At 34.0% G+C, this 72,089-nt stretch overlaps 3 protein-coding genes and 1 pseudogene across 5 annotated transcripts in view; 1 reads left to right on the top strand and 3 right to left on the bottom strand.

The window, feature by feature from the left end:
* Positions 1-16,217: 16,217 nt before the first annotated feature.
* LOC130979255 (protein-S-isoprenylcysteine O-methyltransferase B-like) lies at positions 16,218-18,466 on the top strand. 3 transcript variants are annotated; one of them, XM_057902652.1, is made up of 3 exons: positions 16,218-16,452; positions 17,209-17,290; positions 17,415-18,466. In XM_057902652.1, exons 2-3 carry the CDS (start codon positions 17,209-17,211, stop codon positions 17,999-18,001), a joined length of 669 nt encoding a protein of 222 aa, XP_057758635.1. In that variant the 5' UTR covers positions 16,218-16,452; the 3' UTR covers positions 18,002-18,466. The 3 variants fall into 3 exon arrangements, with proteins under 3 accessions (XP_057758635.1, XP_057758638.1, XP_057758636.1); XM_057902655.1 differs by having other exon boundaries at positions 17,209-18,466; XM_057902653.1 differs by lacking the exon at positions 17,209-17,290 and having other exon boundaries at positions 17,291-18,466.
* A 348-nt stretch (positions 18,467-18,814) lies between these two features.
* Positions 18,815-22,908, bottom strand: LOC130982704 (DNA polymerase epsilon subunit B). The gene is made up of 13 exons (XM_057906775.1): positions 22,681-22,908; positions 22,404-22,584; positions 21,757-21,910; positions 21,511-21,643; positions 21,282-21,358; positions 20,912-21,016; positions 20,724-20,804; positions 20,489-20,619; positions 20,253-20,347; positions 20,066-20,165; positions 19,826-19,940; positions 19,618-19,728; positions 18,815-19,456 (listed from the first exon to the last, which is right to left on the bottom strand). The coding sequence occupies exons 1-13, from the start codon at positions 22,850-22,852 to the stop codon at positions 19,316-19,318; spliced, it is 1,596 nt and encodes a 531-aa protein (XP_057762758.1). The 5' UTR covers positions 22,853-22,908; the 3' UTR covers positions 18,815-19,315.
* Positions 22,909-24,252: 1,344 nt separating this feature from the next.
* On the bottom strand, positions 24,253-33,556 carry LOC130981637 (pentatricopeptide repeat-containing protein At1g73400, mitochondrial-like; annotated as a pseudogene).
* A 35,158-nt stretch (positions 33,557-68,714) lies between these two features.
* The window catches only part of LOC130981832 (glutamate decarboxylase-like), a 3,957-nt gene continuing 582 nt past the window's right edge, over positions 68,715-72,089 (bottom strand). Inside the window, exons 2-6 of the mRNA XM_057905563.1 lie at positions 71,940-72,089; positions 71,062-71,262; positions 70,410-70,878; positions 69,935-69,987; positions 68,715-69,470 (exon numbers count right to left, since the gene is read on the bottom strand). The exon at positions 71,940-72,089 is cut by the window's right edge and continues 55 nt beyond it. Coding sequence (XP_057761546.1) covers positions 68,991-69,470; positions 69,935-69,987; positions 70,410-70,878; positions 71,062-71,262; positions 71,940-72,089 — 1,353 coding nt within the window. The 3' untranslated portion in view covers positions 68,715-68,990. The remainder of the gene's footprint in view (positions 69,471-69,934; positions 69,988-70,409; positions 70,879-71,061; positions 71,263-71,939) is intronic.

Genomic DNA, 72,089 nt, shown 5'->3' on the forward strand with positions numbered 1-72,089 from the left:
TAATGTAGTTGCAGATAGTTGAGGATATATGGAAGCAAATGAAGTTAAAAGGACAACGGAAAAAGACAGCTGAAGTGTTACACTAGGCAATTACAAAATGAAAGCGATGTCTGGGCTAATAGCTTAATGAAATCCTTATTATACAAAGTTATTAGCGAATAGCAATTCTATCTGCTTATCATATTTTATTCTAATTTCATATATGATAATATGAACTATTTTTTTTAGTGTGAACTCGAGATCACTTGATCAAATTATAAAAATAACTATTAATATAATTCTTTAGTTAAACAGTATAAGAGAACGAATTATAGTTTAAATGGTATACTCTTTATACATATCTAAAAGTTGTTTTATGTATAAACTATATTATAATTTTTTATTTATGGTGGATAAAATATTTTTTTATTCTTAATGTTTATAAAATATCCTTAATATCTAGTTTGTATGAACCTTATTGGTAAAATTTCTAGTACATTCAATTTTTTACCCGTTTTATCCAAATTGTTAAATTATTAAGAATTTCAATTTTGTGACTTACTCCTTTTTCCGTATGTTCTCAACTCTTTCAACAATAACTAACGCCACCACTATGAAACCATTATTATTACCACCTCTTTGCAGCCAAGTTTTTTCCTATTTCATCTTCTTCATTCTCTCCTTCACCTTCGACATCTCATTCAAACCACCACCAAGGATAGGGTTTGAGATGAGAGAGTGAAGCAGAATCATTAACGTGTAAAAGCCAGAGGTTGTTGCTGTGTGATGAGAAGAGATCGCACGGGCGGTTGTGGAGTTTTGATTTAGGTAGAAAAGGCTTTCCTATTATATAAGCCATGCCATAGGACGTCAACAAGTAACTTGTAAAAACAGAATTACTCACAAATCTAATTTCTTCGTTCTCTCCTCTCTTTTCTTTTTCTTCTTCCTAAAAACTTCAACTATGTTCTTTCAATAATCTTTCACCATTTTCTCTTATTTTATTTGTACATTATTATTTAATTACTTAGGTTTATCCTGGTAAATAAGTACCCAAGATATGATAGCCAAAATGTTTAATTATTACATATATATTAATGAGAAAAAGTATAATATACAAAGAATATATATATATATATATATACAATTGTTAAAAGAATTAAAATAATAAAAATATAAAATTTTATTATTAATATATAAATATAATATAAATACAAATTATACTAATTCATCTAATTTAATTTTAATTATTTTCTCTTAACAATTTTAAACAATAATAATTAATTTCTCTCGTAATGTTTATCTGTCGTTTTGCCATTATTTTTAGGTACAATGTATGATAACTATCATTACTACGATGGTTAGAATGGCTATATAATTTTTATTGACTGTATGTATTACATGTATAATAAACTCAATCATTAAAGTCAATTATTAATATAAAATATATATTAAAATATAAATATATATTAAAATTAAATTAAATTATATATTTATTTATATATAAATATATTTATAGTTAATTTTAATAAGTAATTTTAGTATATAAATAATATTTTTAAATTTTTATAATATTTAAAAAGAATTGTTGCTAAAATTAATATTTTTAAAATTTTAAAATAGAGTTAAGTATCATTTTGATCTCTAAGGTATAAGCTACAAAATTTTTTTGTTTCTAATATTTTTTGCATACAAAATCGTTTCTAAAGTTTAAAATCAAGTTTTAAAATCATATTTTTTACTTAAATATTAAAATTTTGGACTAAATTACTCATAGCAAAAAATTATAAATAAAAAAATAAATAAGAAAAAGAGTGTTTTTCTCCTGTAAAGAGGCAAAGAAAGAAGAAGAAGGGAAATAGGAAGAAGAAGAAGTTGTCCACGATCTACCTCTGCCTCCACTTTCGTTCCCACCTCCATATAAAGACGATTTTAAAATCAAGTTAAACATTAATTAGGAACGATTTTGTATGCAAAAAAAAAGGTAGGGAATGAAAAATTTTTTTGGCCTATACCTTATAGACCAAAATGGTATTTAACCCTTTTAAATATTATTTAATTTAAAAAATAAAATTAAAAATTTTTATATAAAAATTAAAAAAAAATATACCTTAACTTTAACAATATTATTTAAGTATTTAAGTATTGTTAAAGTTATATAATTAAGATAATCACTATGCTAATTAATTACTATGAACTCCACCTTATTTTTAACCTCCCAATATCAATGACTTTGAAATGACCAGAGTCGAGAAATTTATCTATATATTAACCAATTATTGCTTCGAATAACCAATTACTTAGTGTTAATACAAAAATTTGATATTGTAAATATTTCGATCATGGTGTAACAAAATGTCATTTGTCCATTTGCAGATAATTATAAATAGTTATTTTTGTTAATGTAGACTGTAGTATATATGTGTGTATTTTTTTAGACCATTAGTATATTAAAATTAAATTCATATAAATATATTTATATATTTAAAAATGAGAATAATAATAAATGAGAAAATTGAGAGAATAATTATTTTTGAATAATTTCTATAAAAATTAAATGATAGGAAACAAAAATCCTTAATAATTCATAAATGACTAGTTTTTCATGTTTTTAAAAATAATCGCGTTGAATTTCATAAATCTCAGAAGAAAAAGAATGGAGGCTAATTTGGCATAACGGTAATAGTGGTGTAAAAAGTCGATTTTACCCTTAAGTGATGATATAAAAGGAGTTGAAGTGTTGGTAAACATTCCGTTATAAATATTTAATGAGGTTGGAATATATGATGGCATTGACCGTTGGCCTAACATAGTTGCAAAGGGATTGCTTAGCTTGTTCAAAAAGTGAGCCAAATCTATGTTTCACCCACCCACCACTCACTCTTCTCCAAAGAATGGTAATGGTAAGTGTTATTGCTACCTCAGCCGCTTTCTTCAATTGTTAACAAAATCTCTATTTGAAAACTCAAACCCAACATAACATAACATCCCATCCTCTCATAACATTCCTTTTGCTTCTTTTTGTGGCCTTCGTATAAATTTCAAATGCAACAAACATATATAAAATATAAATCAATAGGTAATATATATTAAGGAGACAATAATATAAAATAATTTTATTTAATTTAATATTTATAATATTATATATATAATATTTATAATTACATATTTATTATATTAATATTATTTAATTATCTCAATGGTAATTAAAAATAAAGGTCTTGTTAATATGTGTTTAAAATAGGATTTAATTAATTTATGTCTTAATGGTATATTTTAAAATATAATAATAGAAAATTTTTAATATTTTTAATTTATTCAATACATTAAAAATGTAAAAAAATTAATGTTTATAATAACTTTTATAAAATATTTTTTATAATATGTTTAACCTATGTCCTTAGGAAATACAAGTTAGTAAAATCCTTTAAAATATCATTAAAAAAATATGTTTATTAAAAATTTTTTAAAAACTAAATTTTTAATTTTTAATGCATTGAATTCTTTAAAAAAAAGTTATTGTTATTATTCTCTCTTAAAATGTGTTCTTAAAATATAGTACAGCTAAATCTTAAAATTAAAAATATTTGACAGCCAAATACTTTATAGTTTATACAACCAAGTCTAACTAAGCTGAGAAATAAAAACCCATTTTAAGTATCTCTTTCTGATACTTTCTTTGTCTATTCTATTGTCTTCTTTTTTTTCTTTTTCCTTTTTCTTTTATTTGATTTTTTTTACTCTTTCTTTTTACTTCTTCTCCTTCATTATATATATGTTTAGTAAAGTTATTGAGCACAAAAATATTAGTGCACAATATAAAAATTTTAGTATACAGAACCCATAATAACAACAACCCATAATAACAACAGTAAAAATAATTTTTGAGTTGTGCAGCAAAACAATTCAGCATAGAATTCAGAACAGTGATAATAGAAGTAATTTTTGAGTTATTCAGCAAAATTTTTTGAACTATGTACAAAATTTTTTTATACTAAATCAATAAATTTATGTGCTATGTGCAAAATTTTTTATACTATATATATCGATAAATTTATATTATGTACAAAAATTTTTTTGCTAAGTACAAAATTTATGTGCTATATGAATAAAATTTTGTACTTTTTAACAAAAATTTATGTACTATATTAATAACAAAAAAACATGTGATGCATGTGCACAGTGAATTTTGATAGATTTTACTTATATCAATTTGATTGGATTTAATTAAAAAAATACTTGTACATATAATATTGTCGAATTAAAAAATACAAATAAGTTAAATAATAAATTAAAAAAGGTAAAATATGATAATAACTTTAGATTATTTTTGTATTGTCTCTTAGACAATTTTTTAAATTAACTATTAATTAAGAGCACACAATTAATGTAGATGATACTGATATAGGTCTTATTTATATGAAGGATTTAAAAAGAAAAAAATGGAAATTTTTATGTTACCATTGATGCTATTTGCGTGCGTTTTTTTTTTTTTTTTTACCCTGGTCTGAGGGCTTATATGATCAAACTTTTGGTTTTATGAACTGTGAAGCAACATACATATACATATATATGTCCTTTTAATTTTATTGTTTCCCCTTTCGTTATTGAATTGTATAAAGTAAGAGAGTCATTCAGATAAAGACGTCTAAAATGTCTTTTTTTAAAAATATTTTTTATTAATTAAAATTTAACACATATGATTGATTAAGTCGTGTTATTTTTGTCAAAATTAGGTTAGACAAATTAATTTAACCGAAAAAATAGTGAATCAATTCTTGAACCAGTTTAAATTAATATTATTTTTTATAAAAAATGACTACAATACCTTTATTATAAAAAATAACTAAAATACTCCTATCATATATATATATATTAATTTTGAAAACTTTAAATCCTAACCCTTTAATAGCAGAAAAGTAAAGGACTAGAATTTATATTAGGATTCTCAAAACTAATATATATAATAAGAGTATTTTAGTCATTTTTTATAATAAGGATATTATAGTCATTTTTTATAAAAAATAATATTAATTTAGACTAATTTAAGATTTGATTTACTATTTTTTTGATTAAATTAATTTGTCTGGTTTAATTTTGACAAAAATAACATAATTTAATCGATTATATGTATTAAATTTTAATTATTAAAAAACATTTTAAAAAAAAAAACGTTTTAGACGTCTTTATCTGAGTGGCTACCTAAAGTAATCGATTAGATTCCTCATATAGAGCTAATGGTGTCGTATACTGTCATTGTCTTTATATATATATATATATAGGTGGCAGTTGTCACATAGGTCTAATCCAATTAGTAATTAATAAAAAGTGTATTAACATATATATAATTAAGTTGAGAGAATGGTAATCCAATAATAGTAATAGTAATATAGTAACGCTATAATAATATTATAGCGGAAGATAATAGTCTTTTCAGGTAAGCTGGCTAGCTTCTAATACGTGGTAGAACCATATATATATATAGCAGTCGTAGATAGATACGAATTTCTCAACTTTCATGTGTGCACCCTTGACTGTTCACCAATTTCACCAACTTTTTCTAATTAATTAGAAACAATATTAGCAATTATTAATCTTACTGTTATATCTCTATATATACACAGAGAGAGAGAGAGAGAGAGAGAGAGTTTTGGTAGTACCATAGAATATTCATGTACTTGCATATGCTTGCAAAACATTATTATATTTTTTAATTATTAGTATATGGGAATTAATAATTATTTCAATTGTGTTAGTCTCTCCTAACATAATAAGGCAGATAACTCATCAACAATTTAACATAACTACCAAATGGGATAGCACACCCTTCATCCTTAATTATATGGTTACATACCCCTTTATTTCTATTCCAACTAATAATTAACTAACAAATTGCAAATCATGGTCAAAATAAAATTAGATGGTTATGCTTGAGAGTTGAAGCTTCAACTGAAATATATATATATAGTTGATCAACTAAGTACTCTTTAATGACCATTTGGTGAATTCTTTAGGAAAGAATTTTAAGGACTACTTCAACTACTTAAGAATTTGACACAATAATATTATATATACACTTAGCTTGGAGATAGTTCTTATTAGTTTTGAATAATTAAAAGTTCTTATCAGTAGAAATTAAATAATTTTAACATTTAAATTATCGTACACATGTAGAAATTTATTATTTTTACTGTCCTTAAATGTTTGATATAATGTCTCTACTCTAATACAAGTTAAATAAGTTTTTTTTTTTTTTTTACCGGATTAAGTTAAGTGAAGGGAGAAAAAAGCACTAACTTTCTAAGTTAATGTTTTCCTGAGCTTGATTCAGATGTTATATATGATTGATACAGTCACCACTCACCAGTAATTGGAAGGGTTTCTTTTTTGGTAAGTAATAATATCCACCAGTCAACTTATGTATAATCTGTTGAAAACTAACTCCCCCCAACACCAAAAATTAATTTTCCATGGAAATCACTATTTTATGATCATGACCCCTCCACCCCAAAATAATAATGGTACACCCTCTTATCTTACTTTAAACCCCTCCTTGGTTTCAAATTATTCCAATTTTGAGGTTACTTGATCCTGCAATGTCTGATGGCCTATATATTTTTTCAGACTTGTTAATTAATCACTATATGCGTAGGTGAATACAAATATACAATTGATATTGTATGCTTTACTACTTTGAGTGCAAGTGCGTGCAACTCATCATAAGCTTATGGGCATTAGGTACAGGACATAGATGTAATTGTACTTATAGGGCATCAGGTTTACATGTTCATTAGGTCACTTGACACTTGATGGAATATTACACCTTCAATAAATTTCTCATACATCACAAGAATTATTACTCAAAGTTACTTGTGAAGATACTGAAGCTAAGCAACTTTTTGCATGTAATTTTAGAAAATAAAAATTTGGTATATTATTCAAGATAGGACCAATTATTCAATGAACAATATTACATAACTAATAAAATGATCAATTTTATATAATATTTGGTCAATATTCTAAATTTTAATTCTAAATTTTAAATTCTAAATTATAGATCTTATTTTAATAATTTAATAATTTAATAATTTAATAATAAAGTATTAGTCCAAAGTATTGGCTAGCTAATATTAATAAAAAATGTTAACTATAACATTTTTCTTACAAACTTTTACTATCTACTAATGTTGTTAACCAACAAGAAGAAGAACAAATTTCCAAAACTGTTGATGTTGCCTTAGCCCTTTCTCATTGGAAAGAGATCATGTCAGAGGAATTCAATGTTCTAACTAGAACTAAGACCTACTCTTGTAACAAAGCCTCAAAATGCAAAAATTATAAGGTTTAAATGAATTTTTACAATCAAAAGATTATTTGATGGTCAGATTCAAAAATATAAAGTTAGATTGATGGCACAAAACTTCCACCAATCTAAGAGTTTTAATTTTGAACAAGTGTTTTCACCTGTGATTAAATTTACAACCACTCGAATCATTCTTAATATAACTTTATCTAAACTTGGGTCATAAGGCAACTAGATTTTAATAATGTCTTTTTAAATGAGAACTTATATAAAATCATTGACATGAATCAACCTGTTAGTTTTGTTAAAGAACCTGAAACTCTTGTTTGCAAATTAAATAAATTCTTTTATGGCCTCAAACTGGACCCTAGAGAATGATTCTTGAAACTAATTAAATAGTACTTTACATGCTTTTGATTTTAATAACACTAAGATACTTTCCTTTTTGTTAAACATGATCCCAATTATGTGTTGTATATTCTTTGTTCTGTTGATAATATTATTATGACAGATGATACTAATGAAATTACAACTTTATTAAATAACTAACTAGGTTATCAGTTAATTCTCCCAATTACAATGTAGATTTCAATAAAAAAATCTAATAACACACAAAAAAAAACTCCACAATATTATCTAATCTTAACCCTATCTTAATTTTTCACTATTATTCACTGTATAAAAAAAAAAAAAAAAAAACTACACACTCCACCTTTTCCTCCCACTCATACCATTCACTCTGCCATCTTCCTCTCCTGCTTCAGTCACGTTGTCACGCCACTCTCACAATCAATGCCAGTCATCCACTCGCTGCAGCAACGACCCCAATCTTCTCGTGCCGACCACGACATCGTGCCGACCACGACACCACCCCAGTCGAACCGGCGTCATCCATCTCAGCAAAGAACCGCTGAAGACGACGTCCACAACGCCACGAAGGGATCTCTATATAGCACCCACTGTGCCACACACAATCACGCCGTCGTCCATCCCACATCCGGCCCTATCCACGCATTTTGTTTGCCATGAAAGGTGGACAAAAAATTCTCTCACCGCCGATTGCAATGGATGCCCAAAGAAGGTAACTGTGGGATATTTTTTGTTAAATTCGGATGTTTCTTTTATTATACTTGGGATGTTTAAGTATGAGATGTTTCTTTTGTTAAAATTGGGATTTTTTTGTTAAACATGGAGTGTTTTTTGTTAAACTTGTGATATTTCTTTTGTTCGATGCAGGTAGACCCAGTGCGACGCACAAAAGAGTAGTGGCGGAAGGCACAGTAACGCGATGGATGGTTGAAGACAAGGTACCAGCTACGCGATCAGAGGAGGTTCATGTTGACGAAGCGGTTATGCGATGACAGTCAGTGGAGGATTATATTTCAGTAATCCTAATTTGGTGTTGCTAATCCTAATTATTTAAAATCTTATTTTTTGATAATTCAAAATTCTAATTTTTAATAAGTTGTTCAAGTTGGATAATGGTCTAATTAACCTCCTATACTTTCTCATGAAATTTCTACTTTCTCGTGAAATTAACATCGTGATTCAAAAATTGCATAGAATTTTAATTCTTAAAGACCTTGGAACATTATCAAATTTTCTTGGAATTGAAATTCACATGTCTAAAACTAGCCAATTACACCTTTCTCAGACAAAATATATAAAAGATCTTTCTAAGTTAGGTATGATAGAAACAAGTACAATGCCTACTCCCATAATATCTTATCTACAATTTTTATCTTCTGGTTCAGAAAAAATTGAAGATGTAAAGTTGTTTAATTTAATGATTAATACACTTCGATATGTAATAATTACTAGACTAGATTTGAGTTTTGCAGTTCAAAAGGTGAGCCAGTTCATACGTAATTCTTCGCTGGCTCACTAAAAATTTGTAAAAGGAATCTTGAGGTATTTACAAGGAACAAAAGATCATGCATTGGTTATGCATAGATGCTTAGACACAAGATTGTATGGTTTTGCATATTCGGACTGGGTTATAGACTTTGGAGGATCGAATGTCAGTTTCTAGATATTGTGTCTTCTTAAGAGTTAACTTAATCTCTTGGTCTTTTAGGAAGCAAGCAACCATCTCCAGGTCATCTACAGAAGTAGAATTTCAATTTAGCTGCATGTAAAATATAAATTACTTGGGTGAAGAATCTGTTGAATGAGTTGAAGATTGATTTGGCCACAACTACTCCTACTATTTTTGTGATAATATGAGCACAATTCTACTAACTACAAATCCAGTTCTTCATGATAAAATGGGATAAGAGTTGTTTTGGTCCCTAACGTTTAGGGTCAGAATCAAATTCTTTCTCATAGTTATTTTGGATTTAAAATCGTCCTAAACGTTTTATTTGATATTAAAATCGTCCTTTTAACGATTTTACCCTTGGGTATATCACAAGATAGAGAGAGCGAAGCAAGGCTATTATTCGTTCTTCACTTCTTCTCCCTCACATCCAAAGAAGAGAGAAGCAGAAACTTAAAGCAGAGACTCGGAGAGAGAAAAGGAGAGAAGAAAGTCTCACCGTCGCCGTCGGGGTCGCCGATGCCCTCCCCCTCGACCTCGCCTTGCCCTCACCTCGCCTTGCCTCACCGCATCTAGCCCTCGCCCTCGCCTCTTGTTCCTCGTCGTCGTCAGGGAGGTGGTGGTGGTGGTGGTCATGTTCCTCACATTTCCAGCATCACCGCTACACCTCCCTTCCCCTTCCCTCCCTAATCTCTGCTATCCAGATTCACTGCCTCCACCACCATGTAGCTCCACCATCACTGCCATCACAGGTAAGTTAAGTTCCTAATTCCTGTTCTTATTCATCACAATCCCTAATTTTCAAATTCATCGCAAGGTTGAAGGAGGTCGTCCCGAGCTGCTCCCCTCCCTATGTCGCTGCTGCTATTGTAACCACCTTCTCTAATCTTTCTTCTTGTTTTTGTTATGTTCTTATTTTTGGATTGCTGTTGCCTTTTTCATTTTTTTTTTTTTATCTGAATATGTTGTTGTTGATGATGTTGTTGTTGTTGAATTTGAAGAATAATTTTTGTTCTTGTTTTTGTTCTATTGTTTCTGAATTACTTCTGGATGCTGTTGTGTGTTTCATTCTTTTTGTTTTTGTTTTTAAATCTGAATTTGTTGTTGGATTTGAGAATTTGATGTTGTTCATCACAATCTTTAATTTTCTATTTTTTTTCTTGTTTTTGTTCATCACAATCTTGAGTTTTGTTAATTGTATTTAAGGATTTGTAATTTTAAATTTTGTTAATGGAAGAAGAAGGTTTTGTAGTTTGAATTTTGTTAAAGAAGAAGAGAAGGAATAGTGAATTGGTGGAAAAGGGGCATTTTTGTCATTTAGAAAAAAAAATTATTAGAAAGGACGATTTTAATACTGTTTTAAAATATTGGGGACGATTTTAAATCCAAAATAATGTTGAAGATGAATTTAATTCCGACCCTAAACGTTAGGGACCAAAACAATATTTACCCCTAATAAAATCAAGCACTTCCAATTAGACATTAAAGTAGTAAGGGAGAAGGTTCGGAACAAGACTCTTCATGTAGTTCATATTCCTGGAGTAGAACAAATGACTGATATCTTAACTAAAGCCTTTTCATCAGCAATTTTTGAGTCTCAAACTCAAGCTCAAAATTATTCTTCAAATCCAACTTGAGCTTAAGGGAGGTATTAAAACAGAGGATAACTCAGAGGGAGATAAAGTAGTTACAGATTAATGTTATATATGACCCAACATATATAACATTAACTCAGGCACACCTTCCCTTCAATTGTGCCATTCACGCTGAAAAAAGGGAAAGGGAACAAAACCTAACTCCCAGTCTCATTCAATCTTCAATCACTCATATCTCTCAATTCGGAGTTTCGATCGCCGTACCGTTTGTGGCCACGCGACCGTCTTGTCGAACTCTTCAAATCCATCCAAACAAAGTGGTAAAAAATTCAAAATTTCTTACCCAACCCTTACCTCTCTTCATTTTTGTGATTTTGGATTTAAGAATTGAGGAATTGTTTAATTTTGATGGTATATGGGTACTCTAGTGTGAGATATAGCTGGGTTTCATCCAATTACTTAATGGGTAAAGGTGAAAAACTCTTATCTCCAATGAACTTTTCAATTTTGTGAAGTTTAGGTATTGAAATTATGGTTATAAATAAAATTGTATGGAATTAGATTAAATTTATGTTAATTGATGTCATATTGGTGAAGTGGAGTGCTTGAATTAGAACTCTGGTGGCTGAAAACTTGTTGGATTGGCTTGGAAGCTTGTGAAAGAGGAGCTTTTGAGGTGTTGTGAACTGGAAAAAATCGACCAATGTATAAGTTCGATTTCTTATAGTTAATATACAATGTTGCGTGAAAACTTGGACTAGTTGCCTTAGGATAAGTTTATATCATGTGAATTGGTTGATTGATGTGGTTAGTAAGTGAATATATGCATATGAATGTATGATTTAAGTGGTGGTAAAATTGTGAAATTAAGTTGATGATATATTGGATATTGAATATTGATAATGAATATGAAGAATGAAGTGGAATTTGGTTTGGTTGTGGATTAAATATGTATAAATGTGATGTTGATATTGATTGGTGAAATTGGTAGAATTATGTGTAAAAATGGTTTGAATGAATTGATAAATTTAGGTTTTGAAGTGATTGTGAAGTGAATAAAGAATATGTGATAGTGTGTAGGAGTATTTGGTATTGATTTGGTTGTGATTTGGTTGGTTTTGGATTGAGAATTTTGAAAAACTAGAAGATTAGAACTTTTGGTAAAAATTAAATTTTTGACCAACTTCAACGGGTCATAACTTGGTTTCCAGATCTGAAAATCTTAGTAAAGTTATTTTGAATAAAAGTTGGGTCTGTGAAGTTTATAACGTTCAAAGAACGAACTAAAAATGATTTTTAACGAACAAGTTATGTGCGTTTAAAATTTGGTGTGAAAAAATAATTTTTTGGACTTATCAGCTTTTTAAAGTGTTGTCATGCATGCGCACGCCAAAGGTTCTATACATACGCGACTTTGGGCTTTTTGACATGCTCGCGTACGCGAAAGTAGCTCGCATACGCGACACCCTGATTTGCCTTAAATGAAATTTGTGTTTTTGCTAATTCCTCTAACTTTTTAAACCTCTGTAATTCCTATTTAAGGTCTGATAGCTAGTTTTTAGGTTTCAGAATGAGAACAAATCTATTGAGAAAGTTAGTTTGAGGTTGAGGAGAGATGTATTAAGGGTAATAAGAGGAATGATGATGATTGATTATGAATTGAGGGATGATGGATATGATTATGATATTGAGAGAAGATAATGATTAATGATAATTAATACTATCAATGAAGTGGAGTAAGTTGGAGGATGAACTTGATATTGAAATTGAATCTGCTTGAGATATATCACCAGATAAGATGCAGTGGCATTGTGCACTCTCTCTGGTTATACGTTGAGATACCGGGTAAGATGTAGTGGCATTGTCCACTTGTTCCGGATAAAGGTTTGAGACACCGGGTAAGATAGAAGGGTTGAGTTTTGTCACTCTTTCTCCGGATTGAGAATTATAATACCGCCTGGGTAAGAGGTAAGGGTGGGGTTGTTCCCCTTGCTCTGGGTTACGCAGCTAAGATGCAAGGGTTACAGTTTCGTCCCACTTACTCCGTATTGTGGTGTTCTTGTCCAAGGTTTACTACCAGAAATATCCGGCTTGGCTGTATAACCAACAGATGAGGCTCATCGACCATAGGGCAAACATGCATCATATGCACTTGTATGTTTTGTTTGAGTATGCATTTGTTTTGGATTGCTTATTTGCTTAACTGTAATTAGTTGCTTCTTGATCTAATTATTGTATCTGTCTCCATATTTGTGCTTTTCTTATTTGTCTTGCTTGTGTTTGTTTTTGAGAGACTCCTTTGGCGAGAGAAGGAGGCGCTGAGGGTTGTTTCACTTGATGAATTGGAAGTTTGCAGAGAACTGAAAACAAAGAGTTAGATTAGGAATCATCGACAAAGTCACCATATTTCTGCTTTAGTGGAAACTTTAGGATATGAATACGGATTATTGGAGTTTTAGAATACCTCTGGCTTTTCGAGATATTATTTATTATCTATACGAACACCTTTACCATATTGAGAACCCTCAGTTCTTATTCCATACATATTCTATTATTTTTTAGATGCAGGACGTAAGACATCTCGTTGAGCGTGCTGGAGGCTCTGTTGAAGCGAATATCTACTTTGCGACATTATGTTTTGTATCTTGTATATATATTTATATATGTAGGACTCTCTACCTTTGTATAAATTTGTATTTTGGCCCTGTTAGAGGTTGACTTTGGAGAATCAAGATCTGTACTTGGGGTTATATATATATATATACTCTGGTCAGCCTTTGTTTCACAGGTCGTGTCTGGAGCTAGTTATATGTTTTTTTGGAACTCTATATTCACATGTATATTATATTTTCTGTGCGCTGTTATCTACTCCTTCTATGCTTAATCGTTTCGAGTGTGATGCATCTTTCGAGTTCTGTTTTGCTTAACTTTTTTTTTAAGATTCCTAGTTAAATTTCTTTTCATATATATCTATGTACACATTTTTATTATTAGAGATTGTAATACTTCACCACCTCTGATTTACGAACTTAAACATAAAATTATATGTGGTAGGGTATTACACAAAGCAACCTTAGTATTAGATGAGTGATCAATAGCTAGTAAGATCATTCACATTCAATCACAGAATTAGAAAGAGCTCTTGTTCATCATTACTTGAATTACAAGTTATTATTACTGTCATTCTGTTCTTGTTTTTTGTTTTCTTGAGTTTTTATTATTATTTTTTTTTGTGCTCTTTCTTCATCCTCAAATCATTGAGATAAAATTTCTATATAAAGTGAGTTTTAAAATAAGAATTTAATCTTGATATAATAATGTCGGTAAAAAATATTTTTACATATGCATTCAATTATATAATATTACATTAATAAAAGTAATATTTTTTTATATTAATACATGAATGGTCATTAAAAAAAAACAAATGTAATTATATAACTAACGAATGTATAAAATATTTTATATTATTAATATATCAAAATTAAACTCTTAAATTAATAATATAAAAAATTTAAATTTAGTGAGAGAACTGTAAGCATCACCAAGAAATATATATTTTTTAACGATTATATTATATGTATACTAAAATTAATCACTAAAATCAACTATTAAGATAAAATATATATTAAAATATAAATATAGATTGAAAATAAATTAAACCATATATATATATATATATTGGTGCTGATTTTGGTGTACGAATAATATTTTAAATTTTTTAATATCTTCTTGATCACAAGCTTCCATATGGATAATGGATAATGCACTTAACAAAAAATCTTTTTGTTATAAAAGTAGTGAAATAATTTATTTGTCAATAGCATGTGGATCATAATTAATAAACTTCCAATATGACCCATAACTTTCGACTTAAGTGTTGTAGCGATGTAATGATCCCCAAGATGATTAATTAGCCTCCCTAGGATGATTGCAATTGCAACATTTTTGTCACATATATATTGATTTGGACACATGAAAGCCTTATATTCCTTTGTAACAACTCCATCTAAGATGACCATTCTGAAAAAAGATTATACAATCTTCTACATCACTCAATGACTAATTGACTAGTATTTGTGATACTAGTGGTACAATAATCACAAAGATATTATTATTCCACTCAATTCTACAAACATATAATTTTCCAAGTTAGGAATTTGGAATTGAACTCTTATGTGTAAATGCCGCGTTGGAGCGCAAAGCGCAAATGAAGGAATGTTACTCATGAGTTTACCATTATTTTGAATTTTTGATGTGGCATTTTCTTATTATTGTGGCTCATATGGTTGTAGCCGTCAAATTTTTAATTATGCTAAAAATACAAATGAGAGTGTACAGCAGTAATAGAAATTTTATATATAGTTACTTTTTTTTTCTAATGGGACCTTTTCCTAATTCCTGTCACATTGTGACCCACACAAACACCAAATTAATCACTCTATCTTTGACTAAAAACTGATAATAATGCTGTTTAATGGCCCTATTTATTGTTATCTATTACCATCCAATAAAATTAACCGTGTTTGTATTAACTACTAAGGAGCCAAGGAACCTTTTAGTGTGTTTGTTATTTGTATTTCCATTCTATGTCCTGTAGCTGTAAGTGGTGACTATTAAGCTGAGACCTATACTTACTCTCTCTATATATATATTTATTTTCGAGCCACTTAAAAAAAAAAGGATGACATGATACAAAATAAAACCAAAATAAGATAAAAATCAAATAAAAAACATTCTGTTTCAATTTAATTTTCTGATATAATAGTTAAATAAATTACTGTATCTTTTTTATTTTATACCCAATTTTTTCAAAAATTCAAAGAAATTTTATTCAAAAAAGATTAAAAAATATGTACAAAATATAGAGATTTTATACTTTTTAGTTTCAATATCCTAACTCATAAATTTACTAAGACAAAGTGAACTAAATTACAAATGGCCTAAAACAATAACAATAACAACAATAATAACACTAACAACAACAATAATAAAGTGATACAAATTTGGTTTAATTAAGCTAATTAGAATCTTCAATGCAATTTTCTAAAGTCATTAACTAATGTTTTTAATAATTCGTTGCAGGTTAAAATTCCATTTAAAAATTTATCATTAGTCACCTTAGACGAACTCAAACGGTTTATTTGTTTCCCATTATTTTTGGTAGCCATCGGATTTATTTTTTCAAGAAAATAATTGGGCCGAGGGCCGAAAAATATTGGGCCTAAGACTTTTGGGAAACTCTTCATGATCCAAAAATTTTCTCAACAAATATTCAAACCAAAAAAACGTAGGTTTCACATTTTCATTCTTCTCGTTGTCACACTGCAACTCTGATCCCTCTTTTGACGCACAATCTCAATCTCATTTTGTGCGTCCTTCTTCAAATCAAATCCTCTCACAACGAATCGCACCTTTCTCATTTCGATGCCCTCATCCTTTCGATTTTTTTCTGTTACCAGATAGGAATCCACGGCGCGCTTGGGTTGACAAAAATTTGGGAAAGTGGAGAGCTGGACGCTAAGAATTTGCGTTTCAAGGTAAATTCATTTCTGGACACAGTGATCTTCGCTTCTTTGTTTTCTACCGGATGGTTCATTTACCATTTCAAAAGTTTTTTTTTTATGCTTTTGTTTTACGATGCTAGATAAGTTTGCGTATTTATTATTTTCCTAGAGTTTTTTTTTTATTATTATTACTTTGGGTTGGGATCTATCTTTTTGTAATGGAACTGATAAAATTTTGTGAAGGGTTGAAATGAAAAGGCATCGTTTGCTTCTGTTCATTTTTGTGGTGATTATCTTGTTCCGTTCATGTCCCAATGCATGTCCCATTTAATTGGTAACTTCTAACACTTCTATTTTTGCATATCAATATGTATATAAAACTTTGAAAGTATATGTTTGATCATATAATTTGGACGGATATTGAATTCATGGACCAGAACACTAGAATTTGAAATAGAGTTTAAATTTATTTAGCTTATTAAATGGATTCTTTGTTGTAAATTGGTTTGTTGAAATTTTGGTTTTCGTTTCAATCCAATGGGAAACCAACTATTCAATTGTTTACAAAGTTGTAATTTATCTATCTTGTCTACCTATGGATAATTTAAGTATTTTTCCTCCACAAAGTTAATGGCATGTTGGACTTCCGATCCTTGAGCCTTGTTTTATTTTTGCATTGAACAACTTATCGGAACCGATTATCTTAGCATGAACAAGCCGTGTAGTTTTTGCTTGCTTGAGAAATAAGCTCAATTGTTTTTGATATACCCCGTATCCATACTTTTGCAGATGTCCTACTACTGGAAGCTTATTCTTGGTGACATAATACAATATCGAGCTCTAATTTTACATTACTCGGCATCTTTTTCAGGTTCAAATTGTACCTCAGATATTTTTCACCAGCAAAGTCTTTCTGTGGCATAGCAAATTACATTAGAACTAATCACACTGCAAAACAGCAGAAACTTATTCACTTTATTTGGCAAAAATGACAGAAATCTTCAGCTACACAGCTTGCAGACAGTTATCTCAGATGTTCCTTGCAATACTTTTCTTTCACACTTCTGAATTCATTCTAGCAATCGTTATTCATGGGAGATCAAATGTAACCCTGAGTTCCCTTCTAATTAGTGCACACTATATTTTGGCAATGATCTTTTCATTGGCAGAATACATTTTTGAGATTGTTTTCTTTCCAGAGTTAAAGGAATATTGGGTTATTAGTAATGTGGGCCTGGCAATAGTTGTGATTGGGGAAGTTATAAGGAAGTTGGCTATTTTAACAGCAGGGCACGCCTTTACTCATCTTATAAGGACTCACCGTCATGATGATCACCGCCTGGTTACTCACGGTATATATGGATTTATGCGCCATCCAGGGTACTCTGGTTTCTTCATTTGGTCTGTTGGTACTCAAATAATGCTTTGCAACCCCATATCAGTTGTTGCATTTGCAGTTGTTGTCTGGCGCTTTTTCGCTAAGCGAATACCCTATGAAGAGTATTTCCTGAGGCGGTTTTTCGGACGTGACTACAAGGAATATGCCAAAAAAGTGGGGTCTGGGGTTCCCTTCATTAATTGAAAAGACTAGCCAATTTGATGAGCTGAACTATATCTTCACAGTGATCCATGCTAATCAAGAATGTTTGAATTGTTTCTATTGAGAAGATTTGAGCCATGCTTCATATTGTTTTCAACACGTCTAATTGGCTATGCCTTCATTGTATACAGCTGTGCTTGTATGGAACATCTGAAAATAAGGTTGGCTTAGGTGACCAAGATTAGTATCATGGTCTAGATCAGAGATCGATGGGCATCTAGCAAGCCTACAAATTTTGCCAGTGGACACATTCCTCGGGTGCATTAAATAATGCTCAATTGCTCAGGCATGTTCAAACCAATAAAATTTAGCTACTATTTAACTAGGATCTTCGTTTTTTTGTACAAGTTTCTGCCATTGGCAATGTAGTTGGATTCAACCTAGCACTTATGTAAACTTTCATTTGTAACTTGAAAATGCTTACAAATCAGAGAAATTACGTCACAACATTGTAGTTTGTGTGAACAATGCTAAAATATAAAGATGGTCGAATTTTATTCCTCACTTAGACTTAAACTGTAAACTTAATATTCCTATCAAAACTCAATAAACATGCTTAAGGTTTTATCGAGAGCAACCGCACGTTTCTTAAAACATCCTTATTTCCTAAAAAAAAGTTGTGAATTATTTCTTAAATAAATACGTACAAACCATACGAGGGAAACGCAATAAAAAAGTACATAGAAACCATACATATTTTCTTACGAACAAAGAAATATAAGTTCATTACAAATCCATTTTTAAAATCCAAGGCGAAAACCATCCTATTGGTTGCAAACTTATTTGGAGAGAAGGGTGAAAAACAGTAATTGAGGTTTAGATTATCTGTAGTTAAACCCTTTGATGGTTAGGATCAAAAGGTACAAATAAGGCTTCAGGCAGCCTCAGGCTAGACAATTACGAATTATTACATTATCTAGCAAAACCTCTATTAACAGGGCTGAACTTGTTGTATGTGTTAACGTGGCCATCCCTATCCCCAGTAAGTTTCCTCCTTGATGAATCTTGAAGCCTTGGTTGATATCTCAATTATTTATTGTTATAGAACTATTTAAAGAGCAAATTTCCTGAAGTATGCACTAACAATAATTATCCAAATAAAATTAAACTGTCTCAACTAGGGCTAACATTCCTACTATACAACAATTTTCTCTGGTTGGCCAAGGTAATTAAGCTATATTATACATTAACAGCTGTGACACGAAAGAACAGCAATGCACCGATACCAGACTCATCTCTCCTGGATATCTGATTAAAGAATGGTTAGAGAATGACAAAACCAAGAGAACTATCCTGTTACAAGGCTGACAATTCAACTTCCTGAGAGCAAGGCCGGTATGCCACAAAAGTGCTGTCAATTGAAAAGGAACCAGTGTTGAAGCAAGTGATTCCTGTGTACTTGAATGCCTTCTGCTGACTTCTGTCTCCCAAGACAATCTGCAACGATAGATAGATCACAGCATGAAAACCAGAATCAGATTACTTGCACTCCACCATGGTTAGCCCAGGGCATTTAACAATGCCATTGCTTAATTCTCATTTACATTCCCATTATTCACATTATGAGGATAATAACATGATTAAAATATAAGCAGTACCGTGTGCGGAGTTGGATAAAGATAAAGGCAGTGGTCATAGTTCCAGATGATCGGTTGTACAGTTAGAGGGAGTGGACAGAGATGAGACTGATGGGTCATGGTAGCCACAAGCTGAAATTTAAACCATTTCCATTAGAATTTTCTCAGATTTTTAAAACCAAAATTGACATGTTAATAACAGAAATCGCGCGGAAAAAGGAAATATTACATGCTGAAAAGGATCATCAGTTTCTTCCATAGAAGGTGGCATTAAACATGATCGACGCATTCTATACAGCATATCCTGGCGGAAAAATACAATTTCTTGAGTATAGAACTTGACCCTGCAACCAAAAAGTTATTTTTTGTAAGAACAATCAGAAAGACATCAGCTGTCACAGCAACTAGGAAGCACATAAATATACAGCTGAAGATGTCCCATGCAATCCTATTCAAATTGACCATTAACCTGCAGGGGTTGCTTGAGAATATGGCATTTGGTATGTGATTTTGGAGCTCCTCTGTCAAATATTTCGGTAGAGCACGCCTAGGCAGAACTGTTGAAGGGCCTAGGAAAAATTTTTTCCGAAAGTGTTGTCACAAGTATTGCAGAAAATAAAAATAGAAATTGTAAGTGATTATCAAGAATCAACTACCTGCATCATCAGGACCTGGAATAAACAGGAATTTACTGTGCTCTGTTAGCCGTGGATGGGCAGCAATTAGTTGCCCTAGCTTTCCAAACTGTGACCTGCATAAAGAGGCTTTTCAATTATTGTCCTTTTCAAAGCAATAAGTAATAACAATGGTGTTTATTAGTGCTGTTATAATGATAACGACAAATCACTTCAGAATCCATGAGAGAAGTAATAACATCTTAAGTGAAACTCACCTGAGGATTGAATAAGCATGAAACGCAAGGTTACATGGATGAGAAGAGAAGTTCCCCATGAAGACAAATAAGGAAGGAACAACTTCCACACTCTCAAAACCATCAAGCACAGTCTCCAGCTTTCCCATAGCCTTCTCTACGGAGAAACAGCATCAAGATTATAACAATCTAGCTTGAAAATAAAGGAGCTAGAGAAAAGAGAACAAAAAATAAAGAAAATGACAACTCAAAATACCTCTTCATTGTCTAGCCAAATATCAGACAGAATAACAAACATATCATTGACTGCTTTTTTCTCCATGTCTGCCAGTCTGATCTATTGTAATAGTAAAGGACAATAAATCTCACTTGAGTACATTCCTGACACACTTAAATCTCATAAAAATTAACATGCTACGAATAAAAAGGAGATAGTAAGGATACAGTTTCCTCTTTCGTTAAAGTACCACTACCGAAAAAATCATGCCCTGCAATTTGTCTAAGTGACTTATCCCTATCCTCCAGTGGGGGAAATCCACACGTTAAAACCTGAAGACAGATGCATCAATTATCAAACCATCTCAAGTAAAAATAAAAACAGATTAAACAGCAAGATTAAAACTTAAAAGCAAGACACAGGTAACCTTAATATTTCTTCATGCTAAATTTCTTTATAAGATAAACCCTTAATAGAAGGAACAAAGAACTTTTATATGATTCAATTTACACCTAAGAAAAAACTGTGTTCATTTAGGTGTAAAAAAGTGCATAAGATAACGGATTTTGAGATAGAGCAGAGTATGCTAAGAAGAACCTGAAATATTCCCGATGCCAGCATCTCGCCTTCAGCAACAACTATGGTGTTCTCAGAAAAGAATCCTGTAGTTATCTTGTATTGATAGTCAAAGAAACTGATAACATTATATGCGTGCCTATAAGAAATACATGTTGTGGCTTGCACGATTTATAGCATATATCACCACCACCACCATCAACAAAAGTCACAATAGCAATAATAATAAGTAATGATTGTCAAAAGGATATAGCATTAGACAAATTAATTTCAACTGAAGCGGTTAGATCTTCTAAATAAAAATGTCCATCCTCCAGCTGAGATATTACTCCCATTACCCATTTTCTACCCGTTTGTCCAACCAGAGATTGGATAGGAGATATCTGACAAAGACAACATAGCATACTACACGATTATTTTCTTCGGATTCTCCGCATTATATCAAACAAACTAAGAGATTAAAAGTTCATAGGCTTGTTGCAGCATCCGCCAATACCTCACAGCTCCCAAAATGTGAAAATTCTGATTCAAAAGCAGGTTTCGAAAAATTCTGATCTCGAGAGAGCCTCTGGAACAACAACAAAAACCTATCCCTATACAAGGCCGCTTTTGCTGATGCGTCACCATGAATAGGCAAGCTGCCTGTGTACCTGAAATGAAAAACACAAACCTATTTTTGCAGCATATGATAAACAAATCCAAGTGCAGGACAACAAACATTAAAAAAATATATATATTCAAACTATAACTCATCAACAGATTTCCACTAATATAGCAAAGCTCCTCAGCTTTTGTGCACTGAAACTTCCTATGTTAATAGAGCTCCGTCTTATTTTTAATAACATCGATATGAAAGCCTACAACCAGGCAAGATAGATAAAATTTGCTCATTGCACAAACACATAGCAAACAAAATGAGACCTTATTGTTTCATTGTAAATATTTTATCAGAAGTTCCAATTTTGGTAATTTACCCAAAATTGTCTTTATTTTTTTTTTATCAATTAAACACATTCTTTTGTTTCATTTGCCAGAACTTCTAGTCATTGTTCAGTCTTCACCACCAGAATGAAAATTAAACAAGAGAAAACTTTGAGGGATAAAGAAAAGAGGGCGAAATAAAAGGAAGAAAAAGTAGCCTACTCGTAGAACTGCTTTCTAATAGGGTCGTATCTGAACTTGGGGACCAGGAACGCATCGACGACGCGAATGGCAGAACCGCCGGCAGAGCATGGATCGGAGCTCTCCTCGACAGCCGCATCAGCTTCCAACAGCCGGCTCACCACACGGTGCACCGGCTCTTTCTCGATTATAGTGGATTTCTCTGCAATTTTTTTTTTCCATCAGAATTCAGAAAACTATATTCCAATTGAAATTGGAAGAAATGTTAAATGAAAGGAGAGTGAAGAAATGAGGTTACGAGATTCGAGTTCGAGTTCGAGTTCGTCGAGGAGGAGATCGATGGCTTCGTCCTCATCGGGGCCTTCGAATCGAGAGACGAAGGAGAGGATCTCGTCAAGAGCTTCGACTTTGAGGACGCGCCCTCTGATCTTGCACTTCCTCTGCACCTTCTTCCTCGTCGAAGCACTCATCTCGCTCTCTCTCTCTCTCTCAAGGTTTCTCTCTCTGGATTTCTTTCTCACTCACATTCACACAGTCTGAGTGTTGTTGGTAGCTGGTAGGGACGGGTCGGCGGGAAAAACCTCTGATTATTTGGAAGAAACGGCGGGAAAATTGTGAGTGAGTAGAATTACTAGAATGCCCATAATAGGAACTGTACTGTAATTGAGTAGAACTGCCCATAACCCTAGTAATGACCTGGGCGCCTGGGCCTGGGCCTGGGCCCGGCCCATCTGGTTATTGCTCTCACACCTCCCAAAAAATGACCTAAATGCATTACACATAGATTCTTAATTAAAAATAATAACACAATATTGCATTATTTATTTTGTTGACAAATCAAATACGTGCAAATTTTTTTTATGAATTTATTTTGTTTGTAAAGATATGTAATACAACATAAAAATATAAATAATATTTAAATTACATATAACGGTAAATATTAATTTAATTTGTTTATTTAATAAAAATCCGCTTGTTTCATTAAACAACTTATTCTTTTACATATGGTGATTTAGGAGATGAGTGGTGAAGAAAGTTATTTTGATTATATGTGATAATTAAGGAAATTGGTAACTAAATAACTACTACAAAAGATGTTTGGTGATTGGTGAACTAAATTTTGATTTGTTTTCCTAACTATTTTTAAAGTTGAACAAGGTTATGTAAGCTCAATTAAAGTCTGCTTGACAATGACGAGTACTTGATTAGCCCAACGATACTAGTATGCAACTAAGTTTAAACTAGGCAAGATCAAACAGCTTTTGTAGGGGGGAAATAGATAGAACAGAGTTCAACATCTTATTAGTGGTGATAACCATTTTTTTTATCCAAAAGTTAATGATATTTGTAAATCATAAATCATTCTAATAGTAAAATCCCAACAAAAAGGCTGATTGTCTAGTAGTTTGTAAAAGTGACAAAATTAGGACTCTTGAGAAAGTTATCACTACTAATTCTGACAAATAATATAAAAAAAAGAAAAACATTACAACACCGTCATATTATGGTTAACAACTGGCCCAAATGGCTTTTGTAAATTGTATCTGTATATTGAATACATTAAACATTAAAAGGTGAGTATTTTTCTTTATCAGTTCATGACCAACAAAACACCATTATACATGAGTCAGAGTCGCCAACTATAATAATTAGGATTCTGAATACAATTTAAACATATCTGCACCAAATGTTACTTTAAAAAAAGGTTAAATTACTCTCACTCATATAGTTTCACTTAATTTTCAATTAAGTTCTTAGGAACTAAATGAACCTTTAAAAACTAAAGGTTAAAAGTTAGTACTGATCAGAAATTACAAGAAAAACTAAAGGAAACTTGTATTATTCTTATATGAGTGTACAATATCACTTCTCAGACAAGTTCATTTCAACCATCAAACATTGCAATATCACTGACTTATAAAGATTTGGAGGAGAAAAAATTACGTTGAACACAACCTTCTCACTTACAGTGACATGGCATGAGGAATATGTAAAGACTGACAACAGAGCAGAGGTAAGAGGAGTAATAAATCTTTTCTAACTCTAAAAAGCAACGCTATCATACTTCAACAATATCTAACTAAGAATACACTAATACATTCAAATGGATTGCAAAGTTTGAGAGTTTGAGCACAAATAAAGTTCAAAGAGCCATGTCACCATGTCAATAAGAGCACCATGGCGATCACCAAAGCTACAATTGTTGCTTCAGTATCCGAGTCTTGATCTATCAGTACTATTGGCATGGGAACACTATCAAGATTGTCACTGGATTTCTGCAGTAAAAATTAACCAATCAAATGTCAAAAGAACTCCATATATAAAAGCATGACAAAACTTAGAGTACTTGAGAAAAGAAAAAGTTAACAAAAGTCCAAATGCTTGACAAAAGCAATATTCAGTTGGGGCAGCCACCATATTTGACTGCCACAAACTCAATTGCATGGATAATTGGAAACATCATGTGAATAGAATACATAGTGGACATGTAAATTATACAGCAATAATCTGCATTTCAGCTAAATTTCAAAAGAAAAAAGAAAAAAAATGTTGAAGACCTACATATCACATTCTCAATGACATATAAAGCTTATGAGAAAAATGATCATCATAATATTGTGACTACAAAATGTCAACTGAATGAAGGGTTAATAACTCAAAACAAAACAAAGAAAAAAACAAAAAGATGAGTTTAAATATATTTATAGGTCTATGATTATTAGTTCGGCACAAATTGAAATAGAACAACCAACTAACCATAAAGTGATGACATATTGCCTCTATAAGAAGAAATTATATTAGAATAGAAGATAAATTTTGATTTTGCTAACAGAGGACAAAAGAAATTAAAATAACAATAATATCACACTATCACAAAAAATTAATGGAAAGCAAGACTACCTATTTGTCAAAGCTACTTCATCATGCATTGCCAACAAAACTCCACTACATGTAATGTCTGTAGCTCAAATTGGTAGTTTACAGCTGAATTTGTTAGTACAATTTATATGTCTAACGTTTACTATTCTACTTTAGCAATTACACATTTTTTGTTATGGAATTGTATGAACCAAATAACAATTAAATCATTAAATGAAAATACCACATAGAAGAAAAATTAGAACTTCAAGATAGTAAAAAAAACAAAAAATTGAAAATATGATCTGATCAAGAGCCTTCTAAGGTGGAACTGGAAGGAAGTCATCTCAGAGTTTAAAATCATTATCATGTCCAAACTTTCTTAGAACTGTCCAAAATGCCTCTGTACTTCCTGAACCATAAACAAAATTACAAAGAGCTTCCTAAAGCATAAACAAAATTACAAAATGCCGTCATTGTTATGCAATTCAAAAGCTAAATTATTACTTTTTGTATCACTAAAAAGGAACAAATGTGAAACAACTAACCTCACCCCAGAATCACCATGATTGAGAGCAACAGCTCATTGATAACACTTAAGGGCGCTGTTAGTATCAATGGAAATGCAGCCAATATAATGACCCAGATATTTTAAAGTTTCTCCATTCTTAGGGTTTAATTTGGCTGTTTCAATGAAATGTTCAGCCGCTTTTTTCATGGTCCATTCACTTCTCCTTTTTCCCATAAGAATAAGTCCTAAATCATTGCATCACATATTTATCAAACATGAAAGACTTGAAAGTGAACAAATGAATAATAGGTATGGTAGTAAATCAAGAAAGAATGCTCAAAATAGAGCCTTCTCTGTTTTTTTTTTTTTCTCTTAATTTTTTGTTACTAAAGTAGAAGATAGGAATAAAGCTCTTAGTTACAACTTACCAATACTCGAAAGTATGCTCAGAATAACTCCCTTGCACTGCTTCTGAAGGGTAAGCCTCCCTTGAACCAAAGAAGTGCACAACACCATGACACAAAGTTTCACATATCAATTTTCTACACAAAATTCACTTCACAATCCACCTAAACCGTGGGAAAAACCAAAAAACAAAAGGGATACTGCAAAATTGTTCAAAAATGGCTAGAAAGCTTTCACTTACCAGCATAAGTTTTCTCCAGAACTCACTTAATTCACAGTCTTCATTTTGCACCTGATCTTGTTCTCATCCTCCACTGGCTTCTCCTTCCTCTTATCTTCTTCTGAACCAACACCCTCCATACCCAAATCTCAAAGCTTCCAATTGTACAAAATACTCAAAGCCAGAAACAAATAATCACAGAAATCTCCCAAAAATGAATTCATTTAGGGTTTATTACTGCTACTCAAAGAAGAGGGAGAAAAATAACTAAATCTAATATATGATTTGATTAATCAGGAAATCAACGCATTGAACAGGAAGCGATCAAATCAAATACTGACATTGAAGAGTTGAAATGGATCTGTGATAGGTGTTGTCGAACGCACACACACACACACACACTCACACTCTTGTCGACCATTTGAAGCTCCACTTGTTGAGCAACCAACCACCTACTACATTCTTATCATATATTAATAGATAGATACAGAAAGCAATCAAAGTAAAGATCTCGCATTAAGTCGCTTGCCTAGTTACCTGATCTAAACTCTCCAGCAAAACAAACTACCCTCTTTAACAAAGTGAATGAAGAAATGAGGAAATGGAAATAGGAAAATACAATGTGCCCAAAAGTTTAGAAAGGAAAAGTATAATGATCTTATTGAAATGAAGGCCCACTTGTTATTATTGTTATACAATGAGATAATTCCGAAGGCACAGCATACTGTAGCCTCATCAAAATGCCAAACAGAATCTCACAAATGGAACTATTAAAAGTTCACAACCACAATGCATGAGGCCATAAAATCCAGGCATGGATCTTCAAATCTCTAGATCAGCAGGTTGCATCAACTAAGCAGCAATGCACAATCAAACTGCATCATCGAAGCTTCCAGAATTTCAATGGACGAGCTAAAAGTGAGCAAAAATAAGATCCAGTGATGAAAATTTTCGCACTTTATAGCATAACAAGTCAAGCACATTAGATGCGCAACTAGTTGTTGTCATGAAATAGTCCGATAAATGGTGCAGTGATGAACTTTAAGGCGTATGAAATCATGAAAAACCTGCCATGGTTGCAGGTAATATTCATTGAACCTATCATCAAAAGAGCTGTCCTAACTTTGTGTCTTCGCCTCCTCCAGGGTCCGATGACAACTAGTAGCACAAACCAATCAAGAACTTATTACTTTCCTCTCAAACTCATGCTCTTACGCTTCTGGCTTAGTGCATAACGTCTTGCCATAGCATGATTATAGAACTTCCTCATGTGATCTGAAAGCCTGTGAATGGCATGGAGATCACCAATTGTCGAGAGTTGCATCAAAAAGGAATCGAACTTCCTATATGGCAACTTTATTCCCTTGTTTATCACTTCTTCCAAAAGAATAAAGCGTCGTCAATTCTATTGCAGCGAAATAGCCCCCTCAACCACAGTAAGTGTGTGTGTCGGTCTGCAACCTCGCTCCTCCATTTCGTGCCAAGTCTCAAATGCCCCATCAGGATCATCCATATCAAAAAACATTGAAATCAGCATATTATAAGTCTGAACACTAGGAAGGCAACCGAATTCGATCATTCTTCCATATAGTTTAAGGGCTTCCTCAGACTTCTTATTGTCACAAAGGACCTTGAGGAAACAATTATAAGTAACAATATCTGGAGGGTAACCTTTATTTCCCATCTCATCCAAGAACTTGTAAGCTTCATCTATCTTTCCATTCAAACACATCCCTTCAATTATATCCTTGTATGTTGAAACATCAGGAAGGCAACCATTGCTAATCATATGCCCCATAAGTTCAAAACACTCCTCCATTCTATCATTTTGCACAAGCGCCACAATTACAATTGCATAAGTCTTTGCAGTGGGAGAAGATATGGTTGAACCTTTCGTTCTCATAAATTCGAAAAGATTTAGTGCCTCGGTTATCATCCCTGCCTTGAAAAAGGTATCAAGGGCGGTGTTGTAAGTGAAATTGTCAGGCTTATGACCCAATTCAATCATCTCTTCCAGGAATTTCATTGCCCTAGTCGGGTTTCTAACCCTACACCAGCCAAAAACCAATATATTGTGTGTATCTGCATTCGGCTTGATCTTTTTCCTAACTTTCTTATACAGACCTTCAGCATCCTCAACTAAGCAACACTTGCACAGGGCATCCAAGAGCAAGTTAAATGCATTTATTTCTGGCTGCGTCTTCACTCTTATCCTCTTCTTCTTCGCAAACTTCTGCACACGAGTCAGATACTTCTCTGTATACCTCCTCAAAATCGTCAAGAGGACTTCAACTGGCACCGTGTTCTTGTTATGCCTCTTCATATACTCCAGCATGTCGCAAACTATCCGGAACTGCTTAGTCTTGTACTTAGTACAAGATAAGATGTCCATCATATCATTATAAGCACCAGGCTCATGTGAATAATTCTGTTGACAGCCAGCCCAAGTGAAGAACCGAAATGCAATCTTTTCGTCATAACGAAGCCTATGCAACACCCCAGTGACCAATGGGGTAGACAATGGAACACCCAATTGATCAAGGGCATTTTCCAAATTGTTAAAACCTAGTGAACTATCCATCACAGAGTTGTAAACCTCATCAACATAGCTCTCTAAACCATTAACTTCTTCAACATTCACACTAAAGCTAGAATTTTGGATCACTGAGACAGTTTCTGAACAATAATTCCGCATTGGAACAACATGTTTACCAAAAGAGTGAATATGCAGTGATGAAGACTGAATTAAGTAAACACAAGAAGCATGTGATCTTGAAATATGGCAAGGGGAGTGCTGAAAAGAAGAAAAAACTGGCAATTGAAGTGTGGTTTCAGTTTGAGGTGGAGCTTGAAGGGTTAATGGAGAAAAGGAAGGACTTTTCAGATAGTTTAGGTACCTATGAAACATACCGACCATCGTTTTGCTTCTTGAAATCGAAGGCATTGATGAAATAGATTATAGCAATACAAATTTGGATTGTGGGTATGTGTAGGTTTTATGCGAAGTACTTAGATACAGAGGAATGGGAGGGAAGACCTTACAGTGACTGATGATGCAGCTTCATTCCAAATTCGGCGTCTTTTTGAGAGGGAAGACCGGAGGGGCCAAAGAGTAGCATAAGGCATAGTTGTCAGAACCAAACCGGTGATCGAGACTATCAGGTCACTAGTTCAACCGGTGGATTACAGGTTGAACCGACTGACCCGATCCAACTTAAATAAAAATATGAAATAGTCAAAAACTTAAAATTAAATTTGAAATATATATATCTTCACCTACACTTTAACAACAATCAAGTCTCAATTTTTAAAATAACTAATACGAAAATAGACATATTAGTCAATACTACAATAATGTCTTAACTTGACACAATAATAGTGAGAATCAATTAGGCAATTAGCTATCAATTCCAATTAAGAAATTAACAATCACACTGCAGCAACAGAGCCTATTAACAATTAATCAATTAGGCAATTAACAATCAATTCTAACATACCCTATTATCTAATTATAATCACACTATCACATTAACAATCAATTAGGCAATTAGCAATCGATTCCAATTAGGCAATTAACAATCACATTGTAGCAACGAAGCCTATTAACGATTAATAATCAATTAGGCAATTAACAATCAATTCTAACCATGGTAATTTCAGGGCCCTCAAAATTAAAATTGAAAATAATATCATAAACCACGAAGTAAAACTAAATAACTAAATACCAATACATTTTCTTTCGAAATTCAAAATTAGCAAACCAACACAAAATCAGCAGGATAACTAAATTAGTAATAGTTGCGAGAACCGAACCGGTTATTGAACCGGTCCGGTGACAGTTTCAGTGGTTCAATGGTCCAACCGTGGTTAAACCGTGGCTGAACCGGTTTAATTAAATATACAATAAAATTATAAAAAAAAATTCTACCTCAATGACAAACACAGCACAATGTTCTACCACCAAACGAAAAACCTTGAACAATGCAGCAGATAATGAAAACACAGCAAATGCACCAGCCAGAGCAACAATTCTCCATTCAAAGAGATATAAAATCTGATTTTATCTTCAATGACTCCAGATAATTCATGCAAATTGAACAAAAAAAAATAATTCTCCCACTTCTTGACCCAACTTATAAATCAATTACATGCACGTCACAATTCTAAAAACAATTATGTTCTATATACTCTAAAAATCAGATAAAATGGTGAAGAAAAAACTTCGAAACAAGAAGACTTCAACACCAAGAGAGCAACACCCCCAAAAATTTTGAAAAAAAAAATCCTTCGAAAACAAAACTCCAGAATTACAAAAAAGCAACACCACCAAAAATGTTCAGAAATCACAGCAAAACATCAAGAATCCCTAAAGCAACAACGAACAGGGGTACTCTTAGGAACCCATCACAGAAGCAATATTCAACAAGTTTTCCTCACACAAGAATCACATAAGCAAAAATCACAGGGTGGCTTTCATTTTTTCATGACTTCGTATCCTATACAATATGATGTGAATTCTATGAATCGTCCTCATGATGTGAAAATGTTTTCAGTTTCCAATCAAGCAATTTCAGTTTTCTGTGGGGAATCCATACCTGAAGAATCACTTTGCAACGAATGGTCAGGATATAGGCAGTGCTAATGTGAAGCAGACATTTTTTGGGGGAATACCAATTACACCACCTCATTCAGTTCTTCCAACCATCGGTGCTGTTGCTGAACGGTTATTTGAGTTTGTCCTTGAATTTTTATGTGTGCAGTGCACGGACTTGTATCAATTATTTTAATCTGCGGTTGACGACGACGACGAGGACAGAGCGAGCTTGACGACGAGGACAGAGCTAGCTTGACAACGAGGGCAGAGGCGAGCTTGACGACAACAGCTGCTCCGAACCGACCTTCTGCGACGCGAGGAGAAGAGCAGATCTTCGAGTGGCGAGAATGTCCACCGCTGGTTGTCACCGCAAGCGCTAATAGTGGTGGAGGCTAACGGGTGGAGACCTGTGCTCTGATAGGGTTACAATCTTAGGGTTGGATTTTTCATTTTGTGAGAGAGAAGGGAGAGGGGAGGGGGGGGCGGAGGAGGCGTTCGTAACTGAGGGGGGTGGGTTAGCTTAGGTTAGTGGTGTTTTTTTTTTTCCTGGGCATCGAAACGACGCCGTTTCTGGGGGTATATGACAAAACCAGACCTTTAGAAAACCCACCCGGTTCGGCCAATTTTTTCAGGATGGTTCTGAACAAGGTTCTGAGAACCGAACTGGTAATCAAACCGCTTTAGTTACTGGTTTACTGGTTTACTGGTCTAACCAGTGGTTCAACCGGAAAAACTGTTTTAAAATAGAATAATAAATAAATTATAAATATGCAAGTATTAAGTTGAGGGTATAAGGTAGTATGAAGTTTTTCTAATGGAGTGGTGAATTACTCTCTTAGGATTTTCCTTTTTTTATATTTAAATACAAAATTGCCAGATGAAAGCATGATACCAAGCAAGTACACAATTCCTCATCAGTACACAAAATGTTAAAAGAAATATCTGACAAGAATAGGAAGAATATCAAATGAATTATCATAAATCCAACTAAAAAGTAAACATAGTACTCGGATAAATAAATTTGATAACATTATTAATAACAAAGTTGGTAATGGACAAGTGCTAGAAAGGTTTCACCAAATGAAGGTGCATACAGGCTTTTAGAGACAATATACTTGGATTTGTGCAGTAGCATTTTGGATGAGTTGTTTTGAAGACCATTTGGTAAAACTAAGCTTTGAATAGGTACAATACAGGCTTCACCAAATGCTCATAACACACAGAAAGACAGTTTCTCAAGATACATAAATAAGTGCTCATCCTCTGAAAATAATCATCTGAATCGGTATAAGGCAGGAAAAAATTACCATAAGTCCCTTTACCTAAGTCAAAATAAACAATCATATCTGAACTCAACAATCAGCATTCAGCACCAAACATTACAAAACATTAACCAATAATCACACTAAACCTGCAACCAGCAATTACAAAACAGCAACAAACATGAGTACATTATAAAACATTCCAAAACAGTGATGACACTAAACCTGCATAGTAAATAATCTCAAAGACAATGATCACCAATATCCAGCAAATAAACAATAAATACACAACAACAATTTAGCAAATAAACAAGAACAAGACCTAAATAGAAAATCCAACAAATTAAGTCGCAGCAACCTAACAATTTGACAAATTAAAACAACAGCAGCCCAACAATTTACCAAATTATCAACTTAACAAATTCAAGAACAGAAAATCACAACAAAACAAAAAAAAAGTAAAAGTAACAGAAGAACACAAGAACAATTAGAAAATTAACAAGTTCACAATAACAGTTAAAAATTTTACCAGAAGAACACTAATGCAAGTGGAATCATCATGCTAATATGTTTTCTGCAAAGATGCTATTTGTACAGCTAAAATTTCCTAATTACTATGATCCAATTATTCTAATTTCACATGCAATCAACTTAGTAAGTTTCTAAAAGCTAGAAATTATAAAACCAACCAGAAATATGGTTAAAGCATTTCATCAAGAATGTTGAGTGCGGTAAAATTAAAACGAAATAAGAGAATTCAATGCTTAATTTCAATGTAATAGAGAAGAGAACATAACTATTGTAACTTTAATTTAGTCTATGAAAAAAATCCAAACCACTACCAAATCAAATAATTACTTATTGTAATAGAAATCAGAAGTTGCAGAGTTTGAAGAAGAGTATTGGTGTTATGTGAGTGTATTGTCTGGTGGCGGGTTAGGAAACTCACGGCGGGGACAACAGAGAGTAGTTCGACGGCTGAGTGGAGGCGCGGGTTGGTCGCAGAGTTTGAAGCAGAGCAACGTGGCTTCCAGACGAACGCGAACGGTGAACGCCGAGCGAACGCGAACGTGAACGGCGAACAAACGGCGACGGAAGCGCGGCTGAGCAGCCAAAGACGACGGACGCTGAGCTCGAGGAAGCAACCGCGATCGGTGACAGCGAACAGGGGTTGAAGACTTGGAGCACGAGGGAAGCTAGATGACGGATGGCGAACTTTGAGTGCGACGGACGGCGGCAGTATGCCACTCCTTGTGGCGGTGGTGTAGGCTTACAGTGCTAGGGTTTTGTGGTTGCGTTTGTGTGATTTCTCTGACTGAAAGAAAGAAAGGGAGAACGGGAGAAAGAAACGAAGGAGCTACGGCTACCCTCTTTTGTGTAAACCGGCCGGGTTCCAGTTCGGTCTGACCGATCGGTTCTTGTCCGGTTCAACGGTTTTTTGCCACTTTTCTGATTAGCGGTTTTATATGTCTGACCGGACCGTTAATGCTGCCGATTCGCGGTTAAACCGGTCTGATTGGTCGGTTCGGTCTAATTTTCAAAATATTGGTTCTGAAGATCAATCGGACCGCCTAGATGATTGATTTTCGGTTAATCAAGTTGAACCGGTCAGTCCGGTCTGATTTCCAAAACCTTACAGTAATTAGCAAAGACTAAATCCTCATTTTGGTCCCTGAGATTCATGCGATTACTCATTTTGGTCCCCAAAATTCAAAATTACCTATACTGATCCTTCATATTCAAGTTTGGGCACCAATATGGTCCCTCGACACTTTCCGGTGATGATTAGGCGAATGGAGTGTTGAGATGACACCCTTCCTGTCACGTTGGACGCTGTAACGGCTAGTTGATGTGGCGAGGGTTGTATTTGTATCCAATTTAGTCCTCCCTTGTTAAAACTTTGTCATTATAACTCAGATAAATAATAAGATAATTAGGATTTCAAGAACTAAATTGGATACAAATACAACTCTCGTCACGTCAGCTAGTCATTGCAGCGACCAACATGGTAGGGAGGGTGTCATCTTAGCACTTTGTTTGCCTTATCATCGTCGAAAATAGTCGAGGGACCACATTGGTGCCCAAACTTGAATCGGGAAGACCAATATAGGTAATTTTGAATTTCAGGAACCAAAATTAGTAATCCTGTGAATCTCAAAGACTAAAATGGGGATTTAGTCAATTAGCAAGCTTCCCATTCAACAAATTAAAGTCTCCATTTCAACAAATTCATACTGATTCTCATCAGTTTCGTTTCTTGTATGCCTGTACGGTTTAAAATTTAGTCCAAACAAACCAGGAAATCGGGTCACCCATTTTTCAATCTCACTGTCCAAATCGGTCCAGTTTTTTCAACTATGACATAAGGAAAAAACAAAGCAATGAGCCTTCTCCCTTTTTCTAAAAGAAAAACAAATCACTCCTTTTAATTAACTTGAACGAAAAAAAGGATAAAAGTAACTTTTTTTTGTGAAAATATAATGAAAATTGTGAGAACCGAATTGATAGTTGAACTAGTCAAGTTACTGGTTTATTAGTTTATTAGTTCAATCAACGAATTATTGGTTGAACTAATAAAACCGATCCTATATAAATAAAAAATAAAAAAATAAAAAACTTAAAACTAAAATTTGAAATACATATGTTCACTAATATTTTATTATGTAAATATTTAAAATATTTAATATTTATTTTAGTAATGGTATAAATTCTAATAAGGGTTAAGTACGATCTTAGTCCTTAAGGTATTGGTCGAATTTTTTTTCGTCTCCAACCTTTTTTACATAAAAAATCGTCTCTAAAATTTAACTTAGTTTTAAAATTGTTATTTTTACTTAAATTTTAAATTTTATTACCAAATTACTCCTATTCAAAAAATTTATAAAATAAAAAAAGATAAAGAAAACGGATGAAGGAGAAAGGGAATCACGCGAAGGGGGAGGAAAGAAGAAGAAGGGAGAATGGAAGAAGGGAAAGAAAGGAAGAGGGGGAAAATGGGGGACGACGCCCGGCGAAGCTTGGAGCCGCCGTCGCCGTCAGGAATCAGAACCAGAGGGAGAGAGAGCCACTGCGACTGCACCAAACTCAGCTCTTCTGTAACAACCTCCGCTCCGTCATTCGCGTTGTCGCCGAAGTCATCCTCGACCGCTTTTCGCCCTCCTATGTTGTTGCTGCCGTAATGACGGCGTCTTCTGCCAAGTCTTCTCCATTACCACCACTGATGATTTTCGCAAGGTTTGGAACCTTCTAGAGTCTTCTAAAGGGGACTTGCTCTAGATCCTCAGCATCTTTGATTGCAAAGGTACCAACTTCACTCTCCCTCCAATTGCTGAAGGACCGTGCTGAAGCTACAATGGAACTTGGTTAATCAGATTGGAAAATCTATCCTCCTTAGGGTTCCAATTTTGCTTCTATTTCCAATTTTGTTAATAAGATTGTTAAACCCACCAATTCTGATTCTGATTTTGTTAATCCATTGTTAATCACATTGTTTTTAATTCTAATTCTATATCTTATTTTGTTAACCTATTGTTCTTCTGCATCTGTTTCTTCTGCTTCTGATTTTACTTATATTTTTGCTTCTATTTTTGTTTCCAATTCTATTTATGTTTCTGTTTCTATTTCTGTTTTTGTTTTTGTTTTTTTTTATTACATTATTTTATGCTTCATTGTTGTTGCTGAAGATATTTTAAAACTAAATTAAAATTTATAGACGATTTTCTATGTAAAAAAAAGGTTAGAAACGAAAAAAAAAAATTTGTCTATACCTTAAAAACCAAAATCATACTTAACCTTTTTAATAAAATAAACATATAAAATTATAATACAATAAAAATGTTAATAATAAAATTAAAAAAATATAATATTATTATTAAAATATAAAATTAATATTTCATATAACTTAAGTTTAACTTAATTAAATTATATATAATTATAATGTAATATGAACTTTTATATAACATATATATTTTATATGTACAAATTTATATAACTAATAATTTTTTTTTTAAGTTACACTAGGTTTCGGGCAATTTACCATTTTAAAATAATTGGGAGAAAACTTTATCAAATTACAACAATTCGAAAGTTCATACCTTTATGTCTTGTTTCATTTTATACAGAAACCGTGGGAGCTTAGCACGGTTTCTAAATGAACATAAACCGTGCCTGCTACCCCAGGTTTTATGTTGAAGAGCATTTGAATGTAAACCATGGGAGGCAGCCACGGTTTACCCTCGGTGAATGCAACACATAAACCGTGGGAGGCAGCCACGGTTTATGAAGAAGATTTTGTGTGCATAAAATTTTGGAGGCAGCCACGGTTTATGCATGAGCGGCTATATGAAGTAGGGTGACTGAGAGAGAATTCGAGGAGTTCTGTGGTTTATGGAGTCAGCAAGCTTATTTACGTTTTAATACGATTTGAATTGTATTAGTATATTTTTATTTTTTAATCAATTTAATTTTATATAAATAATTATAATTTTAAATTATAAAATTTGTATTAGTTTGTAATTTAAATTTTAAATAGACATAATTTAAATTAATAATTTATAAAATTATATATATTCGTATTATTGTACTCATATGATTTATTTTTACTATTGTATTCGATTTAAAAAAAATAACGGTTGCTAATTTTTAACTAACAAATAAATACACTTATATTATTTTTAAATTAAATTTTTTTAAATAAATGTACTCTTATTATTTTAAATTTTTAATTTAAATAAATATATTCGTATTATTTTAAATAAAATTTAAAATTAATATAAGTAGGTTTATTTAAAATTTAAAATTTTAATATTTTAAATAAACATATTCTTATTATAATTTTTTAAATTTAAATAAACGTAATCATATAATTTTAAATAAGTATATTCTTTTAATTTGAAAATAATATGAATGTATTTAATTATCATCTAATTTTATCTTTTATTTTTATTTATCCTCAACATTTTAAATTATCATATGATAATACCATTGAGTGGTATAATTTAATTTTTAAATTATATGTAATAACTTCAGTGACACTCGTTAAATATGTCTATTGATCTTTGACTGAGTTTTTGAGATATTAGTACATATATGTGTAAAGTTCACAATGTAATTGTGTTGAAGGTCTTATATCATGTATGTTGACTTTAGAATACTTCAAATTACATTATAATCATTGAATTATAAATATAGTGGCTGAATGATGTGCAATAATATTAATAGTAGTTGATTATAATAAGACATGATAATTTTAATAGTTTTTTTATCTTAATGCGAAATTATAGTGTCTAGATTAAGTATATAAATAATTAACATATTAGTTTCAATAAATATCCTTATACTTTACTTTACACAATTACTTTAACTAACTATAAGTTTACACATATCATTGATTTATATAGTATCATATTTGTAAATTTATAGTATCATATTTGTAAACTTATAGTTAGTTATAGTTAGTTACAAATATTCATATGAATACAATAATACGAATACATACAATTTTATAAATTATTAATTTAAATTATGTCTATTTAAATTTTAAATTACAAACAAATACAAATTTTATAATTTAAAATTCTAATTATTTATATAAAATTAAATTGATTAAAAAATAAAAATATATTAATACAATTCAAATCGTATTAAAACGTAAATAAGTTTGCTGACTCCATAAACCACAAAGCTCTTCAAATTCTCTCTCAGCCACCCTACTTCACATAGCCGCTCATGCATAAACCGTGACTGCCTCCAAAATTTTATGCACACAAAATCTTCTTCATAAACCGTGGTTGCCTCCCACGGTTTATGTGTTGTATTCACCGAGGGTAAACTGTGGCTGCCTCCCACGGTTTACATTCAAATGCTCTTTAACATAAAACCTGGCTAGTAGGCACGGTTTATGTTCATTTAGAAACCGTGCTAAACTCCCACGATTTCTATATAAAATGAAACAAGACATAAATGTATGAACTTTCCAATTATTTTAATCTAGTAAAAGTTTCTCCCAATTATTTTAAAATGGTAAATTGCCCCTAGGTTTCAATATATAATATTATAAACACAAAATGACAAAATGTAGTAAAGAGACAACTGGCTTAGTGGTAGAGTGGCATGCCTAATAAGGCTCATGTTCAAGGTTTGAATTTTTGCTGTTGCATTATTTGGAAAATATCACCGGTTTTTCAGTTGTAATGGCCGGTCTAATTTGATTTTTATAACTTCGATGAAAGTAGATAAATAAGAATATATATGAGAATATAAAAAAGTTATATTTTGATGGTATTCTCATAATATAACACTTAGTAATGTATGAGAATAAATTTTCTTTTACAAAAAAACGAAACACAAGAGTTAAGATAATGTAAATTTGAAGTGTATTGAAATTTTTTCTTTAGGATATATTTATAGATGAATGTTTTAAAACAAATAATAGTAAGATATTATTTACTTAATTCAAAAAATATCACTAGTTTTTTATTGAACTGGTAAGTCCAATTCAATTTTTACAACTACGACAAAAGTAGATAATAGGAATATATATATATATATATATGAGAATATAAAAGAGTTATATCGAGTCACTAAAAATAAAAGAGTTATATCTTGACAATATTTTTACAATATAAGACTTGATAATTTATGAGAATAGATTTTCTCTTACAGAAAAACGATACACAAGAGTTAAGATAATGTAAACTTGTTACATGTTGAAACATTTTCTTTAATATATATTTATAGTTGAAGATTTTAAAATAAATAATAGTGAGATATTATTTACTTAATTCACTTACAAATTAGCGAAATCACATTATGAAAATTCATGTCTCATTAATTGATAATATTAAATATTGCATACTCTATTATGATAAGACATCATAATTGATAATATTTCACACTTCATTATGTATGATAATACTCCAATATATGCCAACGGGTTCGAGGCTCCCTATGTACAGAATCAGATAACTATTCTTGTGTGATATGTTGTCAATCATGATACATTGTCCGCAGAACTTTGACAAGATATAAAAGGATCAAAATTTCTCTGTTTTTTTTTGTCATCCTTTTCTTTAAATTAACATTTTTGTAAATTCGACCAAAACTATTTCAATCTGCAAGCTCTTTGATTACCAAATTCTTAATTAATAATATGATATCAACAATAATAACTATTCATATTCTGGCCCAAAACATAAGCCAGGTCCAATCAGGCTAAGAGGCCCAATCCAAAAAGATTGGTCTTCACCGACTATCCGATCTCTTCTAAGAAGTCGGGGTCGATACCAAAGAGCAGTCAGCACTTATTCAAGTGAATAACTGCCTCCTTAAATCTCTCACCCTCTTCTAGAAGAGAGATCCCAACAACCCTAAGATAAAAGGACGGTTATCCACCATCAGAAGTGGAACTACTTCTGCGGTGGTTATTGGTTCCTTCCCTATAAATACACTGACACTCTCAGGTAAACTTAAGTTCTAATGCTCTAAACCTGCTTAACCCCTTGCTAACTTAAGCATCATAATGTCTTCACAGGTACCCCGCCATTCTTCAAAATACACAACTCGGACGGCGGCTCCCAGGCAGGAACAAGTCAGAGACCACCTTCCTTCAATGTTTGGGCCTTCCATTCGAGCCCAATCATCCGGTTTTAGGTAACCCCGGAACATTGACGCTGTTGCCGAAGACTCGAAGATCATCGCATAATGGCAGACAACCAGTATGAAGACGGACACACTGTATCTGAGTCCGATCAAGAGCATCAGGACGTGGTCAATAATGACCAAGCGATAATATCCCTACAAGAAGCGGAAAAGCTGCGTGGAGAAGGCCCCTCGAATACCCAGGGAACAAAGAAAATCTCTTCTAAGGTTTATCGACCCGGGAAAGAGGGGCAACCTCATTCTACCGACCTCATGGGACTGCTACATGGTGATGAGGGAAAAATAATTCTACACAAACTCACCGGCAAGTGTACCGAGTCGCATCAAGTAGTAAAACTCACGTGAGTGAGGTCGATCTCACGAGAATTGATGGATCAAGCAACTTTAGTTAGGTGATAAATTTAGTTAAACTAACAGTGGTGAATTGAGTGAGATTGAACTACCAGAATGTAAATTGCAAGAAATGTAAAGTGTAGAATGTAAATCGCATCAAATATAAAGGGATTGGGTGTTGGAAAATTAAAGGAAGCAGTGAATCAAAGTATAAGTAATAGAAAAGAAGACTCATCAGGGATTGGAGATATCATAATCCACAATGAATCAAATAGGTCCCAACTCCTTTCTCAATCATATGAGTAGATCTATGGCGGATTGAAATTGATTGGATCCCAATTCCTTGGCAATCCAATCTCTATAATCACAATCAATCTTGCCAATTCATTGATATAATTGTCATGAGAAGAGGTTAAGTGCATGTCTCTCATCCATAAGCCACACTAACTCTTAGGATCTGAATTCCTCCCGAATGGTATTGATTAAGAGAGTGGTGAAGGATAGATCCTCAGTTCTAATACTCATGATTCCCCTTTCGAGGCTCACACAAGCTTTCACAGATTCAATCCCCTTCCGAAGTGAATGAATCGTCAATCAAAACAGAGGATATTCAGTAGCTATTCAATTGAATTGAGAAGAAGAAGAAATTCACTAAATCATGTGAATCATAACAAAGCTCCTCCCCCTAATGATTGGGGTTCAATGGATCATATCTCTTAGAACAATTGCAGGAAAATTAAATTGCATGAAAGTAAAATTTCAGAAAGGGAAATTGCAAGAGATAATTGCAGAGATTGAAAGTGCATAAGCTAAATTGAATTCAATAATGAAATGTAAAAGTGCAGAAAGGTAAAAGTGTTTACAAGAGCCTTCTATTATACTCCTACTCCTACTCCTACTACTACTACTACTACTCCTACTGTCTGTCAGAGCTTTCGGGACCTACTGAGACTGATGCCTGTATATAAGCTTTCCTAAACTACAAATTGAAATGAAATTCAAAACAAATTACAATTAAATGAAATTCCTATTCTAGATAATCCTTGTGGTCTTCATTGAGTGATCAGAGTGGGCTTGCTTGCTTGTAGTTCAAATGGGCTTGGAATAAAGCAAATTTGAGCAGAAATGCACTTCCAGGTGAGCGTAGCGTTCATTTACGGCCCGCTTGGTTGATGTCCATGTCCATCAGAGACATGGACACGGTGACACACGTCCAGTGTTTGTTGTATGAGACACAAAAAAGTGAGAGACACGGTTACACACAAGAGTACATGGAATACGTGTATTTTGTGTCTCTTCCAAATGGTGAGACACAGATTTTTAAGGGTGGACACAAATTATATCATTTTTTTGGACAATTTCACCCTTATTAATTTTATAAAATTCTTAACACTACCCTCCTTCCTACTTCATCTCCTCCCACTTCATCTTTTTCAGTGAACCTGAACTCCTCCATCTCCTCACCTCCATCTTTCTTTTTTTTCTTCATAATAGTCTATTTCTCTTCTAATATAGCTACATATTTTTCTCTTCCTCCTCTTCATTTTTGTCTATTCCCCTAATCTCTTTTTTTTATTATTCTTCTTCTTCACTTATTTCTCTGTCTCTTCTACTTTTTGTTGTATTTACCTTTGTTTACGCCCAAATTTGCCATTGTTACTGTTCTATATCGCATCTATAATCATTTTTAATGTTGTTAACTTCCAGATCTGCAATTCTTTTTCTCCTTTTCTCAATTTGTTTCCGCCTTTCTCTCTCTTATTCAAGAGTTTCATTATTTTCATTATTTTTGAAATCAAGGTTACAACAATGGCTACTGATTTTGTTGGTAGATCTTTAAACTGAAGATGGAAGATAGACCTTGGTGTTGTTGGAGGTAAATGGTTAAGATTATTTGTTGATGGAGTATTCTTTGCTTTTTTAAAAACAAATTGTATTTTATTGGAGGTTGGTTAGGACCATTTGTTAAATATCTTAGGTTATTTTATTTGATTAATTTCTTTTATTAGTTCAAGAGTTGTTAATGGTAGTAGAAAAGTGGAAGTGGTTGTTTAAATAGTAGCAGAGAAAAAATGGTGATGGTGGTAGTGATATTTTGTGGTAAGGTCAATATTGACATTTTATAAAGAGTTAATTTATTGTTGTGTCTTGTGCTTACTTATCAAACAAATTAAAAAAATACGTGTATCACTGTGTCTATGTCTTCAATGTCTATGTCTCAAACTACACATAAACCAAACGCAGCCTTTGAGAGCGTAGCGTTCGCGAAATGAACGCTCCTTCCACGCGTACGCGTCACCCACGCGTACGCGTGGATTGCAAAATGTCAAACTCATTCGAAGTGAACGTAGCGTTCATTGCTGATGAACACTGATCTTCCTTCTACACGTGCGCGCCATGCATGCGTACGCGTGGATCTCCCAAAATGCTTCCCTACGCGTAAGCGTCTTGTACTCGTGTGCGTCGCTTGTGAACGTAGCGTTCATCAAATGAACATAGCGTTCTCTTGCACTTCTTCCTTTTTTGTTTCTTCCTATCATCTTTTCACCTGTCATCAATCAAACATGCAATCAAAGCCTAATCAAAATCATAAGGTTTTGCATATTTCATAATAATCACTTAATTCTTGCACAAATCTCATAATTTTGTATAAAATTAACAATGTTTAATTGAATCAAGATAAACATGAAATTTTACTCTAATTACTTATTTATTGTACAAAAAATACATGAAAACTAAGTAAAAATAACTGAAAAGACTTCTGAAATTAGCCGTCAGCCCAGTCCAATATTTTTATGGAAGCCCAACAAAGACACTATTATCCCAACGGTTTGCAACTAACAAGGGCCAAATCATCACTGTTTTATTTAATCTAATGGGCTTCAATTATAATTATGAAAAAATAGCTGGGCGAAATTGCCTGTACACAACTGCTATGTACGAATCACAGTAGAACCACCAATTTAACATATTCTCCTTGACAAAAAAAAAAACATATTCTCCGAAGGTCCTTACAGGTAAGGGTGTTCAAAATCGATCCGGACCGAACTAAACCGACCAACCGAACCGAAAAAACCGAAAATCGAAACAAACCAAAAACTGATAAAACCAAAAAAAAAGTGTTTTGCAGTTTGTTTGCGGTTCGGTTCGGTTTTCGGTTCTGACCAAGAAAATCCTAACCGAACCAAACCGAACCGGTTCAGTAAAAAACCCTAAAAACCAACCCCATTCCCCCATCCCACCCCCAAACCCCAATTCTCTTGAGCGCGCCGCGAGTCCTGAGGCAGTGAGCCCTAATCCCACGCCTCCCACCCTAATCCAAAACTCTCAGCCTGACAGCCTCTCACTGTCTCACAGTCGCGCTCTCCTCTCACGGTCGCGCTCTCCTCTCACGGCGGCGAACCCACGTTCCTTCCAGTCTCCCACCACGTTCTTCGCGGACAGCAGAACCACGAAGCCCCAGCCAGCAGTAGCAGTCTAGCAGAGCACGACCCTCATCCCTCACACCCAGCGCCAGCAGTAGCAGAGCACGACCCTCGTCCCTCGCACGCAGCAGTAGCAGAGCACGACCCTCGCAGTCTCGCACCCAGGAGTAGTAGAGCGCCACCCTCGCCAGCGCCACCCACAACACAGCACCCACCAATCACCGATTCAAGTCTCCCACCCAGTCACCGATTCAACACAGCACCCAGTCAGGTATGTAATTTAACTAATTTTTGTTCAATAATCATTGATTCATTGTTGCAGTTTGTTGGCATTGTTTACTTTATTGTTGGTATTGTTGTTGTTGATTCACTATTGCTGACTTGTTGTTGTTGATTCATTATTGTTGACTCAGTATCTCTCTAAAATTTTAATTCAATTTCAAACTGTATATTTGTTTGTTTTGCAGATCTCAATTAACTTAGAACCATTTGATTGTTTGCCTCTTTCACCTGTGCTTAGTGGTTCCACCCTGGTGAGTTTTAAAAATTTGTTGCCAATTATATTGTTGTTTTAATTTCAATGTTATTTCTGGTTTGTTTTATGCTGTTGAGTTACTGAAATTGCCTCTGTTGAATTACTTTTGAAGTGATTTAGTATGTTTTGGAGCTTCTGGATAAATTATAGGGTTAGATTGAAATCAATATGGTAAGCTAAATTTGAATAATGAGAACAGGATCTTGATTTTGTATGGTATGAATTACTTTTGTTGGTATTGTTACTGGTTGTTTAATGAATTTGTAAATTGCTTGATTTCGTAAACGTGATATTGATTTGGTAAATTGTTTGATTTTGTAAACAGAATCTTGATTTTGTAAATTGGCGCTAAATTTAATTTTTTTGTTGCATGTATTTATTTATGGCTTTATGCATTTTTGTAAACAGAATAGTTTTTTACTCCACCAAGATGTGGTTCGATTTCAAATAGTGAGGTCTTTGCACATGTGCCAAAGGATGAAGTTGAGAATAGGATAGAAAACATGAAAGAGGTGACAAGCCAGAAACTGACAAAGCTTGACGAGGAGAAACAATCTGTGGTTGCTCAGACAGCTAAACTGAAGAAGATTTTGTATGGGAAGTTCAAGGACTCGATCAATCTCGAGGAGGATAGTAGCCTTCTTCTTGTTCATATGTCTTTTTGGGTTGATTTGAACTCTATTGGACTTTGGGAATTTTTCAATCAGATTGCCCCATGTTTTATTTCATTTCATGTTTAGAGTATTTTTTTGCTTGAACTCTATTGTTCTCTTTATTATTAGAATATATAACTAGATTAGAATGTTTTTCTACTAGTCTTATATTTGTTGTTGTTCTTATTATGTAACTGCTTTTTGGGTTGATTTGTTGCTAATTGCTATTTACTGGTGGGTGCATTGTTGATTTGATGAATTATTTTATTGTTGGTTTTGTTGCTGGCTTGCTAAAATCCAATGCTAAACCGTCCAAACTATATAGCTTGATTATGCATGATTAGGTAGAAGCTAAGTTAGGGATATGTATCCCACATATTGAGTATATGAAGTTTGTTATGTATCTATTTGAACATAATTTTAATATACAGAACATGGATGCTTTATGTTGTTTTCCTAACTCGCATTCTTTGCATAATAGTATGGTATAATTTTTTTTTATTTAATTGAAAAAACCGAACAAACCAAACCAAACCAAACCGATTTTAATTGGTTTGGTTTGGTTCGAATGACTTTGACAAAAAAACCGAACCGCATTTTAATTAGACGATCGGATCGGATGGCTTTTTCCTCAAAAACCGAACCAAACCGCACCACGAACATCCCTACTTACAAGACCAGATTTTCTCACTATAGAGGCATAGACAATTCCTCAAAACAGACGCTACTTCATTTTTCTTTAGGTCAATTCTATAGTGTTTATGATTTGGTGTCTAAATTTTACCTAACTTTCTTTTTGTAGTAAGTTTTGAATTTTTAAAAATTATTTATTTTTATATTTTTTAAATTAAATATTGATTTTTAACTCTTTTTAGTAAATAGGCACCACATTTTAAGCACCATAGCATTCACCCTTTCTTTATCCACAATTCCATATCCACACAATCTACAAACAAATTCCATAGATATATTCATCCTAAAAAGATTTTATTCTTTTGAAAATTAATTATAAAAGTATTTTAGTTGTTTTAAAGGTCAAATTTACAATTTTTAATATAATTAATCAACATTTATCCCAAAAGGTTATTGTAGTCTTTTTAAGATTAATCTTAAAAAAATATTTTGATATTTTAAAAATTCACTATAGATATTTTAGTCTTTTTAACGTCAAATTAAAAATTCTAATTGCTAATACAAACAAACAATCTTAATTAATCTTATAAGAATATTTTAATAATTTTAAAATTATTACTTAAAGAATATTTTAGTCTTTTTAATATTAATACTAAAAATATTTTAGTTTTTTAAATAAATTATGTAAATATTTTAATCCTTTTAAAACTAAATTCAAATTTTAATTTATAATATAGTTAAACAAATTTAAACATAAAATATTTTAATCATTTTTATTAATCCTAAAATATTATTTTTCAGAATGTTTAGAAAAGTTATTTAATCTTTTTATAATTAGTTTGAAATATATATTAATATTAAAACATATATAATATATTTTTGATATAAAGTAAAATATTATGAATGTAAAATTATATAATCCACATTTCAAAAATCTTCAATCAACCACATATTCTTTATCTTATAGTTTCATTGTACTAGAGTAGACCCCTTCTATGAAACAGTCAAAACACTTTCTACAAATTAACTCGTTTTAACCTTGAAGTCTTCACAAATTTTTATTTTTATTTTTTTGGCATAGACACACATTCACCCATTCACACACATTGAAAAACTCTTCAGCCACAATCCAACTATTATTGAGGTTTAAACCTGGTGTAGCTATTTAAAAGGGAAGTAACTTTGCTACTAGTACACAAGTCTCGGCCACAAAGGCTTCACAAATATTTGATAAGCAAATATTCTCTCCATCAATTCATTATGGCGAAAACAATAGTTATTAGGATCCATCGTGCACTGACATTGCTTATTGCTCTACAGCGCTATTATATATACATACCGAAGGATATCATACAACCTCGTAGCAACATGCACACACGTACATAATGTTATGAGATGCCTAACATGCTTCAACTCTTTTGCCATCCACAAGCCTCTTCCAATACAAGGCAATCTCTTTCGGAGTCTCAAATGCACTCTTCTTATCTCGAAAGGACAACGAGGCTCTAAGAAAAAAAAAACACTCAATCCGACTTCTGATAATTTTTTTGGGACTGATTAGCCCCTGTGCAAAAAAAAAATAACATTGATTTTTTTTTTTTTGGCACAGGGGCCTCGTTGTCCTTTCGAGGTAATTGTTAGAGGCCGGGTTGGATTTTTTTTTTTGTCAGGGGCCGGGTTGGGGTTTTTTTTGTCAGGAGCCTCGTTGTCTTTCGAGATAATTGTGAGGGGCTGATTTGGGTTTTTCTCTTGCTTATTTGGTACGCTTTAAATTTAAAAATTAGAATCAAACACAAATTTTTTGGAGTTAATAATTTTTCGATTTCAATTGTTTCACAAATAAAAGTGGAACAATTAACTTTCTATATTAAACTACTCTTCCATTTTAGTTCAAAACAACAATAAATAAGTCTCGTGACCCACAAATTTAGCTCGATAGAATACATAAATTCACTTATACTTTTAATTTTTATTAAATTAAATATATATGGAACATTGTGCTATGAAAGATAAAAACAAATAAAAATAAGATAAGAACAAATAAATATAAGATAAAGATAAGATAAAATAATAAAAACTAAAATTATAACTGAATTTATGTATTCTGTTAGGCTGAATTTATAGACCACGAGACTTTTTTATTGTTGTCATGGACTAAGGTAGAAGAGTGGTTTAATACGCCCGTGAATGGAAGATGTGAATGAAGATGTAATCCACAATTGGATAAGTTTTGATGAAATTGTTGAAGAAGATGCGTTTGACAACAATAAAGAAGTCTCGTGACCCACAAATTCAACCCAACAGAATACATAAATTTAGTTATAATTTTATTTTTTTTTAAATTGTATTTTTTTAAAAGAAAAAATCCACCCGAAATAGAATGGTATAAACATAAAAGTCGAACTAATTGTTCTATTATATACAATTGCAATTCCAGTAGAATAAAAATTTAACTATTAGTTATCAACACAGATCCGAACACATCACAACACTTAAACATTATACGAATTTGGAGCTCAAGACATGAAAAAAGCGAACCCTAAAGCCACGATCGGCATTGACTTCCACCACTCCCTGTTGTTCTTGTAATCCTCGGAGGGTAAGACCACATTGGGTTTCTTTTGTGGTTGGGTAACAACAACCTCGTTGTGGTCGACGCTGCTGTCATGACGATCCTTCGTGATGCGGCCACTGGATGGCAGAGACTTCGATAACTTCTTCTTATTAGTAGTTAGGCGTGAACAGTAGCACGATTTTAATTTGGTGAAGAACTTCTTCATCTTCGAATGTGGAATTAAATTGTTTGTGGACAGTAACTCTGATACCATGATAAAACTATGAAAAAATGAGATAAGAAAAGATGAAAAATATTGTACTTTGTATTTTTTGATTGATTGAATCGAATTTAATTGTATTGTAAATTATGAAAGTAAAACTAAATATATTTAGAGTGTTGACCTATGAAAGATAAAAGCAAATAAAAATAAGATAAGATAAGAACAAATAATTATAAGATAAAGATAAAATAAGTTAAAATAATAAAAACGAAAATTGTAACTAAATTTATGTATTCTATTAGATTGAATTTATGAATCATAAAACTTCTTTACTGTTATTATAAATTAAGGTGATAGAGTAGTTTAGTATTCTAAAAATTTATAATCTCGTTTAGTCGACTTCTAATGTAATCAGATTTGTGTAAATTTGTTTTTGAAATAACTACTCAACTTCGAAATAGTTAGATTACTCAACTTATTTTTTGAGGTTGATTTTTATTTAATATTTGACTTACTCAAGTTCATATGGTATTTACAAATAAATGACTTTTAATATTATTAAACTACTCTTCTACCGGGAGTACCGTGTGAGAGAATAATGGGTGAGGGAGGAGAGTCCGGTGAGAGCAGGGGAGAAGGTCCGAGGACAGCACACGGTGAGAATGAGCATTTCAAGGAGAATAAGGGGGAGAGCATGGGGAGGGTTGCGCCAGGTGCTATGGAGGATTCGCGTAAGGATAGTCATAGTGGAATTCAGAGGATATCTTTTCGCGATAAGGTTATTGGTTCTTCACAAGCAGCAGGACAACGCAGAGTAGATGGGTTAGAAGGGGACGCCTTAGCAATGGTAACGGGGAAGCAAGGTGACCCCAAGCCGCCAACAGTAACTTTCACTGACGAAGCCAGAATTTCTCTTTCAGAGCCTTACAACGAAGCTATTGTGATTAAAGTTCTGGAAAAACACTTCAGTTATATGGCCTTGGTTTATAAACTGAAGGGGATTTGGAGACTCAAGGGTGGCTACGAGGTTTTCGACGTGGGCTTTGGTTATTTCCTAGTCAAGTTTGATCACAACGAGGACAGAGAGAAGGTCCTGTTAGGAGGTCCATGGTTGATATTAGGCCACTACATCGCGGTTAAGCCGTGGTCGTCAGATTTTAGACCATGCGAAGACTCTTTTGGGGATACGATGGTCTGGGTAAGAATTGCTGGATTAAGCATATGGTACTATCATGAGAGAGCTATGATGCGAATTGCTTCTACTATTGGTAAACCCATAAAGATTGATTTAGCGACTAAATCGGCAGAAAGAGGCAAATTTGCTCGTGCCTGCGTTCAAGTAAATCTTGGATTACCGGTTGTTCGGAAGATTATTGTTGATGGCTATGAATATGATGTGGAGTACGAATGCCTGCAGTTGTTATGTGAGAAGTGCAACTGTTTCGGCCATACCGCAGTCACATGCAAGGGAGAGGCAGTAGATGTTAAGTCCGGGGATGAGACTCACAGTAATGGAGCGGTGAGGAAGGCAACGGATCTGAGTGGCCAACGCTTAGAAAACCAAATGGAGAAAGATTTTGAATTTGGTAACAATCCCAATTTGTCCGCGTCAGTTACGGATTATGTGGAGAAAGATGAGGTTACATTGCATGGCAAGGAGGCTAAAAATGGGCACGTGATGGAGGAGGAAGGGTGGACTAAAGTAATAGCTAAGGGAAAAGAAAAATTGGTCTTTTCAAAAGTAGCCCAAAATGGTTCATTGGAAAAGAAGCACTTGGTTTCTACAAAGAAGATTGGGCTAAGTTTAGGTAAAGGCCCAGTCATAAAGAAAGGATAGAAGGCTTTGATGGGTCATGGGGCAAGTATTGGGTCTTCCAAGTTCAGGAAGCACCATGCTCCAATGCTTGGCAAAGGAAAAAATCAGGGTGCCAATCTCATACCCGTTGTAGCGACCTTCACTCCTATAATCAAGAACGGCCATAAGAGGCTGAGACCGGCATCTCTCCAAAGCTCGCCGGTGCCGCTGAGCAATGATGGTGGAGTGGGTCAGCAGCAACGGATTTCACCTTCTACGTCACCTAATGCGATGGGGAGTGCTCCAGAACAAGTGTTGGGAATGGAGAAGCAGGACTCTCAAAAAAATCCTGGCGGCCCGTCTACTTCTTCATAAAGGTCCTCGCCTGAGGTTGGTGCCTTTTTTGATAATTTAGTTTTATGGATAATATAGATATCAATTTTCTTTCCTGGAATATTAGAGGGGCTTCTAACAAATTGGCCCGAGTTCACTGCAAAGAGTTAGTTAGTAAATATCATCCAACTTTTTTTATTATTCTGGAAACTCATGTACCCTTTGAGCGTTTGAAATATTTATGGAGCAAGCTTGGTTATCGGGATGTTGGTGTTTTAGAGGCAAGTGGTCATAGTGGAGGAATTTGGATTTTATGTTCTAATCCTTCAATATCAGTGAGAGTTTTAGATGCAATTGATCAGTGTATTAGCCTTGAGATTCAGATGGGTGCTTTTTCTAGTTTTTGTAGTGTTGTGTATGCTAATCCTCATGTTCATCGGCGTATGAGGTTGTGGAATGATTTGATCAGGGTCTCTAATATGATTCAAGGCCCTTGGATTGTGCTAGGTGATTTTAATGATATTCTGATGAAGAACGAGGTGAGAGGAGGTTCCTTTTATAATGCAAGATCGGAGAAGTTTGCTGAAACCTTGGCTGAATGTAATTTGTTTGATATGGGGGCTATTGGGAGAAATTTTACTTGGTTTCGAAAGGTGAAAGGTGGGCTGCAGGTAGCAAAAAAATTGGATAGAGCGGTGATCAATCAAGAGTGGTGCCTTTTATTCCCGGAGGCATATAATGAGGTGTTAGCGCGTCTTCATTCTGATCATTGCCCCTTGCTCATTAGATGCAAGAAGGAGGAGACTGCTAAGAAAGGTAACCGTCCTTTTCGATTCCAGGCTGCTTGGTTAATCCACCCCCTCTTTCGGGATGTTGTTCATACAGCTTGGAGTAAAGGAGCCCCAGATGTTATTAAGAGTTTGCTTGAAGTCCAAGAAGATGCGCTTAATTTCAATAAAGAGATTTTTGGAAATGTGTTTGTTAAAAAGAGGGAGCTTGAAAGACAACTAAATGATATTCAAGTGTCTCTGGAAAGATGGGAAGACCCGGAGCAGCGGATTAAAGAGCAAGGTTTGCATGAGGAGCTGAACTCTATCCTCCTCCAAGAAGAGCTAATGTGGTACCAAAAATCTAGAGAAAAGTGGATTAGATGTGGAGACCGAAATACTAAATTTTTTCATCTTCAAACGATAATCAGGCGAAAAAGGAACAAGATTCATGGATTGTTTCTTGAAGATGGCACTTGGTCTTCTGAGGCGACGATTTTGGAATCGGAAACAAACTCTTTCTTTCAAAAACTTTTCTCTACAAGGGAGGCAGTTAATTTGGATGCCATGGGGGATTTCCCTTGTCCTTCTCTTAGTAGAGAGGCCTGCCAAAAGCTTGTTGAACCAGTAGCTCTCGAAGAGGTGAAAAGAGTGATGAGCGGATAATTTATACGCTTTTTGGCATTGTTTTTACATAGTTTTTAATAAGTTTAAGCTAATTTTAGGGATGTTTTCATTAGTTTTTATGCTAAATTCACATTTCTGGACTTTACTATGAGTTTGTGTGTTTTTCTGTGATTTCAGGTAAATTCTGACTGAAATTGAGGGATTTGAGCAAAACTCTGAAAAAGGACTGCTGATGCTGTTGGATTCTGACCTCCCTGCACTCGAAATGGATTTTCTGGAGCTACAGAACTCCAAATGGCGCGCTCTCAACGGCGTTGGAAAGTAGACATCCAGGGCTTTCCAGCAATATATAATAGTCCATGCTTTATTCGAAGAATGACGACGTAACTTGGCGTTAAACGCCAAGTACATGCTGCTGTCTAGAGTTAAACGCCAGAAAAACGTCATGATCCGGAGTTAAACGCCCAAAACACGTCATAACCTGGAGTTTAACGCCAAGAAATACCTTAGCTCGTGGATTGATCAAGCTCAGCCTAAACACACACCAAGTGGGCCCCGGAAGTGGATTTATGCATCAATTACTTACTCATGTAAACCCTAGTAGCTAGTCTAGTATATATAGGACCTTTTACTATTGTATTAGACATCCTGGATTGTATTTTCTATCCTGTGATCACGTTTAGGGGGCTGGCCATTCGGCCATGCCTGGACCTCTTGCTTATGTATTTTCAACAGTGGAGTTTCTGCACACCATAGATTAAGGGTGTGGAGCTCTGCTGTACCTCAAAGATTAATGAAGTTCTATTTTCTTTTATCCAATTCCTCTTTTATTCTTATTCCAAAATATTCATTCGTACCCAAGAACATGATGAATGTGATGAGTTAATAACCCTCATTATTATTCTCACTCATGAACGCGCGTGATTGACAACCACTTTCGTTCTACATGCAAAGAAGCTTGAATGTGTATCTCTTAGATTCCCCAACAGAATCTTCGTGGTATAAGCTAGATGGATGGCGGCATTTATCTGGATCCGGAAAGTCCAACCTTGTCTGTGGTGTTCCGAGTAGGATCCTGGGAATCCGAAAAGTCTCACCTTGTCTGTGGTATTCCGAGTAGGATTCCGTTCATGAATGACTGTGACGTGCTTCAAACTTTAACCTGCTGGGCGTTAGTGACAAACGCAAAAGAGGGATTCTATTCCAGTAGGAGCGGGAACCAACCGGTGATTGGCCGTACTGTGACAGAGTGCGTGCATTAGCTTTCACTGCGAGGATGGGATGTAGCTATCAACCATGGGTGATGCCTCCAGACTGGTTAGCTGTGCGAGTGACAGCCACACAGGTTATTTCCCCGAGAGGAATGAAAGTAGCCACAGCTGATAGTGAACCCCTATACAAAGCTTGCCATGGAAAGGAGTAAGAAGGATTGAGTAGAAGCAGTGGGAGAGCAGGCGTCCGAGAGCTCTACAGCATCTCCATTCCGCTTATCTGAAATTCCTACCAATGAATCTACATAAGTATTCTATCCTTTTTATTATTCCTTTTTATTTAACAATCAAATAATCACTATTACATGTTTAATCTGCCTAACTGAGATTTGCAAGGTGACCATAGCTTGCTTCATACCAACAATCTCTGTGGATTCGACCCTTACTCACGTAAGGTTATTACTTGGACGACCCAGTACACTTGCTGGTTAGTTGAACGGAGTTGTGAATTCCAATAAAGAAACCTCACACAGGTGCTGCTCCTTAGAAGCCTTCATCTCAAAATAATTAGAACATGGCAGTGCCATAAATAAGCTTTCATTCAAAATCCAAGAAACATATAATGTGATCACAATTTCGTCCACCAAGTTTTTGGCGCCGTTGCCGGGGATTGTTCGAGTATGGACAACTGACGGTTCATCTTGTTGCTCAGATTAGGTACTTTTCTTTTCAAAAATCTTTTTCAAAAAAAATTTTTTCTTTTATTTTTCGTGTTTTTAAACTTTATTTTCGAAAAATAATAATAAAAATACAAAAAAATTAGAAAAACATAAAAAATCAAAAATATTTTGTGCTTCTTGTTTGAGTCTTGAGTCAATTTTTAAGTTTGGTGTCAATTGCATGCTTTTAGAATTTTTCTTGCATTTTTTCGAAAACTCCATGCATTCATAGTGTTCTTCATGATCTTCAAGTTGTTCTTGACAAGTCTTCTTGTTTGATCTTGATGATTTCTTGTTTTGTGTTGTTTGTTGTTTTTCATGTGCATTTTTGCATTCATATTTTCCATGCATTAAAGATTTCTAAGTTTGGTGTCTTGCATATTTTCTTTGCATAAAAAATTTTTCAAAATTATGTTCTTGATGTTCATCATGATCTTCAAAGTGTTCTTGGTGTTCATCTTGACATTCATAGCATTCTTGCATGCATTCATTGTTTTGATCTAAAAATTTCATGCATTGAGCATTTTTGTTGTTTTTCTCTCTCATAATTAAAAATTCAAAAATAAAAAAATATCTTTTCCTTATTTCCCTCCAAAATTTCGAAATTTTGGGTTGACTTGGTAAAAAATTGTCAAAATTAGTTGTTTCTTACAAGTCAAGTCAAAATTTCAATTTTAAAAATCTTTTCTTTTCAAAATCTTTTTCAAAAATCATATCTTTTTCATTCTTTTATAATTTTCGAAAATTTCAAAAATTATTTTTCAAAATATTTTCAAAATCTTTTTCTTATCTTTTTATCAAATTTTCGAAAATCAAACTAACAATTAATGTGATTGGTTCAAAAATTTGAAGTTTGTTACTTTCTTGTTAAGAAAGGTTCAATCTTTAAATTCTAGAATCTTATCTTGTAGTTTCTTGTTAGTTAAGTAAATTCTTTAAAATTAAATCTTTTTCAAAATATCTTTTTCAAATATATCTTTTTATCTTTTATCTTATCTTTTTCAAAAATTTTATCTTTTTCAAAATTTGATCTCAAAATATCTTATCTAACTTCTTATCTTCTTATCTTTTTCAAATTTTGATTTCAAATCTTTTTCAATCAACTAACTAACTTTTTGTTTGTTTCTTATCTTTTTCAAAACCACCTAACTACTTTTCCCTCTCTAATTTTTCGAAAATTATCCCTCTCTTTTTCAAAAATTCTTTTTGTTTTAAATTTTAATTTTAAACTTACCTTATCTTTAATTTTCGAAAATCACTAACTCTTTTTCAAAAATTAATTTCGAATTTCTCTCCTCTTCTCTTCTTCTATTTAATTATTTAATTACTAACACTTCTCTTCACCTCTCTTCATTCATATCCTAACATCTCATCTCACATCTCTGCCATCCTCACAGTTGTGTTTCTTTTTTTCCATTCTTCTTCATCCTTCTACCCCTTTCTTTTTCTACTAACATAAAGGAATCTCTATACTGTGACATAGAGGATTCCTTTTTCTTTTCTTGTTTTCTTCTCTCTCATATGAGCAGGAACAGGGAAAAGGGCACTCTTGTTGAAGTTGATCCAGAACCTGAAAGGACTCTGAAGAGAAAATTAAGAGAAGCTAAATTGCAACAATCCAGAAATAACCTTTCAGAAATTTTCGAACAAGAGAAGGACATGGCAGCCGCAAATAATAATGATAATAATGCAAGGAGAATGCTTGGTGACTTCACAAAGCCAACGTCCAAATTTGATGGAAGAAGCATCTCCATTCCTGCCATTGGAGCCAATAACTTTGAGCTGAAACCTCAGCTAGTTGCTTTAATGCAACAAAACTGCAAGTTTTATGGACTTCCATCTGAAGATCCTTATCAGTTCTTAACTGAGTTCTTGCAGATCTGTGAGACTGTAAAGACGAATGGGGTTGATCCTGAAGTCTACAGACTCATGCTTTTCCCTTTTGCTGTAAGAGACAGAGCTAGAATATGGTTGGATTCACAACCCAAGGATAGCCTGGACTCATGGGATAAGCTTGTCACTGCATTCTTAGATAAGTTCTTTCCTCCTCAAAAGCTGAGCAAGCTGAGAGTGGATGTTCAAACTTTCAAACAAAAAGATGGTGAATCCCTCTATGAAACTTGGGAAAGATACAAGCAGCTGACCAAAAGATGTCCATCTGACATGTTTTCAGAATGGACAATATTAGATATATTCTATTATGGTCTCTCTGAATTTTCGAAAATGTCATTGGACCACTCTGCAGGTGGATCTATTCACCTGAAGAAAACGCCTGAAGAGGCTCAAGAACTCATTGACATGGTTGCAAACAACCAGTTTATGTACACCTCTGAGAGGAATTCCGTGAACAATGGGGTACCTCAGAAGAAAGGAGTTCTTGAAATTGATGCTCTGAATGCCATATTGGCTCAGAACAAAGTGTTGACTCAACAGGTCAACATGATCTCTCAAAATCTGAATGGATTGCAACATGCATCCAACAGTACTAGAGAGGCAGCTTCTGAAGAAGCTTATGATCCTGAAAACCCTGCCATGGCAGAGGTTAATTACTTAGGTGAACCTTATGGAAACACCTATAACTCATCATAGAGAAATCATCCAAATTTCTCATGGAAGGATCAACAAAAACCTCAACAAGGTTTTAACAATGGTGGACGCAACAGGCTGAATAATAGTAAGCCATATCCATCATCTTCTCAGCAACAGACAGAGAATTCTGAACAAAATACTTCTAATTTAGCTAATATAGTCTCTGATCTGTCAAAGGCCACTTTCAGTTTCATGAATGAAACCAGATCCTCCATTAGAAATCTGGAGGCACAAGTGGGCCAGCTGAGTAAGAAAGTTATTGAAACTCCTCCCAGTACTCTCCCAAGCAATACAGAAGAAAATCCAAAAGGAGAATGCAAGGCCATTGATTTAATCAAAGTGGCCGAATACAATAGGGAGGAGGAGGACGAAAATCCTAGGGAGGAAGACCTCCTGGGACGTTCCTCAAGCAAGAAGGAATTTCCTATTAAGGATCCTGAGGAATATGAGGCTCATTTAGAGACCATAGAGATTCCTTTAAATCTCCTTCTGCCATTCATGAGCTCTGAAGAATATTCATCCTCTGAAGGGGATGAAGATATGACTGGAGAGCAAGTTGCTCAATACTTAGGAGCTATCATGAAGCTGAATGCCAAGCTGTTTGGTAATGAGACTTGGGAAAGTGAACCTCCCTTGCTCATTAGTGAACTAGATACTTGGATTCAAAGGACTCTACCTCAAAAGAAACAAGATCCTGGCAAATTCTTAATACCTTGCACCATTGGCACCATGAGCTTTGAAAAAGCTCTATGTGATCTTGGGTCAGGGATAAATCTTATGCCACTCTCTGTGATGGAGAAGCTGGGAATCATTGAGGTACAACCTGCTTTGTTCTCATTACAATTGGCAGATAAGTCAGTGAGGCAAGCATATGGAATGGTAGAGGACGTGCTAGTAAAGGTTGAAGGCCTTTACATCCCTACTGATTTCGTTATCCTAGACACTAGGAAAGAAGATGATGAATGCATCATCCTAGGAAGACCTTTCCTAGCCACAGCAGGAGCTGTGATAGATGTCAACAGAGGAGAGTTAGTCCTTCAATTGAATGGGGACTACCTTGTGTTTAAGGCACATGGCCATCCCTCTGTGACAAAAGAGAGTAAGCATGAAGAGCTTCTCTCAGTTCAAGGTCAAGAAGAACCCACACAGTCAAACTCTAAGTTTGGTGTTGTGAGGCCACAACCAAACTCTAAGTTTGGTGTTCAAACCCCATATCCAAACTCTAAGTTTGGTGTTGGGAATACCACACTTAAGTTGACCTGATCACCTTGTGGCTCCATGAAAGCCACTGTCAAGCTATTGACATTAAAGAAGCGCTTGTTGGGAGGCAACCCAATTTTATTTATCTAATTTTATTTTATTTTGTTTCTTTGTTATTTTTGTGTTTAATTAGGTACATGATCATGAGGAGTCACGAAAAAATAAAAAAAAAATTAAAAACAGAGTCAAAAACAGAAGAAAAAAATTTTCACCCTGGAGGACGCACGGGCTGGCGTTCAACGCCCAGAAGGTGCATCTGGCCGGCGTTCAACGCCAGAACAGAGCACCATTCTGGCGCTGAACGCCCAAAACAAGCAACAACCTGGCGTTAAACGCCAGGATGCGCACACAGAGGACAATCTAGCGCTGAACGCCAGAAACAAGCATGAAACTGGCGTTCAACGCCAGAAACATGCATTACATGGGCGTTTAACGCCCAGAACATGCATCAATGGGCGTTTGAACGCCAGAATGATGCATGAAGGCAATTTACACGCCTATAGGGAGAAGGAATGGTATTTCTTTTCACCTCAGGACCTGTGGACCCCACAGGATTTCCCCTCAGGATCTGTGGACCCCACAGGATCCCCACCTACCATATTTCCACCTTCCCTTTTAATCCTAATCACACTCTCTTAATCCAAATCTCATTCTCAATATCACACTTCCCAAAAACCTTCACCAATCACCTCAACTCCTCTTCCCAATTATCCCATTCACCATTCACATCAATCCACTCTTCCCCATAAACCCCACCTACCTTCATAAAATTCAAAATCAATTTCCCACCCTTTCCCACCCAAAATGGCCGAAATCCCTCCCCCCCTCTCCCTATAAATACCCTTCTTTTCTTTTACATTTTCACACAACACAAACCCACATTCTCCCACATAGCCGAACCCTCTCTTCTCCCTCTCTCCCATCTTTTCTTCTTCTTCTTCTACTCTTCTTTTCTTTTTGCTTGGGGACAAGCAAATTTTAAGTTTGGTGTGGTAAAAAGCCTAAGCTTTTTGATTTTCATTCACCATCAATGGCACCCAAGACCGGAATTTCCTCAAGAAAAGGAAAAGGGAAAGCAAAAGCTTCTTCCTCTGAGTCATGGGAGAAGGAGAGGTTCATCTCCAAAAGCCATCAAGACCACTTCCATGATGTTGTGGCAAAGAAGAAAGTGATCCCTGAGGTCCCTTTCAAGCTCAAGAAAAATGAGTATCCGGAGATCCGACATGAAATTCAAAGAAGAGGTTGGGAAGTCTTAGCCAACCCCATGCAACAAGTCGGAATTCTCATGGTTCAAGAGTTCTATGCCAATGCATGGATCACTAGAAACCATGACCAAAGTATGAACCCAAGCCCAAAGAATTATCTCACAATGGTTAGGGGGAAATACTTGGATTTCAGTCCGGAAAATGTGAGGTTGGCATTTCATTTGCCTATGATGCAAGGTGATGAACGCCCCTACACAAGAAGGGTCAACTTTAACCAAAGGTTGGACCAAGTCCTTATGGACATATGTGTGGAAGGCGCCCAATGGAGAGTAGACTCCAAAGGCAAGCCAGTCCAACTAAGAAGACTGGACCTCAAGCCTGTAGCTAGAGGATGGTTGGAGTTCATTCAAAGATCCATCATCCCTACAAGCAACCGATCTGAAGTTACTGTGGATCGGGCCATCATGGTTCATAGCATCATGATTGGTGAAGAAGTAGAGGTTCATGAAGTCATCTCCAATGAACTCTACAAGATAGCTGACAAGCCTTCATACATGGCACGGCTAGCCTTCCCCCACCTTATATGCCATCTATGTTACTCAGCTGGAGTTATCATAAAAGGAGATGTCTCCATTGAAGAAGATAAGCCCATTACCAAGAAAAAGATGGAGCAAACAAGGGAAGCTCCTCACGGCCTCCAAGAAGAACATGAGGAAGTGCATCATCAACAAATGCCTCATGGAATGCACTTTCCTCCCAACAACTATTGGGAGCAACTTAGCACCTCCTTGGAAGATTTGAGTCATAATGTTGAACAATTAAGGGTGGAACACCATGAACACACCCTCACTCTCCAAGAAATAAGAAAAGATCAAAGAGCAATGAGGGAGGAGCAACAAAGGCAAGGAAGGGACATAGAAGAGTTGAAGAACATCATTGGTCCTTCAAGAAGAAGACGCCACTAAGGTGGATTCATTCCTTGTTCTTAATTTCTTTCTGTTTTCTGTTTTTAAGTATTATGTTTATCTATGTTTTGTCTTTCTTTCATGATCATTAGTATGTAACCATGCCTTAAAGCTATGAATAAAATCCATTAATCCTTCACCTCTCTTAAAAGAAAAATGTTTTAATTCAAAAGAACAAGAAGTACATAAATTTCGAAAATAGCTCTTGAATTTAGTTTAATTATTCTGATGTGGTGACAATATTTTTGCTTTCTGAATGAATGATTGAACAGTGCATATGTCTTTGGATCTTGTTGTTTATGAATGTTAAAATTGTTGGCTCTTGAAAGAATGATGAACAAAGAGAAATGTTATTGAGGATCTGAAAAATCATGAAATTGATTCTTGAAGCAAGAAAAAGCAGTGAAAAAGAAAGCTTGCGAAAAAAAAAAGAAGAAAAAAAATGGCGAAAAAAAAAAATAGAAAAAAAAAAAAGAAGGAGCAGTAGAAAAAGCCAATAGCCCTTAAAACCAAAAGGCAAGGGTAAAAAGGATCCAAGGCTTTGAGCATCAATGGATAGGAGGGCCCAAGGAAATTAAATCCAGGCCTAAGCGGCTAAATCAAGCTGTCCCTAACCATGTGCTTGTGTCATGAAGGTCCAAGTGAAAAGCTTGAGACTGAGTGGTTAAAGTCGTGATCCAAAGCAAAAGAGTGTGCTTAAGAGCTCTGGACACCACTAACTGGGGACTTCAGCAAAGCTGAGTCACAATCTGAAAAGGTTCACCCAGTTATGTGTCTGTGGCATTTGTGTATCCGGTGGTAATACTGGAAGACAAAGTGCTTAGGGCCACAGCCAAGACTCATAAGTAGCTGTGTTCAAGAATCAACATGCTTAACTAGGAAAGTCAATAACACTATCCGAAATTCTAAGTTCCTAGAGAAGCCAATCATTCATAAACTCCAAAGGAAAAAGTGAGATGCCAAAACTGTTCAGAAGCAAAAAGCTACAAGTCCCGCTCATGTAATTAAATTAATATTCATTGATATTTTGGACTTTATAGTATATTCTCTTCTTTTTATCCTATTTGATTTTCAGTTGCTTGGGGACAAGCAACAATTTAAGTTTGGTGTTGTGATGAGCGGATAATTTATACGCTTTTTGGCATTGTTTTTACATAGTTTTTAATAAGTTTAAGCTACTTTTAGGGATGTTTTCATTAGTTTTTATGCTAAATTCACATTTCTGGACTTTACTATGAGTTTGTGTGTTTTTCTGTGATTTCAGGTAAATTCTGACTGAAATTGAGGGATTTGAGCAAAACTCTGAAAAAGGACTGCTGATGCTGTTGGATTCTGACCTCCCTGCACTCGAAATGGATTTTCTGGAGCTACAGAACTCCAAATGGCGCGCTCTCAACGGCGTTGGAAAGTAGACATCCAGGGCTTTCCAGCAATATATAATAGTCCATGCTTTATTCGAAGAATGATGACGTAACTTGGCGTTAAACGCCAAGTACATGCTGCTGTCTGGAGTTAAACGCCAGAAAAACGTCATGATCCGGAGTTAAACGCCCAAAACACGTCATAACCTGGAGTTTAACGCCAAGAAATACCTTAGCTCGTGGATTGATCAAGCTCAGCCCAAACACACACCAAGTGGGCCCCGGAAGTGGATTTATGCATCAATTACTTACTCATGTAAACCCTAGTAGCTAGTCTAGTATATATAGGACCTTTTACTATTGTATTAGACATCCTGGATTGTATTTTCTATCCTGTGATCACGTTTAGGGGGCTGGCCATTCGGCCATGCCTGGACCTCTTGCTTATGTATTTTCAACAGTGGAGTTTCTGCACACCATAGATTAAGGGTGTGGAGCTCTGCTGTACCTCAAAGATTAATGAAGTTCTATTTTCTTTTATCCAATTCCTCTTTTATTCTTATTCCAAAATATTCATTCGTACCCAAGAACATGATGAATGTGATGAGTTAATAACCCTCATTATTATTCTCACTCATGAACGCGCGTGATTGACAACCACTTTCGTTCTACATGCAAAGAAGCTTGAATGTGTATCTCTTAGATTCCCCAACAGAATCTTCGTGGTATAAGCTAGATGGATGGCGGCATTTATCTGGATCCGGAAAGTCCAACCTTGTCTGTGGTGTTCCGAGTAGGATCCTGGGAATCCGGAAAGTCTCACCTTGTCTGTGGTATTCCGAGTAGGATTCCGTTCATGAATGACTGTGACGTGCTTCAAACTTTAACCTGCTGGGCGTTAGTGACAAACGCAAAAGAGGGATTCTATTCCAGTAGGAGCGGGAACCAACCGGTGATTGGCCGTACTGTGACAGAGTGCGTGCATTAGCTTTCACTGCGAGGATGGGATGTAGCTATCAACCATGGGTGATGCCTCCAGACTGGTTAGCTGTGCGAGTGACAGCCGCACAGGTTATTTCCCCGAGAGGAATGAAAGTAGCCACAGCTGATAGTGAACCCCTATACAAAGCTTGCCATGGAAAGGAGTAAGAAGGATTGAGTAGAAGCAGTGGGAGAGCAGGCGTCCGAGAGCTCTACAGCATCTCCATTCCGCTTATCTGAAATTCCTACCAATGAATCTACATAAGTATTCTATCCTTTTTATTATTCCTTTTTATTTAACAATCAAATAATCACTATTACATGTTTAATCTGCCTAACTGAGATTTGCAAGGTGACCATAGCTTGCTTCATACCAACAATCTCTGTGGATTCGACCCTTACTCACGTAAGGTTATTACTTGGACGACCCAGTACACTTGCTGGTTAGTTGAACGGAGTTGTGAATTCCAATAAAGAAACCTCACACAGGTGCTGCTCCTTAGAAGCCTTCATCTCAAAATAATTAGAACATGGCAGTGCCATAAATAAGCTTTCATTCAAAATCCAAGAAACATATAATGTGATCACAATTTCGTCCACCAAAGAGCTGTGTTCGGCATGAATTCTTTCAAGGCTCCGAGTCCAGATGGATTTCAAGCTCTCTTTTATAAAGAATTTTGGGAATCTCTTAGCAGTGATGTGTGGGGCTTAGTGAAGAAAGCCTTTGCAAGTGAGAACATCAGTGCGGCTGTGTTTGACACATTCATTGTTCTGATCCCCAAAGTTGAAGCTCCGTCTTACCTGAAAGATTTTCGTCCTATTAGTTTATGTAATGTGATTTACAAAATTATTACAAAAGTCCTTGTTAATAGGTTTCGTCCTTTCCTTTCTGAGATCATTGGACCGCTTCAGGGTGGTTTTATTCCAGGGAGAGGAACAACGGAGAATATAATAATTGCGCAAGAAATAATGCATTTCATGAGGAAAACCAAGTCGAAGAAGGGTTCTATGGCATTTAAGATTGATCTTGAAAAAGCCTATGACAGAGTAGACTGGAGATTCCTTGAAACTTCTTTGATCAAATTTGGTTTTCCTGTAGCTACTATTAATCTTATCATGGCTTGTGTGACTTCGTCCTCTTTGTCTATTCTGTGGAATGGTAATAGGCTTCAAATCTTTAAACCCATGAGGGGGCTGAGACAGGGGGATCCCATGTCCCCTTACCTTTTTGTGCTCTGTATGGAGAATCTTTCTTGTCTTATATCGCATAAAGTCTCTCAAGGATCCTGGATCCCCGTATCTGTTTCTAGACATGGCCCAAAAATCTCTCACTTGATGTTTGCTGATGATCTCTTACTATTCTGTAAAGCAACAAAAACTCAGGTGACAGAGGTTATGAAGACACTGGATATGTTTACTCAAGCGTCGGGACTGAAGGTGAATATCCATAAATCTAAGGCTCAATGTTCCAAGAATGTTTCAGCGAGAAGAAAAGAGGTGCTTTCAGGGATCTCTAGTATCCGATTTTGTCAAGATCTGGGAAGATATTTGGGAGTTAATATTGGTCATGATAGGGCTTCTAGGAAGATGGCGCAGGAGGTCATTGACAAGATACAGAGAAAACTTGCTAGTTGGAAAGGGTGCTTGCTTAACAAGGCAGGCAGACTTTGTCTTGTGAATGCGGTGATGGCTTCTATTCCGGTTTACAATATGCAAGTTTCCCTTCTTCCGAAGTATGCGTGCGACAATATTGATTCTTTGATGCGTCAGTTCTTATGGAAAGGTCAAGCGAATGGGAGAGGGTTGCCGTTGGTCAAGTGGGACATTGCTATAACTTCTAAGAAGGCAGGTGGCTTGGGTGTTAGAGATACTCTCTGTGCGAACATGGCTCTACTTGGCAAGTTGGTTTGGGATTGTCTGAATAATAAGAACAAGTTGTGGGTGCAGGTTCTAACTCACAAATACCTCCAGAACTCCAAGGACTTGGGCAGCAGTCATTGTCACAATGCCTCAACTACTTGGAGGAATATTCTAAAGGCTTATGATATCTTAAAAGAAGGATTTCGATGGAATGTGGGAAATATGCAACAATCGATTTGGTATGATGAGTGGAGTCCTCTTGACAAACTTTGTGAGCTTACGTCTTATGTTCACATATCTGAAACAAATTTTTCTCTTGCTGATTTGTGGAGCAATGGTACTTGGGAGGGGGATAAGCTTGTAACGCCAATTTCTCATGAGGTCAAACAGTTTCTTCACAGTCTTGGGCCTCCTTTAATGTCAGAATCGGAGCCCGGATGGATTTGGTGGCCCGCATCACTAAAAGCCTATAGCTCTCGAGAAGGTTATCGTTGGCTCCTGACAAAGAAAGTGAATTCGATCGAAAATAGCAACTGTGGGTGGATTTGGTGTCTTAATTTGCCAGAGAAGATAAAGATGATGATGTGGTTGGGTCTACAAAATGCGCTTCCGACAAATGCCTTCCGGTTCAAGCGTCATTTAACTGATTTGGACAGATGTTCGAGATGCAATGCAGATCTGGAAACAATGGAGCATTGTCTTAGGGATTGTGAGAAATCAAGATGCATTTGGCAAATGTTGGATCCTTTGCTTATTGATTCATTTGAAGGTACTCCCTTGGAATTTTGGATTCGGAAGGTCATGCCGGGCAATGAGGCAATTGTAGGGGCGGGTCTTTGGTGGGTGTGGAGGCATCGTTGCAATGATATTTTCAATAATGGAGATCAATGGTCAAACTATAAGGTTGTTGCTATGGCTCGGATTACTGCTAATGATTTAAGAAAGTCTGCCAGTACCAAGTGTATAACTTTCAAGGATCGAAGGAGGTGGAAACCTCCAACAGGTGACACTTTTAAGGTTAATTGTGATGCGAGTCTGTTTTCTGATTGGAACCTATCAGGAATTGGTTGTGTTATTAGAGATTCTAATGGGCGTTGGATTTCGGGTTGTTCTAGTAGCTATCCTCCAGGGCCTATCGTCAGATGTGAACTTTTTGCTGTTTGGAGGGGTTTGATTTTAGCTTGGGATTATGGCTTGAGAGATATTGTGTGCGAAACAGATTCTCTTGACATTTTGCACATTTTAAAAAAATCCGGCAAATGGGCTAAATTGTGATGTGGTTGATATTCTTCAGAAGATACAGGAGCTTCTATAAAGATCTTGGGTTGTGGATTTTGAATGGATTACCCGTGATGCTAACGCTGTGGCAGATTGGCTGGCGAGATATGCGGTCAAGACCAATCCAACTCATGTTATTTGGTCGGAACCTTGTGATGAGCTTCAGCATCTTATGCTTGTTGATTTAGGATAATCTCTTTTTTTTCTTTGTTTCTTTTTGTTTAGTCACCAAAAAAAAATATGGTATTTACAAAAATTTCTTAATTTATCGATCGACATACTTAAATAAACGTTAGTGAGTATATTAATAAAATTATTAAATTATATTTAAATTTATTAAATACTTTTTGATCTATCATGAATTTATCTTTTTTTTTAATTAAACACTTTTTTCCGTCGTATTTGCTATACACATTTATTTTTGAACAATGTTACATGGTCAGTAAATATTATATTTTTTATTTAATTATTCTGTTGGTTTCTATAATTTTATAAAATTTTCAATTAGGTTCTTATACTTTTTTTTCCTTTTAATTTGGTTTCTGCATAATTTTTTTTCAATTAGGTCTCTCTTGACAGTAATTGGTTTAATTGTATAGAGACCCAACTAAAAAAAATTTGTGCAAGGACTCAAATAAAAAATAAAAAAGTATAGAAAATCCAATTAAAAAAAATTGATGCAAGGACTCGAACTAAAGAAAAAAAGTATAGAAATCTAATTAAAAATATTACAAAACTATACGGACCAGCAGAATAATTAAACCTATATTTTTTTTATCAGTACTTGACTAACAAAAATTTGTACCCATATTTACAAATATTTTGTACACAAAATACATATAATTTACACCTATATTTACCAGAGTTTTATATGAACTTACATTTATCGAAATTTTATATATGAATTACTATATTTTGCATCCACATTTTTTAGAATATATACACATAAGTTAATAAAATTTATTTATTAAAAAAATTTAATATTTATGTTAGTCACATAATAATAAAAAGTACTAAAAATTACTAGCCTCTATAAATTTCTCTTATCTTTTACTTCATCTATGTATATGTTTAAATTTTATTTATCTTCCTGACGAAGCTATTGGTTCTGTCTTTTTGTATTAAAAAAATTAATTTTTACTTCTATATTATTCACCATTTATTAGAATTTTTTACTTTTTAGCGTCCGTATTTTTCTTTGGTCATAGTCTCATGTTTTTTATTTTACAGATTTTAATAGCTGACCAATATTGGTAAAATAATTTTGTGATCCTAAATGATTTATAATAATAATTTTATGGCCACTACTCCGATATCCACAAAAAAATTAGAAGGTAAATTACTTTCTATTATATATTGATGTATATGATAAAAGGTTATTTTAGGATAATTATATTACGGTAATTATTATGATTATGTCTTAATTTTTAAATTTAAATTTAAATTTTATTTTATAATTTAATTAAGAAAATTTAAACAAAAACATTTTAATCATTTTTATTAATTCTTAAATATTATTTTTCAGAATATTAAAAATTATTTAATCCTTTCAAAAAAGTTAATTAAAAAATATTTTATTTTATATAATTAATTTGAAGAATATATTAATATTAAAAAATATATATATTTTTAAAATAAAAATAAAAATATTTATTAATGTAAATTATATAATCCACGTATCAATGTTCATTGTCATATAGTTTCATCGTACAAGAGCCAAAAACACCTAGCAAAACACTTTTTCGCTGTGAAGACTTCATTACTTCACAATATTTTTTTTTTTTTGAGAAAAGGACCAGAACTTTTGACTTACGGACATTTAATTTTTTGAAAATTTAAAAATATATTTAAGTTCATGAATTTTTTAAAATTTGAACATATCGATACTTCTATTTACTTGGATTTGTCAAACTCAACGAAAAAATTAAATATGACTTTCGTTGTAATGACGTGGTTGATATACGAATGCATACATGAAAAAATTTTAAAATGAGACAAATTAGACTCAAAGATCGATATGTCCAGGTTTTTAAAAAATCGAGGACTTAAACGTATTTTCAAATCTTTGAAGACTTAAATGTAGTTATTAAAACCGAACCGATAATCGAACCGATCAAGTTACTGGGTCACTGGTTGAACCGGTTGACTTAGTACTATGCAAATAAAAAATAAAAATAGTAAAAAATTTAAAATTATAATTTAAAATACATATTTTTACTAATATTTTAAGAATATCAAACTATTTTAAAATAATATGGACCAAAAACAATAAGTATTTTGTTATTTTTACTCTTTCATAAATATTTTTATTTTGTTTTTATATTAAAATAATTATTATTTTTAAATTTTAATAATTTATTAATTAGTTTATGTTTATTATATTATTATATACTACAAATATTTATTAAAAAATAATACTAATAGATATTATATAATTATAAAAAATAAATAAATTTATAATTATTGTTAAATAAAAATATAATTAATTTAAGAATAAGTGAATTTATAACTAAATTTAAAATAAATTAGATAAAAAAAATTATTTGATAGAAGATATGTATATATATTATAATTTGCATTATTATTGATGAAAGTTATTATAGCCTGGTGGTTGTGCATAATGTTACATTTTGAAGAGGGGAGGGGAGTTCGACCGATTTTCACCAATTTGTATCGGTTTTTAATTGTATGCGATTTAAATATCAGGCCGGATTGATCGGTTTTTAACTGTATGCAATTTAAATATCAGGCCGGATTGATAGAGGGTCAGGTTTACCGATGTTTTGGTTGAACCGGTCAGTCTAATCCAATTTTAATAACACTACTTAAATGTTCGCAAGCCAAAAATCAATAACCTATTTATTATTTTCTCTTTTTTTTTTTTCATACACATTCATCCATTCGCACACTTGAAGACTCTTCACCATAACCCAGCTCAGCTATTGGTGGGATTCAAATCTTTTTTTTTCATACACATTCATCCATTCACACACTTGAAGACTCTTCACCATAACCCAGCTCAGCTGTTGGTGGGATTCAAATCTGGTATAGCTGCGAACACTTTTTTAATTTACCATATTCACATGTCAAATACATTTTGAACACATTTTTTTATATTCATCCGATACGCATATTTTCTATGTCTAATTATGTCTTAATAAAGAATAATTTATTCACATTTAGATATATTTAAATACCATTATATATCAGTGTATCCAACCTTATTCTTAATATGTACTTTTAAAATAAATTTATAAATAATATATTATTAATATTAAAATAAAAATATTTTAAATATTTTATATAATTAAAAATATAAAAAATAATTAAAAATAAATTTATATTTAATATTAATAAAATATTAAAATATTATAATTTATTTAAAAAATATTTTATATTTTATATATATAATATCTTGTGTCTTATACAAATTTTAAATTCATATATCCGCGTATTTCATGTCGGTATCTATTCATCATAGGTATAACTATCCAAAAGATAACTAACCTTACCCCTAATACACAAGCCTCAGCCACGAAAGCTTCACAACTAATTAATAAGCAAATGTTCTACATCAATTCATTATGGGGAAAACAATAGTTATTAGGATCCATCATGCACTGGCATTGCTTATTGCTTTATAGCACTACCCATATATACATACCGAAGGGCACAACCTGTCAACCTCGTAGCAACATGCACACACATACATAATGTTCTGGTGAAAGCAAATATACAAAAACAACTCATCACACAAAGGCACCCCAAAAATCAAAGATTTCATGAGATGCCTAACATGCTCCAACTCTTTTGCCATCTACAAGCCTCTTCCAATACAAGGCAATCTCTTTCTGAGTCTCTAATGCACTCTTCTTAGCCTTCTCACTTGTCTCGTTATTAGCAACAGCTACCACATGTGCCTTTTTTGTTGATAGAGGGCTTGGAAGTGTGTCCAAGAGATCCACAACTTTCACTATGTCGGACACGAGTCTCTCCGCCAATCCCCGGCTGAAATCCTCCCTGATCACCACCCGGAGGACCGCAACGTGCTGCGCGTCTGGCGGCATTGTGTAGGCCGGAACTATCCAGCCAAATTTTCTCAGATGGTCTGACACCTCAAACACTGTGTGTTGGCTGCTGTCTTTCAAAGAAAAGGCGACAAGCGGCACGCCAACGTCCTTGGAGACGATGTTGAACCGGCCCGTTTCCTCGATTCCCTCCCTCAGAATTCTTGCATTCTCCCTGCAGTTCTCCATGATATTTTTGTAGCCCTTTTGTTTTACAAGAGCAAGAAAAAGAACCATGTGTATAAGTAAGACAGATATTGCACAATGAAGCAGATATGTAAAGAAATAGGGCTAATATGTGGGAAGTTCTGTCTAGTATGTTGATTATGTGATTCTCTATGTAGTTATAATTTTTAAACTTTGGTTTAGTGGTTGAATGGTGGCAACTGTTCAATGAATTTTTAAAGTAGTCAATTATTTTCCTATTATATTTTGCCTTTAACCTTGCCCTTTTATCATATTAATACAAATTGGAAGCTAAATCTCTTCAAATACTTGAGCAATATTAGTAAGTTGGTTCCATTTAAAACAATTTACGTAAACACAGGGAAACTTATGAGTAATCTTAAACCTTTCATGTAGTATCCTCTCTATCTGGATTAACCTAAAATACAAGGAATTATCATGCTTATAATTAAAATTTAGAATAAACACAATACTATAGTTACCTCTGTGCCAAGCCGTATAAATTGGTAATATTGAGCAATAATTTGACTAGAGCCTGCCAAAAGAAAATGAAGAACAAACAAAAGGAGGGTTGTGTTGTTAAAAAAGATAATTGCTACACAAAAAAAGGACACCATTCAATGAGACATAGCTTCACATTCTAGGTGGGGACAAGATTGTTTCAGCTCACTTCAAATTTGATGGATTCTAGTCTCTAGACAAACATATGCAGAGAGATACTGAAAACAACTCTTGGATTTTGATAGCTCCTCGAGCTGAACGCTTAAAAGGGTGACTACTATATGAAGATGATAGTCGAGAACTGTTAAATATTTTGACATATTTAATTAAACTGTTTAACATAAACACGTATTCACATCTTAGCTAGTATCTTTGTGAAGATATTTTCATATGAACAGCCAACTACTTAAAGATAAAAAGATAGCAATTGCAAAAATTTGGCAACTCATCCATTACCTTTGGAGAAATTGAGGGTAAATGTTGGCTGATCCGATCCGAGATAGTTTATGTGAAAAACAAGTTCCTCTGGCAAGTCATCTTTACTCCTCCAAACAACCCAACCGACACCGGGATAGACAAGACCATACTTATGACCACTAACATTGATGCTCTTCACTAATGGTAAGCGAAAATCCCACTCAAGATCAGGGTAGAGAAATGGGGCAATGAACCCTCCGCTGGCAGCATCAACATGAATCGGGGTATTCCATCCTGTCTCCTTATTCTTTTTAGTAAGAAGCTCATTAAGAAGTTTCACATCCTCAAACTCACCGGTCAGAGTCGACCCCAAAATCGCCGCCACACAGATGGTGTTCTCATCAACCATTTCAACTGCTTTCACAGGGTCCATCACATAGTATCCTTCTGTGAGTTTCACTTCCTTAAGCTCAACCTCGAAATACCGTGCAAACTTCTCCCAACAAACCTGTGTAGCACATTTCAAAGAGTATTAGATGTCAATATCTAAAGGGACAAAGCTTCCAAAACCTGCCACAAATCAATTAAATCACTTCCTTTCTACCACATCTCAAAATTAATTCACAGACTATGTATCTCCTATCCGATGATAGGAGCATGCCACGAAAACTAAATAGAAGTTGAGATCGACCTGCACATTAGCGCCGGTAACTATGTTAGGCTTATCATAAGGTTTGCCTTCTGCTTTTCTCTTTGCCTGCCATTTCCTTTTAAAAGCTAGACCTGCCAACATTATTGCCTCTGATGATCCGACAGTTCCGACACCGACTGCAGCCTCATCATCACCGATAGGAGCATGGTATAGGTGCGCTATCATATTAACGCACCTATTCTGCACAGTTGAACAAATTATACTTGTCAATGTCTCATGTTTAAATTGTAACTACCAGCTAATAAATTATTTACATATATAATATTACAGCTTTCAATAGTTCAATGTTACTACTTCACATAAGATTCAGAATTCAGTGGCTATTTCAGTTATAGCAATTCACTCCATTTTCTGATCAGAAAACACGAGATCTAAAAAGTTACCAACAGAAACACCGAATTTTGAGGGCAAACATCGTAAAAACCAAAATCTATCTATCATATGTAAGCTACTTTTTTATTCTAGTCTATGCTTTGACATAAAAAAATAAAAATAAAAATAAAAACCCCTTTTCTCCAACACAACGAACTTAAGGGTTTAAATAAGGTTATGATCCATGTAAAATTTAGCAATTTAATGGTAAACTAAACCTATGGTTCCTATGATTCAAAGATAAGTAACCATATCCAAATTTATTTAATTTTGGATGACAGAAGGGACGGATTTCACTTCTGAATACTTTTTTTTTTTACCAAAACCACCAACAGAAAAAATCTATAAGGCCAAAAAACCTATTTAAGCCATGAATCAAACAATCTTGTTCATGATTGAAGAGATCACACATGACCCCCAATTAGTTTTTTATGATCAAGTGAAGTGAGAAATAAATAAAGAAGGAAAGAAAGAAACAGAGAAACCTGGAGCTCAGTGGTGACAGGATACTCATCCATGTCAACATAGTTCTTGTTAAGCGAAGCCATGATGAGCTTATCACACTCAGGCTCCATCCAAGTGGTCACAAAAGATGCCAAGTTAAGCCTTGGTGTTCCATCCAACATCAACTCATC

This window comes from Arachis stenosperma, chromosome 5 (assembly GCF_014773155.1).
Source record: "Arachis stenosperma cultivar V10309 chromosome 5, arast.V10309.gnm1.PFL2, whole genome shotgun sequence".
NCBI lineage: Eukaryota > Viridiplantae > Streptophyta > Magnoliopsida > Fabales > Fabaceae > Arachis > Arachis stenosperma.

What these genes read in the sequence shown, in the direction of transcription:
- LOC130979255 (XM_057902652.1), top strand. Translation starts at nt 17,209, where the DNA reads ATGTCCTACTACTGGAAGCTTATTCTTGGTGACATAATACAATATCGA. An exon ending in TTACTCGGCATCTTTTTCAG is followed by an intron (nt 17,291 to 17,414) that starts GTTCAAATTGTA and finishes CAAAAATGACAG; the next exon opens with AAATCTTCAGCTACACAGCT.
- LOC130982704 (XM_057906775.1), bottom strand. Translation starts at nt 22,852, where the DNA reads ATGAGTGCTTCGACGAGGAAGAAGGTGCAGAGGAAGTGCAAGATCAGA. An exon ending in ATTAGAAAGCAGTTCTACGA is followed by an intron (nt 21,911 to 22,403) that starts GTAGGCTACTTT and finishes TTTTCATTTCAG; the next exon opens with GTACACAGGCAGCTTGCCTA. An exon ending in TCCAGGTCCTGATGATGCAG is followed by an intron (nt 20,166 to 20,252) that starts GTAGTTGATTCT and finishes AATTTTTCCTAG; the next exon opens with GCCCTTCAACAGTTCTGCCT.